The sequence below is a fragment of the Pleurodeles waltl genome, chromosome 12, assembly GCF_031143425.1.
Source record: "Pleurodeles waltl isolate 20211129_DDA chromosome 12, aPleWal1.hap1.20221129, whole genome shotgun sequence".
Classification (NCBI taxonomy): Eukaryota; Metazoa; Chordata; class Amphibia; order Caudata; family Salamandridae; genus Pleurodeles; species Pleurodeles waltl.
Genome location: NC_090451.1, coordinates 413,311,896 through 413,383,984, shown reverse-complemented (window position 1 = coordinate 413,383,984; position 72,089 = coordinate 413,311,896).

The window sequence follows — 72,089 nt, the reverse complement described above, 5'->3', positions numbered from 1 at the left end:
TTTAGTCTACGGGGGGCAGAAAGACTGTTGCCCCCTTCAGGTGGGGTGAGGGGCATTCCCATGCCAATGGTGGTGGGCAACACCCTCCCTATTTTTATAAAAATACTTACCTGGTGTCTAGTGGGCTTTCTGGCCACCCTGGGTGGCAGATTGGGGGTAATAATCCCAATCAAAGCCTGTGCCTATTTATTTTGGGGGGGGGGGGGGGAGGGGTGCTTTGCCATTCCCATTCTGGGCAGCCTCCAAAAAATCCCTGGTGCCTAGTGGGTTTTCGACCCGAGGGGAAAATGGGGACCTATTGCCCCCATCTTCCTCCCAAATAGAGCAGAAGAACTGTGCTGATTGTTTTTTGAAGGTAGGGGTAGGGGCATTGCAACAGCCATTCTAGTAAGATCCCACCCCTAAATGAATAACAAAAAATCCCTGGTTTCTAGTGGGCTCTCTGCCCACCCCGGGGGAGCCGATTGGGGGCTATTGCCCCATCTCACCCCATGGGGGGGCAGAAAGACTGTGCTGATTTTTTGTGAGAGGGATGGGGGCTTCCCAGAATGTCCTAGATGAATAAAAAAAACTCTGATGCTTAGTGGGCATTTGTCCCCCCCCCCCCCCCATGGGCAGGGGCTATATTCGGGCTATTGCCTCATCTGCCCCCAGCAGGGCAGAAAGACTGCTCATTTTTTGGGGGGGGAATGGTGGGGGCATTGGAATGCCCATTCTGGGTAGCCTCCACCCCTTAATGAATAAAAAAAATCCCTGCTGACTAGTGGGCTTTCTGTCCCCTTCCCCAGTGTGGCAGATAGGAGGCTTTTGCCCCATCTACCCTCCAGGGAGCCACAAAGACTACCTATTTCTGGGAGGGTTATGGGCATTACACTGCCCATTCATGGCAGCCCCCATCGCTCCCTCTGTCTCTGTCTCTCTCTCTCTCTATATATATATATATATATATATGTATGTATGTATATATATATATATATATATATATATATATATATATATATATATATATATATATATATAACAAATCCCTGGTTCCTAGTGGGCTTTCTGCCCCAAAGGGGTAAGAAAGACTGAGTATGTGCAAAATATAAAGGGGGGAGGAAAAGCCTTTGCCCAAGGGGAAGCTCTTCCTTCCCTCTAGTGTCTAGTCATGGGCTTCCTGCTTGGGGATCTCCCTTATGCTGTGATCTCCAAGTAAGGATCCACTAGAGAGGGGTACAATTGAAAAAGGAAGATTCCAATGATACCTCTCCCATCTGCCTCACTGCTCGGGGGACTGAGATAGTCCCCAGAGCACAGAGGCAGTGAAAGCTCACACTGATCATCATTTCACTGAAAACTCAGAAAAAGCGTCAGGAGCTGGGGAAATTATTCCCCAGCTCCCAAGGCTGTTTTGGAAGAAACAAAACTTTTCCAGTGCCATGAGAGCTGTCCGTTGCACATGAGCACCGTTGCGTTGGATAGCTCCCCACTGTCTGACGCATTGAACGGGTTAAGAACTGGATCCTCCAAAGATCCCTTTTACCACTTAATTGACAAGTGATCACCTTCAATATATTCTTTAGCTGTCAATATTCACTTCATGCCAGGTAGGAGCGTTAACTAAAAATGAACATAATTTTTAGATTAAATTGTAACCTGCTCCTTCACAATGCATTTTTACATCCTTGTCCGGAGTAAGGTGATGGTTCATATTTCCACTTCAAATGGCTAGAGGCACTGAACTCCTCTTACAGCTTTTTTTTTTCCTTTTCCAACATTGGATCTTTTACATATTCACATACTTGAACCATTCCCTGTCATTAGGCTGTGAATTTCTGTTACATTCAAATAGTGGTAAACAGTGTTGAAATTTTCACAGGCCTGAAGAACAATGTTTGTTTGGTGGCATATCTACCTCACTTGAAACAACCTGAGCTTCAGCCAGTAATGACAGGGGCATCGTAAGGTTGCTGGGGGCCCTGACAGAAACATAATTTGGAGCCCTCTCCTCGGAGCAACTCAGAATTTATTATCCATTTTTGGCATATTCAAGTCCACAGCAACTATGGTCTGATGATTGACAATCATCTTCATTGGCCCCAAACCTTTAAGGGGATCCCAGTCCTTCTGAGGGCCCCCATTCAGTGTAAAGCCTTTAAATATGTATGACATATAGTAGGCTTAACAGCCACTTTGCGTATTGTGCAGGGGGGGCATCATTTTGGCATGATGCCACTTTCTGGGAGTATCCTGAAAGCTTAAAGATGGGGCACCTAGTAAGGTGGGGGCCCTGGACCAGAGCTCACTTTGCCAATTCCTAAAAACGTCTCTGAGTAAGGCAGAAGCACTAGCTCTCCTACTCCCATAGAGACCACCATCTCTCCATTTCTAAAACTTGAGTAAATAACAAATGAGCTCTGACCGGGGAGGAGGGAGGGTTGAATCTGTTAATGTATAAGATTCTAATGTTGGAGAATTTTCTGGATGTCTGCTTTTGTAAGGAATATGTCTCTCTGGGCCAAGGTCACTCAAAAACAATACAGTAGAGTACAAGTGGCCGAAAGAAAAGAAAACAAGGATTGCAACCCCTGGCTCATTGATCTGCAAAGCCATTTCTCAGCAAGTATGTTTTCACCATCCATAAGCAGCAGCAAAGGTGCTCTAGGCATCATTAGAGTGTGGTGGCTTCGGTTTAGTGGATTACGTCAATTTGTTTCATCAATATGTGAAAAGGCCTGGCCTGCTGGACCCCCAGGAGTTGCTGGAAGTGGCCTTTGAAGACAATGACTTTGTGTACGTTGGTAAGTACCTCCATCCTGTCTTGTACTGTGCTGGGAGTGGGTAAGGAAGGAAATGAAAAGCCCTTATCCTTCAATGGGGACCTCATACACTAGTGCATATAAGGGACTTGTGTATCCAGCCTGGCTCCCTCGGACGGTAAAAAAGAGTGTGCGATCTTGTTACAATTGTTGTATTCCCTTGTGCCTCATTTCTCCTGTCCCTTTAAAGATATGAGTTGCTAGAAAGTGCCAGACTGAGTAGTCCATTTTGAACTTGATATATATAAATATGGACCACTTGCATGCAGCGTAATGAAAAATTTAAAGGATGGTCACAGCAACTACATAGTAATGGGAAGGCTAAGTTGATACAGGGCATTGCATCTGCAAGCAGCATGCAGTGGAACTCTAGCACACCTGCTCACTACAGCACCAGCATGAAAGCGGTACCCCTGGGTCTGGTATACAGTGTTTACTGGGTCGCTACCAGCATGAGGTAGATGGTTGAGCTTCTACATAATGTTGTTTGTTTGCCAAGTTTATGTAAAAGCTTTACACTACAAGAGAATTTAGTAAAGATATAATCACAATTTTCTAATGCATTGCCATGACAAGAGCACATTTTATAAATCATTTTCCACTGGTGTTTTACAGGGATTCTAATTCCAAACAAGTTGTTTGAAAATCCTTGCATACTGTTGTGGGTCAAGACATGTTCAGTTTAAAAGCAAGGGTCTGCCCTGCTAACTTAAGGATAATTTTGGTATAGGTTGGTCTAACAAAATCTGTACATAATATTACAGGAACTCAGGTAAGGCAAGTTTTCCTTGAAACTCATAAGAACATGTCTCCCTTTGCTTTCTGCCAGCTCTCTCAAATCCAGGAAAATATTTTTACCTCACAAATCTGTAGGCAGGAACACTGGTTTGGGATGGCTTCCTTTTTAAGTACCTCCCTACGCAGTTCTGAAGACACAGCCTTTGTGCAGTGTTACAGCAGGGTTGTCGCCTGCCTGGAGCACTGACAACAGAGGCACACAGAGGTAAGAACTAGTTGCTTCTGGCTATGCACAACCACAAGAGAGTGATCAGGAAGGTGATAAAAGGGTGGTTTTACCTATAGATCCTTCTCATGCTGAGTAACAGACTGCATCCCTCCTTTACTCCAACATTCACCAAGGGGCAGTGCCACAGAGAGGACCTAATCAGATTCTTATACGAGCATGTCTCCTTTGTCCTCACTTCACTGTTTAGGTCTGCTCCCTACTGCATCCTGATACACTTCCTCATCATCTCCCCCAGATTATGCAAAGAAGCAGGGTAGGGATGGTCAAAATAGAGTCCAGAGGTCTTCATCACTCTGTTGCTCTTATACATACAATGCATATACTACAATTGGATTAGGTGACCAACAGGGTATGCATCTGACTGAGCATTGGCAAGACACTCTCAGCCAGTGCCAAATAACTAATTTTTAGTGAGTGAGTAAAAAAACCTTTAATTTACAGAATAGTGAGGGAAAATCTTCAAATTAGACCATTTCTATTTCTTGTGCCAACTCCCCTTGTGCAGCCTTTAGACCGTGTTTCAGGGTTGGGGTACTCTATCCCACGTTTTAAAGGGCTTCCCTAGGCTTGGCATACAACAAGCTAGGACTCAATGTTTAAATGATATGTACACTTGGAATCATAAGTCTAAGCTCTCTGCCCCAGATATGATGCCCTATGTATAAGGTTTCATTCTACAGCTTACATTCTCCAATTGCTTGCTATCTCAGAATGCCTTCTCCCACTATACTCCTAAAACCCTGCATACAAATTGAGCTTGACATACTTTCTTTTCTGAGAGTGACCCTTTTCTTTTTTTCCATCCTCTGCAAACCTTCTATTTCAGAGTATAGCCCTATCGCAGTCTCACACCTGTCTGCCTTAATTCTTCTTATTCTAGTTATGCTATTGGCTGATACCTCTTTTCATAAATCACAATCTCTCCTCTTTAAAAGCCTATCCCTGTAATCTAACATTTACCTAATCTCTGCAAGCTTGTCAATTTCACCAAACATTCACATGAACCACATAGCTACCACTAATACTCACACCTACCTGGTATTAATATATCAGGACTGTATGCAATTTTTCCTTGAGTACACATGACTTATTACAATAACCAACAATAACCTCAATTAACCACTAATCTTGGGTTCCTGATTAGCATGCTACTTGCTGTAAAGTGCTTCACCCCTCATCAGGGGTAGTAAGCGATATATAAGCACAATTACAATTACAATAACATTTACCTTAGAATTAGGGTTGCATTTTGCACAATCCAGGTACAAGTTTCATGCCAAAAAAAAACAATCAAAATTATAAGGTTTTTTACAGCAGGAGGAGAATGATGTATATTATTAAGAGAGTTTAGAGATCTGGATCTACAGTATTTCAGTTTCGCCTGCTTGTAAACATTTTTGTACATGCACATTTTGGAATATATATAGAACTCATTGATCCTTTGCCTTGCCTTTTATTATGGCCATTGACTAGGGATTAATAGTTATCAGACACAAAAATAAAATAGACTTTGTGTAAGCCACTTGGTCACACCATTAAAATGTGAGTGCTGTCATATTGGCTTTGTAAATGCGTGTTTGTACTGGTAATCCCACACGTTTTCATTTGCAAATTAACATTGTAAAAAGGCAGTTAGCCATGTAAGAAGTATAAATTGCAAATTCCAAACTGGCCACTGGTACATCAAAATGTATGTGTATGAATACTTGCTGTTAGCGGTTATTGTGGAATTGTGTTTCCTTTTGAGAAACTGGCCACTCATGCATGCACGCCATGACACATTTTTGCACATTTTGGCATTTGTAATTTATCATTCCAACATGGCAGTCATATTGTACCATTAGAGTACATTAGCATTTTAAGGTTGAGGAAGTTAGGAATGTGACATGTTTGGGACTCCTGGTCCAAATGGATGGCAAAACATGTAATTTGGTTAGGCTGTTTGAAACGAAATATATCAGCCAGTTAGTCAGTCAGTAAAATCTTATTCTATTGTTATAATAAAAATCATACAAATATACACGTTAAAAGCATACTGTCAACAACAATGCACACAAATGTAAGGAAATGCCTCCTTGGCATTGTGACCCCCTGACTTTTTGCCTTTGCTGATGCTAAGTTATGACTTGAAAGTGTGCTGGGACCCTGCTAACCAGGCCCCAGCACCAGTGTTCTTTCCCTAAACTGTACATTTGTATCCACAATTGGCACAACCCTGGCACTCAGGCAAGTCCCTTGTAACTGGTGCCCCTGGTACCAAGGGCCCTGATGCCAGCGAAGGTCTCTAAGGGCTGCAGCATGGTTTATTCCACCCTGGGGACCCCTCACTCAGCACATGCACACTGCTTCACAGCTTGTGTGTGCTGGTGGGGAGAAAATGACTAAGTTGACATGGCACTCACCTCAGAGTGCCATGCCAACCTCGCACTGCCTGTAGCATAGGTAAGTCACCCCTCTAGCAGGCCTTACAGCCCTAAGGCAGGGTGCACCATACCACAGATGAGGGCATAGGTGCATGAGCACTATGCCCCTATAGTGTCTAAGCAAACCCTTAGACATTGTTAGTGCAGGGTAGCCATAAAAGTATATGGTCTGGGAGTTTGTCAAACACAAACTCCACAGTACCATAATGGCTACACTGAAAACTGGGAAGTTTGGTATAAAACTTCTCAGCACAATAAATGCACACTGATGCCAGTGTGCAATTCATTGTAAAATACACCCAGAGGGCATCTTAGAGATGCCCCCTGAAAACATACCCGACCTCCAGTGTAGGCTGACTAGTTTCTGTCAGCCTGCCACACACCAGAGATGTTGCTGGCCACATGGGGAGAGTGCCTTTGTCACTCTGTGGCCTGGAACAAAGCCTGTACTGGGTGGAGGTGCTTCTCACCTCCCCCTGCAGGAACTGTAACACCTGGCGGTGAGCCTCAAAGGCTCATGCCTTTTGCTACAGCACCCAGGACATCCCAGCTAGTGGAGATGCCTGCCCCTCTGGCCACTGCCCCCACTTTTGGTGGCAGGGCTGGAGGAGATGATGAGAAAAACAAAGAGGAGTCACCCACCAGTCAGGACAGCCCCCAAGGTGTCCTGAGCTGAGGTGACCCTTACTTTTAGAAATCCTCCATCTTGTGGATGAAGGATTCCCCCAATAGGATTAGGGATGTGCCCCCTTCCCCACAGGGAGGAGGTACAAAGAGGGTGTAGCCACCCTCAAGGACAGTAGCCATTGGCTACTGCCCTCCCAGACCTAAACACATCCCTAAATTCAGTATTTAGGGGCTCCCCAGAACCTGGGAAACTAGATTCCTGCAACCTTAACAAGAAAGAAGAAGGACTGCTGACCTGAAGCCCTGCAGAGAAGACGGAGACGACAACTGCTTTGGCCCCAGCCATACCGGCCTGTCTCCCAACTTCGAGGAAAACTGCAACAGTGACGCATTCAACAGGGACCAGCGACCTCTGAAGCCTCAGGGGACTGCCCTGCACCCAAGGACCAAGAAACTCCCATGAACAGCGGCTCTGTTCAAAATCCTCCAACTTCTTTGCAACAAAGAAGCAACGTTAAAGACTTCACATTTCCCGCCGGAAGCGTGAGAATTTCCACTCTGCACCCGACGCCCCCGGCTCGACTTGCAGAAAACAAACACTACAGGGAGGATTCCCCGGCAACTGCGAGCCCGTGATTAGCCAGAGACGACCCCCATGAGCTCCCACAGCGACGCCTGCAGAGGAAATCCAGAGGCTCCCCCTGACCGCGACTGCCTGTAACAAGGGACCCAACGCCTGGAACCAACACTGCACCTGTAGCCCCAGGACCTGAAGGAACCGAACTCCAGTGCAGGAGTGACCGCCAGGCAACCCTCTGCCTAGCCCAGGTGGTGGCTAGCCCGAGGAGCCCCCGTGTGCCTACCTGCATCGCTGAAGTGACCCCTGGGTCCCTCCATTACTTCCTATCTAAAACCCGATGCCTGTTTGCACACTGCACTCGGCCGCCCCTGTGCCGCTGAGGGTGTACTTTCTGTGCCTGATTGTGTCCCCCCCGGTGCGCTACAAAACCACCCTGGTCTGCCCTGAGGACGCGGGTACTTACCTGCTGGCAGACTGGAACTGGGACACCGCTGTTCCCCATTGAAGCCTATGTGTTGTGGGTCCCTCTTTGACCATTGCACCTGACTGGCCCTAAGCTGCTGGTGTGGTAACTTTTGGGATGCCTGAACCCCCAACAGTGGGCTATCTTGGACCCAACTTTGAGACTTGTAAGTGTTTTACTTACCTGCAAACTTAACCTTTACTTACCTCCCCCAGGAACTGTTGATTTTTGCAGTGTGTCCACTTTTAAAATAGCTTATTGCCATTTTCTCAAAGACTGTACATGCTATTGTGATTATTCAAAGTTCCTAGAGTACCTAAGTGCAATACCTTTCATTCGAAGTATTACTTGTAAATCTTGAAACTGTGGTTCTTAAAATAAACTAAGAAAGGTATTTTTCTATATAAAACCTATTGGCCTGGAGTAAGTCTTTGAGTGTGTGTTCCTCATTTATTGCCTGTGGGTGTACAACAAATGCTTAACACTACCCTCTGATAAGCCTACTGCTTGACCACACTACCTCAAAATAGAGCATTAGAATTATCTCTTTTTGCCACTATCTTACCTCTGAAGGGAACCCTTGGACTCTGTGCACACTATTTCTTACTTTGAAATAGTATATACAGAGCCAATTTCCTACAGCATACATAAGTTAAAAATACATCAGCAAGTAGTTTAAAATAAAGAAAAGACAGAAGCACATGGACAGCTATTAGCAGAGTATCAAACTAAGTAATAAACTAGACTGGAGCACAGGGTAAAGGTTGTAAATATTTATATGCAAGTCTGATCTGTCTGAAAGCCATAGATATCAGGAGGGGCTTGATCTATTTGTGGTGGAAGGTAGAGAATCTCAGGCAAGTAAGAACTAAATGTATGGTGTCACAGCCTGAGGTACTATCTCAACTACAAGGAGACAACTTGGATGGTTTACAGTTCAAGTTCAAGTTTTTTATTTAATTAATTGGAACTGCTAAGAGGTCCACATGCTAAACCACATCCTAAAACATAAAAGGACCTAAGAACATACGTATAAAATTCCACAAAATTTCAAGAAAGAGCTCAATAATTATACAAATACATTGCACACATAATGCATCATGGTGGTGGGTCAAAAATTGATAGAGTTATTCTAACCCGCACATACCTAACATTTTCTACAGAAAACGCACATAACACATATACTTCCAAACCGGAATAAAAAATTAAAATTTAGGACTAGCGACCTTTAACAGTAAATGCGAATTGGAAAACACCAGGAGATCTTATCTAAGTTTACAAATCTTCCCTGTAGAGTACACTTTCAAACTTCGTATTTAACACCCATACCAGATATTCAATTAAGATTTTAAAATGACTGAAAGCATTAAAAAATCCTAAAGCAGAAAAGTTCATTGGGAGGATTAAAGAGGGCTTCCAAAGCTTCTTCTGCTGAGTGGATATTAAGGTGCAGATCAAGACGTTTTAACCATTTGTTTCCTAGCCAAGGCTAGAGCCGGACAAATAAATAGACCATGTTTACAATTCTGCACACCCATTTGACATAGATCGCAATTATTATCAGAACCATCCCATTTGGAGATAAGGTGCCAGATGTAGGAAGCCGTTTGCATGGTGCAAACTGCGAAAATCACAGTTTTCGCCATGCAAACAGCTTAACGCGATGCTCATTCACAAATTGCGAGTCAGTACCGACTCGCAATTTGTGAATGCGACTCTCAAATAGGACGGGGTGTTCCCTTCCTATTTGCGACTCGCATCGCAATGCAGAATTGCTTTGTGACCGCGAATGCGGTCGCAAAGCAGCTCACAGTTACCACCAGTGTCACACTGGTGGTAACTCATTCGCAAAAGGGAAGGGGTCCCCATGGGACCCATTCCCCTTTGTGAATGTGGGCATAAAGGTTTTTTCAGAGCAGGCAGTGGTCCAATGGACTACTGCCTACACTGAAAAAACAAAACAAAATGGTTTCGTAATTTTTTACATTTTGCAACTCGTTTTCCTTTAAGGAAAACGGGCTGCAAAATGAAAAAAAATAAACTGCTTTATTGAAAAAGCATTGACAGACATGGAGGTCTGCTGACTACAGCAGGCCACCATCCCTGTGAGTGCAGGGACTCACTATGGGGTCGCAAAATGTGACCCACCTCATTAATATTGCTGAGGTGGGTCTTTGCGACCCCATAGCGAGTCGCAGACGGTGTCTGAGACACCGTTCTGCATCCGAATTTGCGATTCGGACCTTACTACATCTGGCCCAAGATCTCTATAGGGCAATCTATCTAATCTCAGCAGAAGGAACAGGTGCCTTATCCATCGGGAAGATTCCAAGAATGGTAAGGCTGAGGTTGTTTAAGAGTTGCAGATTCGGTTAACCTGGACAGTCTCCTTTTATTACTGCACAATTGTAAATTAGAGGAAAATATTTTCAACCAGGACGTTTCTTTTAAAAGAGTTTTAAGAGAAGTGGGCCGGGAGGATTGAATAAAATCATGGTCTAGCTCAAGCAGTTGTAAAGCTCGATTATAATTTTTGAAAAAAATAGATTTTCCTTTCAATCTATTAGAAATTTCTAAAAAAGCTAGATTTCTTAAAGTAGTTGCCTTACTGTAGGCTAAACTGTAAGCTTTCCTAGCCACAAGGCCCAATACAAAAACATTCTAAATACCAAATTTGAGCTTTAAAGCGGCCACTGAGGCCGAGTTATTACATAGGGCTAATCATCTTAATATCTGCCCTTCTGTCTTATCTAAAATATTCCATTTAGAGATATCTGTGCCCTCTAAAGCATACAGGAGAGTGGCCGGGACCTTTGTTTGATATACCGTTAATAAGTGGTGAAAATGACGGTGGCCAACAGCTGTATAGAATGCAGCTAAACCTTGTGCTTGAGATAAAGCCTTTGAGACATTATTGCACATATGATAATTATTGCTGAGTGTGGAGGAAAAGGTTTTCCCCAAAAAACAGTAAGATTTTACCCGCTCTAGCTTGTGTTGGTCATAAACCAAGAAAAGTTAATTTTCTTGCCCAGTTTTTTCCCAAGAAATCATATAATTTGAGATTTGGATTGATTAATCTGTAGATGATGCTGTGTAGAATATTGATTTAATGCCGCCAAGTGCTGATTTAAACCTTTTGGAGTGAGATCAATCACAACTATATCATCTGCATTTAGGAGGCAAAACAGAGGGTATCCTCCAATTTTTGGTGAAAACCCATCCACATTGTGCAAATAACTGGGCAGATCATAACTATATAAGGAAAATAACAAAGGAGCCAACAAGCAGCCTTGCTTCAGCCCATTTTTTGTAGGGAATTTATCAGACAAGCCCTGTTCTCCTCATAACATAATTTTACACCAGGTAGAGGAGTGTAAAGCTATAATCAGGCATAGCAGGTTTGGGGGAACACCCAGCTCATAAAGTTTTTTCCACAATATTTTCCTGTCCACTCTGTCGAAGGCCATGGAGAAATCAATAAACGCTGCATAAACTGTTCCCCCCCTTATCTGCACATATTTTTCATTTATCATATGTAACAATAGAATATTGCCCAGAGTACTATGTTCCTTTCTGAAACCCGCCTGTTCCAGGAGAAGTATTTCATTGTCCTCTGCCCAGGAGGTTAAATGTACTCAAATACTTTTTGCCAATATCTTGCCAATTGCGTCCAGAAGTGCAATTTGATGATAATTTACAGGCCATTTTTATGTAATGGGACAATAAGACTCCCTGTCCAGGAGCCTGGGACTCCTCTTTTTGAGTAGCAGGCATGAAAAACCAGATGGAGGATTTTTACCCACAGCAGGGGTTTAAGTTTGATTAGAGCCATCGGGACCTCGCCTGGGCCCATGGCTCAGGAATTCCTCATTGTCCTAATGAACCCCTCAATTTCAGACACAGAGGGGGGACCCCAACAATTTTCATCAGAGCTAATATTTTTACTCCAATCCATTTCCCATGGCCCTCTCACCTCATTTTCAGTGTAAAGGTACAATATATAATTCTTCCAATCCACCTCAGCTTTAGTGGGGGCAGTAGACGATTTACGCCTTCCACAGCCTTTAGCGATTGCATTCCAAAATTTGCAGGAGTTTTTTGTCACCGCTGCTTCCCTCACTGCTATCCACATTAGTTCCTCCTTTTCCCTTTCTAAGCCTAGCTTCACTTGTGCTCTTCTTCTTTTTAATAAAGATATTCTCTTGCTCCTATCTATAGATTCCCAATCATGCTGTCTCCTTACCAATTTATTAATTTCTTTATTTAATAATAGGATGGATAGGCTTACTTTCTTTTGTCGAGGCTTTGGACAATGATATTTAACACTTCGAGTAATATATTCGATAAATTTAGAAAAATTATTTTGGGGATCAGTATTCCGTTCCACTCCATCTCTCACTACAGATTCGAGAGCTTTTTTTACATTTTAGCGGGAGTCCAGAAGATTCTACCTCTTTTCCCACAAGAACTCATGGTTTTACCCAGGGGATTACAAGAATCAATAGGGGAAAACTGCATTTTTAGCGATAGAATGAGAATTTTATGATCACTAAAGGATGTGTTCATGACTCTCATGTCCTCTACTAATTGAGCAATACTATAAGAAGCTATCATATAGTCGATTATTGAGATACTCAGCGCGTATGTGTGTGTAAAGGCTGCTGGATGATCAGAACTAAAACACCCATTTAGAATAATTCAGCATAATTCTTGCAAGCCTTTCAGTCCATATTCGAGGGAAAAATAAGGTCGGCAGGATATTTAAAGCAGTTTCCCTCTCTGAGTCCCCAAAAGTGGAAAGGGATAAGTTGGAAATTTTACAGTTTAAATCTTCCAGTATGAGTAACTCCTCTTTCATGTGGATTAGAGCAGATTACTAATAGTTGATTAAGTAGAAACATTAAAACACTGTCAAACTCCTTGTCTGGGGGGATATAGGCATTAACTATTAGAAGGGGGGATTTTCAACCATTATCAGAAGTCGGATACATTCTCACAATCTGAAAAAGGTTTGAGGAGGTAGACGAGTTAACATATTCCCATTTGAGTTTATTATTCAATAGCATGGCAATTCCTCCTTTAGCTCGCCCTTTCTTAGATGGTTGCGCCTTTATATTTAGAACCTAATACCCAGGATAGGCGAAGTCTGCTACTCTCCAGGTCTCCTAAATGCAGATTGCATCCACTTGAAGTGAACAGATAAAATCTAATTTCTCTGTAGTATTCCCTAAGCCTGCTGCATTCCAGGCGACCAAGGAGAAACTCTGGTTAGTTACATGGATGAGAAGAGAAACCCTTCGCCCGGGTGCAGTTTAGAGTGCCATTAAAAGCTCCCGCCAACCAACTAAAAGTTTTCCTTATTGGTGCCTGTGCAATACGATGAGGCATCATCCGAAATCTTTACCACTCTTTCACTGTGAGGAACGGAAATTTTAACTTTTTCCCAGAGAGGAGCAGGGCTTTGATGCAGATTGGTACCATTCACATGGTGGGTAATATGGGGCTGTATTTGGTTATGGAAATCTTCCTTACCCCATATTGTAGAACGTCTACACCTCTGTGCATAACTGCTCGCAATGAACAAGGATCAAATTTAAAACAGTTTTGGAAAAGAACCAGGCTTTTGTCTTTACCATTCCTGTACTATACTTAAGATAAACATGAGAGATGTTACAACTGTCAATAAACTTTAACTCAGAGACATGAAATTAAAGTGGAGCGATTTATGATTACATTAAAGTCAAATAACGTGAAAAACTCTAAACATTCTGGGAACTCTATGGTATCAGGAGATACTTCCTCCAATATATATTCCTCCCCTCCTTTATGGGTATGAGACTTAAAATTTACTGTCGCTGTATTTGTATTTACAATGCTGGTGGAGATATCTCAAACTTTTACAACAGGAAATAGACTCCTAGAGATGAGAGGGGGAGACTGTTGCATCTCTGCAGGAGTTATAGAGTTTTATTCACCCCAAGGAGTTAGGGGAATAGTCGATCTCACCACCTTGGGGCTCTCCACCGCCGAGACTATTCCCGTTCTTCTTGCTGGGATGGGGACCCATTTCTGCCCTTAACCTCGAACTTGACCCTTCTTGGGTTATTTTTAGAAATTCTCCTTTCCCTCTGTTTTTCACCCTTACTTTTATTGTTTTTTTTCCTTTTTCCCACGAGGATTTCTTACTTGAGGCTTTTTCAGCCAGGATCCCCTCATGTTCCACTGACAGCAAATCAGAGTTTGTTTTAGGTAAAAAGATGGGATGGGGGCCACTGGGGGAGTAGCCTCATCTTTTTTCGGAGCAGGTTCGTAGTCAATGAGTGCTGCGTTACTCATGTGAGAAGGAATAGAAAATAGATTTCTCCAAGGAATAGAAGAAGCTCTCTTAGGTGGAAGGATCCTGAGTGTTTGAAGGGTTCTGATGAATTTGCGGCTTTCCCACTTGTGTACCCTGCTCAGAAAAAGAAAGTCGAGAAGACAAAGTCCTGGGTACACTCGGGCAGGTGAACACAAAAATGTTTGTAGAGCATGTCGCCCCGATGGTTGCTGATCTGCCTCAGCGATCCTACATGATTTTCCAGCTTGGCCTGGGTTTAGATCTTATTGATCTAACAAGGTTTTCAATATGGATAACAGTACATCTTGTATATGATCAGAATTAGGAACTGATTTTTCCAGGAGAACCAAGATAGTAGACAAGATTATTTCGAGGCATTTAAAAGACTCTGAGAATATTACTTTTTGCTCTGGGGAACCACTCGGCAGATGCAGGGAGCACATGAGGTCTGGCGTTAAAGAAGAAATTTGAGGGGAGAGTGAAAGGTCAGAGGGAGTGCTACTAAACAGCCTTAAACCTGGTGTCATGGTGTTGAAGTAAGCCTCAGCAAGGCCTACTAGTGCAAGGGGTTCACCTTTCTCTGCACAAAGTCCTCAGACCATGTAGGAAGAAGTTGGCACAGAAACTGAAATAAAAGACAAAGGGGTTCATTCTGACCCCCGCCGGCGGCGGATGCCGCCGGCCTGGCGGGAACCGCCAGAAGACCGTAGCGCGGTCGAAAGACCGCGGCGGTCATTCTGAGTTTCCCGCTGGGCTGGCGGGTGACCGCCAGAAGGCCGCCCGCCTGCCCAGCGGGAAACCCCCTTCCACGAGGATGCCGGCTCCGAATGGAGCCGGCGGAGTGGAAAGGGTGTGACGGGTGCAGTTGCACCCGTCGCGATTTTCAGTGTCTGCTATGCAGACACTGAAAATCTTTGTGGGGCCCTGTTAGGGGGCCCCTGCAGTGCCCATGCCATTGGCATGGGCACTGCAGGGGCCCCCAGGGGCCCCCAGGGGACCCACAACACCCGTTCCCGACAGCAAGGTTCTGGCGGTCAAAACCGCCAGAACCAGGCTGGCGGGAAGGGGGTCGGAATCACCATGGCGGCGCTGCCTGCAGCGCCGCCATGGAGGATTCCTCAGGCCAGGGGAAAACCGGCGGGAAACCGCCGGTTTCCCTTTTCTGACCGCGGCTTTACCGCCGCGGTCAGAATTGGCCTGGATGCACCGCCAGCCTGTTGGCGGTGCATCCGCGGTCCCCGGTCGGAATGACCCCCAAAGTTTATTAACCTCATGAGGTGGTACTACAGTTCAAACAGCACCCTTCGGTACTGTTTGAAGTAGCGCACTGAACTGAGAGAGCATTGTCCTTTTATACCCACGCAGGGGCTAAAAGGAGGTGGTACAATTATAGAAGCAAGACTTGCATACATGTAAGGTCATGTGGAAAATGCACAGTCGACAGGTAGGAGGAGCTGACAGTTTTCAAGGACTAACAGCTGCAGACCTTACTGAGCATGTGCGAAAGTGGGAGATGCTAAATATAACTTGTCACTAGGCAGATTTTCAAGAGTAATTAACAGAAAGGTAGGACAGAGCACATGGTGAGCACATGGCAGCATGTGGCAGAGAAAATGGCTGCCATGAATACAAAATGGATTCCGCGAAATGTTCACAATAGTTACTAAATACAAGATGTCTTCTGCTAATGCTTCATCTAATCGCTGCTAAACTACAACAGACGACCCTTTCAGCATTAGCTGAAGACATTAGTCTTTCTAAGATAATCTAAATATTCATCTTGTATATTTATGCTCATCATTTCAGCTATTTCCTTATCTAACATATGTTGTGCTTTCATTTCTGTAATATTTCTTTTGGTAGGCATACAAGCAGTAATACACATGGAGCAGAACATTGGACCACACTGAATACAGATACAGCATGTGAAAAATATTGCAATCATTACACACAGGATAGTCAGTAGTTTCGAGCCCCAGACAGAAACAAGAGCCCAAAACCATCCAGAAAAAGTCCAAGTACCAGTCTCTGTGTGGATTTCTGCAGCAATTTTATGCAATTTAGATATTGCATCTTATACTGAAGGTGAGTGATCGGGAATAAAAACACAGCAACTACTACCGATGATGCGACATGCACCACCTCGGTCAGCTAATATCACATCTAGTACCATACGATTTTGGAATGCTACAATCCTCGCAATTTGGAGCTCCTCAGAAATATTCCCAAGTGCCAGAGCTGCCTGATTGGTAACAGCTTCCACAACCCTAGCCAATCGTCTCACTTTCCTACTGTTTAACGCAGCACCCACAAAGGGGAACAACCCTAAATTAAAATCAACATATTGTTGTAGGCTAGTATCCGTTTGGTCTACCTCATTTGTACTTATTGCCCTTTTATATCTATTTTTAATGATGTCATTGAACAGTTTAAAATCTCGGTGATATGATGCAGGGGCCAAAAACACAGGGGGTAATAGAAAAGATACATAACACACACCTGACCACCCAACAGGTAGTTGGTAATATCCATAGTTACCACAAACAAAATATGTATTATGTGAAGCTGTAAAACTACTATTATTTACACCCTCAATAGATAAAATCAAGATACAATCGCTTATCCCTACTGGAATTCGCCCAATGCTACGTATACATAAATCTGCTTTAGTTTTTGTAACAGAAATCACAAATTGTTCTTTCTTGTCAGAGTCTCATATTTGTGAAGACATATGGTATTGAAACATTGTCCAGTTGATACTCTTCCCATTCCCATTTAGTTCCTTTGGCTTGGGGATACCCATCTTTGTCTTGGTAGCATACTTTATTAAGGCGAAAAAGAAGTCTGCCCTCTGTACGTTTTCCAGATGCAAACAAAAGCGTGTACCAAGCTTGACAAGAACCATTGTGTGAAAAAGGAAGAGGAATGAAAGGTGTTCCTCCTTTCTTTTGATGTGCAGGTATCATTCCACATACCCAACAGTTAGTAGTATTTGTAGCATTATGAGTATGATGCAACATCTGAATAAAAGTATTATTGAAGTACGATTGACGGTGCTTCTGCTCCTGATAGGGAAGTGTAAAGTAATAGTGATCCTCTGGTACTCGAGTAGTGGCAACAAAAAACTCACGAGCAGGAGCCTTCTTTTCAACAAACCAAGTGATTATTGCTATAATCACCAAAACAACAACAAACCCCACAGTACTAATGATCAGTTTGTTATTCATTTTAGCAACAGTGATAATCGACCCTTTCAGAAATGAATTAAAATCGTTGGAGCTCTTATCCCTGGGCAGCTGCTGATTTCTTCACCACGGGCCAAGACGGGTGTCACTACTCTAATGCATGGCTGATACCCCACCCTTGCCACATTGGCTCTCCGTTTCACTAACCCAGGGCGGTAGCTCAACCAGTTAAAAAAAATAAAAAATCTGATTCTTTCCTCGGTCTCAAATTATATCGCGACACTCCAGAAGTCGTTTGGTCCGGGAAGACCTCTGCAGATTCGTCAGGTGACATAGCACGGCCTTTCTCCGTAGTCAAAATCTCTCGATGATCGGTCAGCACAGCAGGTTCCACCAAGGTAGGTAGCACTCTCTTGCAGTGAGTACTATGGACCCAATTCTTTCGGTACGTCACTCGAACTGCTGTCCTTGTCGCAAGGAGCACCTGTTCTGGGCCTCGCCACCTTGGTTCCAAGCTGCTTGATCTTTCAAAGGACTTAACCATCACCTGGTCACCAGGTCGGAGTTCATGGCCTTCACCTGTAGGTCTGTCAGGAAGTGCTTCTCGAACTTGTTGACGGCTAGAAACCAAATTGTCGGTTAACTGTGCCAAATATTCATTCATCAGGACACAAGGTACATCATATACAGAATTTGGCTTAGGAACTCCCCAAATGTTCATTGGCTTCCCGAAAACCACTTCATATGGGCTAAGGCCGAGTCGAGAGCGTGGCACTGACCTAATAGACAATAATGCCAACGGTAATGCATCCGGCCAAGTTAAGGATGTGGAAGCCTGTATCTTCGCTAACTTCAGCTTCAAAGTAGCATTATACCTTTCCACCAACCCTGCTGATTGTGGGTGGAAAACCGCATGGAACTTCTGTTTGATCCCTAAGCCTTTCAGGACATACTTAATAACTTCCCCAACAAAATGAGGTCCGTTATCACTCCATAAAAGTCTGCAAACACCAAACCTAGGGAAAAATTATTTCAAAAGCATCTTTCGCTGTGGTAATGGCAGTATTATCCTTTGTGGGGTACGCCCCTATCCATTTACTGAAGGCACATACCACCACCAAGACATACTTTAAATTGTTGCAGCGTTCAAGCTGAATATAATCCATTTGTAGAACTTCAAAAGGTGCAGTTAGTGTAGCAAACCCTCCCACAGGAGTACGTGTCCCTTTTCCAGGATTGTATTGTAAACAGGTCAAACAAGACTGTACTACTCTCTTAGCTGTACTGGAAATTTCTGGATGCTCCCAAACTTGCGTAAGCAACTTTGTTATTGTTGAAGCTCCAACATGTGCCAGCCCATGAGCCATCTGAACCATAGGTTGTACAAAAGCAATAGGCAATTTCCATTTATCCATCTGCTTATTCTGCCAACAGCCCTCATCATCCAATTCTCCATCTTCAGACCATTGCTCACGTTCTTTCACAGAAGCAGATTTCTGTATATCTAATATGTCTTGTCTAGCATTATGCCAACGTTCAGTTTGTGACTTCACTACATACATAGAAGTAGTACTTCCCTGCATCGCAGTGTCACGTGCTACGCGGTCTGTAAGAGCATTACCTTGCCCTATCTTATCGGTCAATTTATTATGTGCTCTACATTTCACAATTGCTAGTTTCTTTGGATATGTCAATGCAGTCAAGAGGTTATGCACTAATTCTCTGTGCATTATCTGCATCCCGTGGGATGTGAGAAAGCCTCTCTCCTTCCAAAGCAAACAAAAATCATGAGCCACTCCAAAAGCACAGCGGCTGTCTGTGTAAATGTTCACACACAAGTCAGTACTAAGCTCACATGCTCGTGTCAAAGCTATTAGTTCAGCTGCTTGAGCTGACTTCTGTGGTATACGAGCTGTCTCCACTACTGTGTGTATTGTGGTGATTGCATATGCAGCTGAGGTCGTACCATCTGGCAACTTCAAACAAGACCCATCAACCCACAATTCCCCGTCTACATCTGGAAGGGGCGTATCTTGTAAATCAGTACTATCCTTTGTCTGTTCTTCGGTAAGGAATATACAATCATGTGTTTCTTGTGACTGAGGCTGAGTCACCGGATATGGCAACAAAGTGGCTGGATTTAGTGTTGCACATCTCTTCAGTGTAATGTGAGGAGCCAGCAATGTCAACTGATATCCTGTTATACGAGCGCTAGTTAAATCTTGTGTCTTTGTTTCATTTAAAAGAGCATCAACCGCATGGGGTACTACCACCAACAGCTTATGTGACAAAACTATCCCTTCACTCTGATGTATTGACACAGCTGTTGTGTCAACTGAACAAAAACACCCAGGCAACGCTCGAGCGACAGGGTCAAGTACTGCTGAAAAATATGCACAGGGACGCTGCTTATCGCCATGTGTCTGTACTAAAACTGACAATGCACATCCATCTTTCTCATGTACGTAAAGTGCAAAAGGCTTCATGTAATCTGGAGTACCTAACACTGGTGCTGAACAAAGGGCTTGTCGCAGCTGCCGGAAAGCAGTCTCACATTCATCTGTCCATGGGAGGGGCATTGGAGTATCTTTAGTCAAAAGTGCTAGAAAAGGTTTGACAATGTGTGAAAACCCTAATATCCATTGCCTACAAAAAGAAGTAAGACCAAGGAATAATCAAACATTTTTCTGAGTAGAGGGTACTGGTGTGTCTAAAATTGCTTGAATACGATCTGATGTAAGTGCACGGCCCTCCTTAGACAAAAGGTGACCTAAATAGGTTACATTTGGTCTACAATATTGCAATTTCTTTCGTGACACTTTATGATGGTGTGAAGCAAGAAAAGAAAGTAAGGACAAAGTGCACTTTTCACATTACTCAGGGGGATCAGCCGCCAACAAAATATCATCGACATATTGTATGAGAGCCACACCTTCAGGCAAAACAAAAGAATCAAGTTGTCGTTTTAACGCTTGGCTGTAAATACTTGGACTCTCAGTATAGCCTTGAGGAACTCTGCAAAATCTAAATGATTGTATATTCAAAGTAAAACCAAACAAATATCAGCTGTCAGGATGAATAGGAATTGAAAAGAAAGTATTCTTCAAGTCTATCACAGAGAACGTAGTTGCTGTCGGGGGAACCAAAGTAAGAAGTGTTGTGATGTCAGATACCACAGGATATTGTGGTATCACAATCTTATTGACTTCTCGCAAATCAATAATGAATCGGTAAATCCTGGTATCAGTATCCTTTTTCAGAATAGAAAGAATCAGACTGTTACAAACATTATACAGAACTTCCTCAACAACTCCAACTGCATTAAGATCATGTACAATTCGTGTGAGTGCTTCTTCGCCCTCCTGTGAAATTTTGTATTGAGGCAAACGTGGCAATACAGCTCCCTCCTTCACACTAATATGTACCGGTGGAATAATCATTTGTCCCACATCAGTATCTGAAGTAGCCCACAAAGTACTAGGGAGTGAAGCTAATGCAATATCCTCTTTAACAAGACAAACTCTTTCCATCACAGGATGATTATCATTTAAAATAACATGCACCCCTTCAGGAGAGCATCGTATTGTAGCCCTGAAATACTTGAGCATATCAATACCCACAATATTGTCTGGTGTATTTGGAGAAAGCAAAAATGGACATGGAGCAGTAAATTTATCAACATGGAATGCAAGTGGTTGTGACAATGGGCTAGGGGAAGGTGTTCCATCGAAACCTATCGATGTAATGGTTAAGCCAGACAGGGGAGCCCTTGGAATCAATTGTTTAGACAATGCGCAACAAGTAGCTCCTGTATCATCCAGAAACTGATCAGTAGAACCCAAAACATGTGCTGTAACATAGGGACCCCTCTGATCTACTGGAAATTCAACTGATTCCTTACCCCATCCTAGGAAATCCTATGCATAAGCAGAATCTTGGAAATCACGCTGCACATGGTTAGACATCTGGTATTGGTTCCGTCTATCAAAAGTGTTAAACCCATCTTGCCCTCGTACATTAGCATCAACCCTAGCATGATCATTCATGCTTCTTCTAGGTCCTGAATATCCTGCGCGATTTCTCATTTGTCCCCGACCACGTTAACACTGCTGAACACGTAGTGCTGAACAATCGGCAGCCCAATGCCCAAATTTCTTACAATATGCACACTGATCAACAGACAAATTCGAACGAGTGTAAGAAGAACCATAAGATCCACGTCCACCTCTATCACTACCTCTAAAAGGCGGACCATAAGCTTGAGCCAACATAACCTTCGTCTTTAATTCTTTAATCTTTTTATCCTCGCTACCTTTTGCTTCTAAATCCTGACGTTCATAATACTGAGCCATAGTCAAAAGAGAAACCGGAGTAGAGGTAGTCCATGAACTTTCACTAGCTTTTAGACGACTAGCTATTCCTGGTAACAGATTTGCAACATATTTATCGACAAACAAATGTCTGAAATCATGAAATGCTTCTTCAAAGCGTGTAAAGAAATCGGAGACCGATTCATCTGCCTTTTGCTTACAAGACACTAAAACAGTCCAATCTATCTTTTTAGGGGGAATAATCATTTTTAACTTAACTAATATGGCTGCAGGAAGATCTAGAATCAACTGATATGGCTTTTTCGCAGGGTCCCTATCCCCGTCCATCTGTTCTAATTCTTTCCATGACACCCCAAAAACTGCACGATCATCAATTTTACGAACAGTTTTCCATATATCTGGCGGTACTATCAATCCGAAAAATAAATCAATGTCAGCCAAAGTCATAGTACAAGAACTAATTGCTCCCTCAACTTCCTCATAAAAGGCGGCTGGATTTTTCCACGGGTCAGGTAATGCTATTTTAAGTGCCAATACATCTGCCCTATTCCAAGGAGTATACACCCAATTATAAATAAAATAACCCTTAGCATCAACAGAAGTTTTATCATCACTTGTACCCAATCCTTTAGGAGGAACATACAAAGGCGCGGCCTCCCGCATTGATTTCGCGTGAACTATCATAGTCTTATCTGTTCCGAAGATGGAAGCTTGCACCCCACCGGTCTGAGATGTCCGTTCAACTACGTCCACAGCCCTTTTCTCCTCTTGCAAATGGACTGCCACAACACATAATTTCACCAGACGCCTGATTGCATCAGCCTCCTGGGAGAAAACAAAAAGACCATCACGCATTTGCTTATGATCAGCTGCTACATCATCGGGCTCTAACTCATCAGAATATTTCTGATATAGTTCAATAACTTCAGAGCCAAATGCCTCAGTAAAATATAGCTGCTCCTTTTCCGTCCACCCTTTCATGTTGTCTAAAAGTTCAGAAGCAGAGACAACGCTACGAATTGTTTTACGAGCAATAGATCTAAGCTCAGATGCTCAGTCAGCAGGCAACATAGAGCGACTGTCTTGCATCTTCTGTTGCTCCGAACTGGAGACCTTAGCTAACTCATGAGGGGCTGAAGCAACGACAAACGGAGGTGGAGGGCGATCTAGTAACAAAAAATCATCATGTGGTTTATTAAGGATATGATAGAGAGGCTGCCTAACGGTGTATTGGCCAGTTACCTGTAATTTACGTTCTTTCTCTTCTAGCTCCTTTAAGTCATTTATTTCTTTCTTTCTCATTTCCAATGCTTTCACATATACATTCTTCTGCTGCTCTTTCTCAAGCAAGGCTTGCTCACGCTTCACTCGTCAACGCACTTCTTTCTCCCACATTCGTACACAGTCAAACATATCTTGCCTAGACTTTTGCTTATAAATACATTGTTCCACATACTCAATCTTTTGCAAATCAAATGATCCATGCATAGGCCAACGTAACTCAGGATCCGCACGAGTGTATTTATTCCATAATGTGCTGTACATTATAGAAGAAAGACCATGTTTAACATACATATCTCTATTTGGCGTCCCCTCTGGGGGTGCCGGTTGCGATTCTTCCAGTCTCAAATTGGTACCATTACAAAAGCAACACATCCTACAAAGTGCGCTAAAAACAGGCATGCCAAAAAATAGTGCAGAATATGCAATATTATAATCAAAGTAGCACTTAAGGTGCCGTTCAAATCAAAATTAAATTGGAGAAAATTCTCCTCATTACCTGCCTATATAAATTGCAATTTATATATCAATTCAAAGGACACAAATTGACTAGTCACCCAAAACACGAGAGCCACAGTAAGTAGTGCTAAACTACATTACCAAACAAAGGCATCAAAACCCACAGCAAGTGCCGTAAAATGGCTCTTATCAATCACAGGGTGTCCAGGTTTCAACTGCCAAGTTCTAAAATCGACCAAATGGTCACTGCATGACGAATGAACAAAAAGGATCTCAGTCGAGGACCAGCGCCACCTGGATGGTCAAATCAGAAAGAAGGGAAAAACGCTGTGGTTGCCAAGACCCGGGTCTCCTCAGGCATTGATCGTCCTCAGCGAGATCCCAATCCTTCGTCGCAACCAATCCATTGGGCATCCGAGTCGCCGATGAGTCCCTGTTCGGGCGCCAATTTGTTGAAGTAAGCCTCAGCAAGGCCTACTAGTACAAGGGGTTCACCTTTCTCTGCACAAAGTTCTCAGACCATGTAGGAAGAAGTTGGCACAGAAACTGAAATAAAAGACAAAGTTTATTAACCTCATGAGGTGGTACTACAGTTCAAACAGCACCCTTCGGTAATGTTGAAGTAGCACACTGAACTGAGAGAGCATGGTCCTTTTAAACCCACGCAGGGGCTAAAAGGAGGTGGTACAATTATAGAAGCAAGACTTGCATACATGTAAGGTCATGTGGAAAATGCACAGTCGACAGGTAGGAGGAGCTGACAGTTTTCAAGGACTAACAGCTGCAGACCTTACTGAGCATGTGCGAAAGTGGGAGATGCTAAATATAACTTGTCACCAGGCAGATTTTCAAGAGTAGTTAACAGAAAGGTAGGACAGAGCACATGGTGAGCACATGGCAGCATTTGGCAGAGAAAATGGCTGCCATGAATACAAAATGGATTCCGCTAAATGTTCACAATAGTTACTAAATACAAGATGTCTTCTGCTAATGATGAATCTAATCGCTGCTAACCTAAAACAATGGTACCGTGGTTGCTGTCCAAATGTGTCTTCAGGAGAGGTTCTTTTCCCTAGGGCATAATCTTAGTCAATATCTGGAAGAGTAAAATTCTCTAGTCCCACTCTTCTTCCCACCTCTCCTGTCGTGTTCGCTAGCGGGGACATTTGATTTTCCTGTGGTGGTATTTGGGACACCAGGACCCCCTCGGGGTAGGAGAGGGTGCCTCCTTCTTTCTATCAGTGATGCTGCTGTTTCCTAGACTAGTGCAATTGTTAGGAGCTAATTCTTCAGGTGGCTCCTTTTGGACAACAGAGAAAATGTAATTTATACTTTTTGACTGCATAAGAGGAATGTTCTTATTCCATAGAGGAATTTACTTGGTCTTTTTACATGCACGATTGAGAAAAGTCCTACTCCTTTGGAGGTGTTTAACCGTCATCCTAGTCATAGGCCGGGCCCTTGACTGAGTTCAGCTGGACATCGCAGATTTTTTATCATCTAGAGGGACGGAGACAGGCGTGAGTCTTTTGGAAGAGCAAGATCACAAACTACAAATTGGGGGCTGGGGGTTGAGAGCAGAGGGGGAGAATAGAAATACAAGGCTACACAGGCTCAAACAATGACAGGCAGCAGGAGTATAGGACACTTTTCCACGCCAATCTCTGTCACCTCTGTCTCTCCCCTTCGCTCTTCTTCTTCTTTCCTTCCTTAGACACCAGGCTGTGTCTAGGCATTGGCATTGTCCCAAAGTGGGGATTTAGGCATGCTCGGGAACTACGGGGGGGTATTTTCCTAGCAGGATATCTTCTCCGGCCCTCTCTGGCCCTCACGCTTTCTCCGCCCCACTCCACAAAGAGGCAGGATGCTAGATCGGGGTCAGGGGACGAAGACAAACTACTCCCCTGAGGTTGTCCGATTCAGAAGGGGGATCAGTGACTAGAGAATGTCAATAGTGAGGGCAAGTGGCAACACAACACCTGGTCCGCACCACTCCCCTGCCTCACCCAGTCTCTCCGCACACCTGTGTTCCCTCTAGACTGGACTTCTCTTCTCAGCACTTCACTCCACTCAGAGAGACCCACCTTCCAGGTAAAGAGGGTCTACCAGTGTCCTCCTTTGTCATCCAGCTGTTATGGGGGAGAGGGGAGGGACCTCACTTCTTGCCTCCCCTCTTTACCTCCACTTTTCTCTCCTGTAGCGGTATTGGGTAGTGGATGGTTTATACCAGACTCCTTTCAGAAATGTTTGCTGGTGGACTATATCCAACCTGAAACATGTCAGAAGACAACAATGATGATTGGACATATCCAAAAGGAGGAAACGCTCAATCCCACTCACAAATGTAACCATTATGTATTTATACATCGACGGCTTGAGTAAGTCAGAGCCCTCCCATTTTGCTGCCACCCTCAGGTAGAAAGCCTGCTTAACCCAAGCACAATCTTTTATATATCGGTCATTTTTTTCTGATTTCAAATTTGGAATCAATGTAATCAAAGTAATAGTTATCATTCAGTGTGATGATTCTTTATAACTACAAATGTTTATGTTTTATGCAAGTATTTAAATAACAATGTATTTTTTAATAGTGTTAAAAACCCACTGTAAAACGATGGAAGTGCATGAAGCCTACCTGTAACCTGTTGTTAATCTTAGTAACATGAAATATTTGCATATAAAACATGCTTTTCTTGGGTGTTCCCATTCCAGCCAACCTGGAGTTGATGTACAGCCAGCATACAGGTGATGAATATCAGACATATAGTGGGCAGATTTTCTTTAGACCAATACCTACTATGACTAAGTGTGACTCTGTTCATCAATTTTACCAGGACCCCAACTTCACTATGAAATATCTTACTTGGTTTATACAATTAAGAGCATATAAAAAGACATCATGATCATGAATATGTTATGTTCCACTTTATTGTGCTCTACACCTACCTGACCTCTTTTGAAGTATTCGTAGTCCTTTCATTCTTTAAAAAAATCCCTGGTTGTGGTTCTATTGAAGTGATCACATATACTGTTTCTCAAAGCTCAAGCAATGAAAAATAAAAAATAAATTTTTCAGTGCAGCTTAACTCACTCCCTACCACATACATTAAACACACAAACCTCAGTTTCTATTTGGTGTTACAACAGGCAATTAAGGTGTTAGAAAATGCTGAGCTTGTTTTGGGTGAACGCAGGAAGCCTAGGAATACAGGAGAACCTTCCCATGTAACATATTTTCTTTCAAACCCCCTCTCTGCTGTTCCTGTTATTGAAACAGGTGGTATAAATGGTACAAGCTAGTCCAATTTTTGACAAAGGAAACTATGCCACTTTTTTACAATTTTGAAATGTGGCAGTCATAGAATAAAACTCACTGAAGACCTGAATTGTAAGTACATAGGTTTTTTTTAAAGATAATTCCTCTGGTAGGTCATTGGTGATGAATTAGCAATGGTAGAATGAGCTTGAATTAGGTTCGAATTTCTGAATCCAAATTATACCACACAAAATCCGTCATTATAACAATGGCGGTAAAAACCTCCTACCGCTGTGGCGACAGCCATCAACATACCATCACTGCGGCTACGATCCGCCCACCATAATATGATCACTGCCAGTCTTCTGCCACAAGAAAGGAGGAAATCCGGCAGGGTTCATACTGGCATACGGTGGTAAGCTGGTGCTGCTACCATCAGCACCGGCACACCAGTTGAATGCCGCCAGCCGTATCATGACCTGTGATACGGCCTGGCGGTGTTCGGCTGATAGGTGCTGCTGGCGGAAGCAGCGCCCCTTCCCTGCTGGAAGACCACCTCAACAAAGGTAAGTCGGGCTTCTAAGAGGGGAGGAGGGTAGTGGGGTGGTGGGTGTGTGTGTCTGGTTGTGTGCATGAATGTGTGAGTGTGTGTGAATTCTTCTGTGTGTGTTGTGTTGTTTGTGTGGTTGTATGTGTGTGAGGGAATGCGTGTAAGAATGGTGAAGTGAGTGCATGTCTGCATGTCAGTGTGAGTGTGTGTAAGAATGTGTGCAAGCATGTCTGGAAGTATGCATGTATTAATGCATGTATGCCAGTGAGAGTGATTGGGAGTATGCGTGGTTCGTGTCTGTGAATGTGTGCATGTATGGGGTTGAGTGTGTGGATTGGAGGGGGTGGGAGAAGTATCAGGATCGGAGGGGGTGAGGAGAGTTTGGATGGAGGGGAGCATCTGGTGAGTGTGGGGGGTGCAGGGGAGCCGCCTACTGGTGACAGGAAAGATATTCCCTGTCACCGGAAGGGGCTACCGCCATGGTTTTCATGGCATTGCTAACACCACGAAAACCATGGTGGTAGGCAGGCTCATAATGCTGCCGGCGGTACTATGGCGGCGCCGGGTGGGAGATTGACATCTCCGTCCCGGTGGCTCATACCGCCATTTCGGTATGAGTGGTTAAGTGGCAGGTTGGCTGCAGACAACCCGCCATTTCTCATAATGTGGCGGTATGTACCTCCAGCCTGTTGGCAGTACTTCTGCCACATTTCCACTCACCGCCGGGGTCATAATGTGTGTAATGTCAATTACCATTATTGTGATAACACTGTAGATTGCTTGGCAGCTTTTCCTTGTGATCTTTCTCATCACATCATAAGTTCTTTTTGACTTTTTGGTACTGTCCAGGACAATTTTAATTGCACTTTTGATATTCTATACAGGAACTACTCTCGACCTAAACCTGGGAACTACCCACAGTTCCCTGATTTCTTTTTTGCATAATTTATAATGCACTCCAAGCCCAAAAGGGTACTGTCTTGACTTATACCGGTGCTTCCTTGTTTCTAGACAAAACTATATCTCTCTGAAGAGCTTTAACTAGAGTGAAACACATATGTCATGGGCAGCTTTTATCCATTCCAGGTTGGCTTGGATGGTATTTTACCAATCCAAAGGTGTAATACTATGCCTGGAGTGGTAATAGGCTTATGTCATTTTTCAGCTCAGTATGGATGGCGGTTCCTTATCCTATGCTTAAAGACTTTGCTGTAAAAATGGCAAAAGGCATTTTTCACTCTCTAACTTGGTGTGGATAGCACTGTGCTAATCCTTTTTTTAAAAATAATTTTTATTGGTAGGAATTGGAGAAATCTGATCCAAACAGATATCCAAACATACATTCAAAATGAGAGAAGTAGCAAGAGAGGTAAGAGGGTTGATTAACAACCAATAAGCAAATAAGCTGGAGTATAGCTATTTGGGCATTTCAAATCACATGTCCAAGTAACGTGCTACATGTTACATGTGAGAAAGTGTTAGAAATGGGGTCTTTGTTTGGCAGTCAGGTTACCCCCTGTCCAAGCAAGGACCCTCACTCTAGTCAGGGCAAGTCACACACAATCCATTCCTGTGCCCACCCTCTGGTAGCTTGGCACTGAGCAGTTAGGCTTAACTTAGAAGGCAACGTGTAACGTATTTGTGCAATAAATCATGCAATAACACAGTATAGCACCAGAAAAATACAGTGTTTAGAAAAATATATAATATTTATCTGATAAGATGCTGGTCAATAATGATTCAAATGCAATAAGTACATCTTGGGATATCACTGTAAAAATGATATAAAGTGTTTTTAGTATCTTAAAAGCAAACAAACTCTCTTACAAGCAGAAGGTATGTGGTTTGTGTTGAAAATGACTGCAAAGATGGCAGAGGAGGAGATGCGTGGAAAACAGGGAGGTGTGTGTTGATTTCTTGGGACGCATACAGCGATGCGTCGTTTATTTTTCACGCAGGGAAGGCTTTGCGTCAATTTCTGGCACTCGGTCTTGGATCCTCTTCGGGTTCTGGGGTTTTCGGACATCGAACGATGCATGAAATTCTGGTGCTGACAGGACGAAGTCACAGGGGCTGCGTAGATCCGGTGGGCGTTGCGTGGGAATTTCTACCGCATGGCAGACGCTGAGTCGATTCCTCTCTGGAAGTCGGTCTGTGTCATTCTGGCTCGGCTGTGCATCGATCCAGGGGGCATGCGTCGAATTTCCGGTTGCTACACTGGCGCTGTGTCAATCTTCTTATTGCGAAGTCAGGCTGCGTCGTTCTGCTTCGGCGTGCAGTGAATTTGTCACCGCAATGCAGGCTGTGAGACGTTTCTGGCAGGCTGTGCATCGATTTTCGCCGCAGAAGGAGTTCTTGCAGAGATTTAGGCCCTCATTACAACCCTGGCGGTCGGTGTTAAAGTGGCGGTAACACCGCCAACAGGCCGGCGGTAAAAGAAATGGAATCATGACCACGGCAGAAACCGCCAACACATACAGCCACCTTAACACTCCGACCGCCACGGCGGTAGCAACAAACACTGCGGCGATAACCGCCAACAGACAGACGGAAGACAAGGTTCTGCCCACTGTATTCCGAGAGGCCTATCCACCAGCTTTTCTGGGGCTGTACCAACGGCATAAAAGCAGAGCGGAAACAGTGGTCTGAAGGGAAATGACTCACCTCTCGTCACTCAAGGAAGAACCAGGACGCCATGGAGCCCGAGCTGCAGGTCTTCCCATGCTGGTGTATCAGCTCATGTACCAGGAGCCCCAACGCCGGGAACAACGACCACAGTGAGTACTGCACCTAGCACACAAGGGAGGGGGGGAATTAGAGTGACACACACATGCAACATGCAACGCACAACACCCCCACCTCCACCCTCACCCTCAACACCATACACACAAACACATGCAACAACATTACATATACACCCCGTAACCCTCAGGAATAACACAAGGACAAAAGGAATGGAGTCAAATGAGTGTAATATCAGAAATACTTAGAAATACGTGCAGAAAGCGAAAACAGTATTTACAATATATACAAAAGACGGGACAATGCACACTCAAAACAGCGATGCGTCGTTTATTTTTCACGCAGGGAAGGCTTTGCGTCAATTTCCGGCACTCAGTCTTGGATCCTCTTCGGGTTCTGGGGTTTTCGGACATCCCGGGAACGATGCATGGAATTCTGGTGCTGACAGGACGAAGTCACAGGGGCTGCATAGATCCGGTGGGCGTTGCGTGGGAATTTCTTCCGCATGGCAGACGCTGAGTCAATTCCTCTCTGGAAGTCGGTCTGTGTCATTCTGGCTCAGCTGTGCAACGATCCAGGGGCCATGAGTCGAATTTCCGGTTGCTACGCTGGCGCTGTGTCAATCTTCTCATTGCGAAGTCAGGCTGCGTCGTTCTGCTTCAGCATGCAGTGAATTTGTCACCGCAATGCAGGCTGTGAGACGTTTCTGGCAGGCTGTGCATCGATTTTCGCCGCACAAGGAGTTCTTGCAGAGATTTAGGCCCTCATTACAACCCTGGCGGTCGGTGTTAAAGTGGCGGTAACACCGCCAACAGGCCGGCGGTAAAAGAAATGGAATCATGACCACGGCAGAAACCGCCAACACATACAGCCACTTTACCACTCCGACCGCCACGGCGGTAGCAACAAACACTGCGGCGATAACCGCCAACAGACAGACGGAAGACAAGGTTCTGCCCACTGTATTCCAAGAGGCCTATCCACCAGCTTTTCTGGGGCTGTACCAACGGCATCAAAAGCACAGCGGAAACAGTGGTCTGAAGGGAAATGACTCACCTCTCGTCACTCAAGGAAGAACCAGGACGCCATGGAGCCCGAGCTCCAGGTCTTCCCATGCTGGTGTATCGGCTCATGTACCAGGAGCCCCAACGCAGGCAACAATGACCACGGTGAGTACTGCACCTAGCACACAAGGGAGGGGGGGAATTAGAGTGACACACACATGCAACGCACAACACCCCCACCTCCACCCTCACCCTCAACACCATACACATAAAACACATGCAACAACATTACATATACACCCCGTAACCCTCAGGAATAACACAAGGACAAAAGGAATGGAGTCAAATGAGTGTAATATCAGAAATACTTAGAAATACGTGCAGAAAGCGAAAACAGTATTTACAATATATACAATATATACAAAAGACGGGACAATGCCCACTCAAAACAGCGATGCGTCGTTTATTTTTCACGCAGGGAAGGCTTTGCGTCAATTTCCGGCACTCAGTCTTGGATCCTCTTCGGGTTCTGGGGTTTTCGGACATCCCGGGAACGATGCATGGAATTCTGGTGCTGACAGGACGAAGTCACAGGGGCTGCGTTGATCCGGTGGGCGTTGTGTGGGAATTTCTACTGCATGGCAGATGCTGAGTCGATTCCTCTCTGGAAGTCGGTCTGTGTCATTCTGGCTCGGCTGTGCATCGATCCAGGGGGCATGCGTCGAATTTCCGGTTGCTACGCTGGCGCTGTGTCAATCTTCTCATTGCGAAGTCAGGCTGCGTCGTTCTGCTTCAGCGTGCAGTGAATTTGTCACCGCAATGCAGGCTGTGAGACGTTTCTGGCAGGCTGTGCATCGATTTTCGCCGCACAAGGAGTTCTTGCAGAGATTTAGGCCCTCATTACAACCCTGGCGGTCGGTGTTAAAGTGGCGGTAACACCGCCAACAGGCCGGTGGTAAAAGAAATGGAATCATGACCACGGCAGAAACCGCCAACACATACAGCCACTTTACCACTCCGACCGCCACGGTGGTAGCAACAAACACTGCGGCGATAACCGCCAACAGACAGACGGAAGACAAGGTTCTGCCCACTGTATTCCAAGATGCCTATCCACCAGCTTTTCTGGGGCTGTACCAACGGCATCAAAAGCACAGCGGAAACATTGGTCTGAAGGGAAATGACTCACCTCTCATCACTCAAGGAAGAACCAGGACGCCATGGAGCCCGAGCTGCAGGTCTTCCCATGCTGGTGTATCGGCTCATGTACCAGGAGCCCCAACGCCGGCAACAATGACCACGGTGAGTACTGCACCTAGCACACAAGGGAGGGGGGGAATTAGAGTGACACACACATGCACAACACCCCCACCTCCACCCTCACCCTCAACACCATACACACAAACACATGCAACAACATTACATATACACCCCGTAACCCTCAGGAATAACACAAGGACAAAAGGAATGGAGTCAAATGAGTGTAATATCAGAAATACTTAGAAATACGTGCAGAAAGCGAAAAAAGTATTTACAATATATACAATATATACAAAATACGGGACAATGCCCACTCAAAATGTCCGTGGCCTACTGGGCCAAAACACATAGGCCAAGTCCATACTTGACTCCTGCCTCAATACGGCGAGAACACTGCAGTGGCATCAGGTCAAAAACACACAGGCACCTCAGGGGGATGGGAAGGGGGGCACCTCAGCCGGAAGATGGTTCAACGCCACTGCTCCTGGAGGGGGCTCCATGCCCACTGCTTGGTCCTGGGGAATGCAAAGCCACAGTCTCTCAAGTGGGTGGTTTGCCCACTGCTTGGTCCTGGGGAGTGCAAGGCCACAGTCTCTCTAGTGGGTGCTTTGCCCACTGCTTGGTCCTGGGTAGTGCAAGGCCAAAGTCTCTCAAGTGGATGCCTTTTTCCACTGGTTCTGGAGGGGGCCTTGTGCCCAGTGTGCTTCATCCTGCCAAGGATAGGGTGAGTGGATGCCTTCTTCCACTGGTTCTGGAGGGAGCTTTGTGTCCTGTGATGCAGATCTTGATGAGTGCAAGGTCACAGTCACTCACCTGGGTGTCAGACCCATACGATTTTCTGTGGGCAGGATGCATGACACTCCATAGAGGTAGGAATACATTCCATCCGCAGGCGGGGACGGCAGTACAGTGGTGGGAGTGCCGGTGCTGGTGTCGGTGCTGCCAGTGGTGGGGGGAGGCTCTAGCCCTTCCCCTGCAGCATCGGACGACTGCCCACTGGGGCTGCTGCTACCAGTGGTGCTACTTGCGGCGGTGCAGGTGGCGGTTCTTGCGGCGGTGCAGGTGGCGGTGCTTCCCGCGGTGCAGGTGTTGGTGCTGCCAGTGGTGGGGGGAGGCTCCAGTCCTTCCCCTGCAGCCTCCGATGGCTGCCCACTGGGGCTGCTGCTGCTGGCAGTGGTGCTGCTTGCAGTGAGGCAGGTGTCGGTGCAGGTGTCGGTGCATGCGGTGGTGCTTGCGGTGGTGCAGGTAGCGGTACTGGCGGTTGTGGTGGTAGCCTCCAGGCCTGGAGTGCCTGGAGTGCCCTGAATGGTGTTCTGTGCCCTTTCCTGCCCTTGGCAGATGGTTGTGCCTCCTTGCTTTTGCCAGCTGGAGTCTTTGACGTGGATTTGCTGGCTGGTTGTGGCTCCTTCTCCTTGCTGGATGCTGTCCCCTTCTTGCCCTTGCCAGGTGGCGGAACCTTCTTGGCCTTGGCAGGTGTTGGAGGCACACTAGCTGGGCTGGCAGGTGCCTCCTTAGAGCCTCTCACAGCTGCAGAAACCACAGCGGATGTGGACTTGGTGGCTGAGGTGATGGGCTGGGTTCTGGCCACCCTGGCCCGAGGTGAAGGTTGGGGGGGTAAGGAATAAGTTAATGTTGGCTAGGAAAAAAACTTCTTAGGGACATTGGGGCGGGAAGAGCGGGAAGGTTTGGGAATGGAGGAAGAGGGAGTGCTTGTTGTAAGTGTCAGTCTGCTGTGTTTGGGTGCAGGTGCATGAGCTGGATGCTGTTGTGAGGTGGATGGTTGTTGGGTGGGTATGTGCTTGCGTTTGTGTACTTTGGGAGGAGGGGGTCACAGACACGTGGGAGAGGACAAGGGGAGGTGTGCATGGATGTGGGGGTGGTGACTGCCAGTGAGGGGTGTGTAGTGATAGGCGTGCCGGTGATGGAGGTAGTGGATGAGAATGTAGTGCATGCAAGTGTGAGTGGAGATGCAACTAGGAGGGAGGTGGATGAGGAGGAGGAGGGGGACCCAGTGGAGGCAGTGGATGTTGGTGTGTCTTCATGGGGATGGTGCTTGTTTAAGTGCCTGTGAGATGAAGTGTGGTGCTTGTGTTTGCCTGAGCCACTTCTGTGTGTTGATTTGGGTGATTGCTGGTCTGAAGGTGTGCTTGGGATAAGTTGGGGTTGAGGGGATTGGGACTGGGTAGAGGAAGTTGGAGGGGGGAGGCCGGAGACAGGGACAATGGCTGCCATTAGTGCGGAAGCCAGAGCCTGAAATGATCTCTGTTGGGCCACCACGCCAGAGTGAATGCCCTCCAGCGATGCATTTGTTTGTTGCAAATGCCTTTCGACAACCTGGATGGTATTCATTATGGTTGACTGCCCAACAGTGAGGGATATCAGGAGGTCAATAGCCTCCTCACTGAGGGCAGCAGGGCTGACTGGGGCAGGGCCTGAGGTGCCTGGGGCGAAGGAGATGCCAACCCTCCTGGGTGAGCGGGCACAGGAAACACGCTGAGGGGCTGCTGGGAGGGCGTTGCCAGTACTGGGGAAGCAGTTGTACCTGTTGTTGGGGTGGGCACAGAGGTGTCCGCCACTGCCAGGGAGCTTCCATCGGAGGAGGAGTCGCTGTCTGTAGTGTCCCCTCCTGTCTCCATCGTGTTGCTCTCTCGCTCTCCATCCCACTAGTGCCCTCACCGTCTGTGGATTCGGCTTCCAGGCCCATGTGGGATGCAGCTCCCTCTGTCGCCGGTGCCTCTGCTCCTCTGCCAGATGATGCTAATGCACACAAGGACAGGGTGACAAAACAAGAAGGGGGGGAGAGACAGAGCATACACTTGGTCAAAGCCAGCAACAACAGTACCGCTGGCATACACAACACACAGGGATCAGCCCTAAGCACTAGGCCATGCACTACCAGTTACAAAGCTATTCACCAGCCCATGGGGTACAATGCATAATGCCATTAGCTGGACACCTGAATCCAACAGGACCCTGCCCAGTAGTAGATGCCCACTAACACTATAGGGGTTGGAGTGCTTCAGAGCCTCACCAACAAGGAACCTACCCTGCCATTTTGCCCTGGCCTATGGGCACCCGCAGCCCACATCCCCCACCCAGGTACAACCTTATCATGTGCAAAGTCATGCTTCAGAATCTGGACTCACCCCCTTGTGGCTGCTGTGATGCCTTCAAGCACCCATCCAACTCCGGATAGGCCACTGCCAGGATTCGGAACATCAGGGGAGTCAGGCTACGACCGGCACCCCTTCCTGATTGGGAGGCCAGCCCCAGCTGGGCCTCGCCATCTTCCTTACCCAGTGGTGCAGGTCCTCCCACTGTTTGCAGCAGTGGGTGCTCCGCCTGTCAAAGACCCCCAGGGTCCGCACCTCCTTGGCGATGGCACACCAAATACCCTTTTTCTGATGGGCGCGGACATGCAGGAAAAGAAACATAGAAAAAAGGGATTAGTCATACCGTCCGGACTGTTACACTCATGGCCCACAATATCCCTCTGTAGGAAGTTGGCTCTGTAAATACTATTTCAAAGTAAGAAATAGTGTGAACAGAGTCCAAGGGTTCCCTTTAGAGGTAAGATAGTGGCAAAAAGAGATAATTCTAATGCTCTATTTTGTGTTAGTGTGGTCGAGCAGTAGGCTTATCAGAGGATAGTGTTAAGCATTTGTTGTACACACACAGGCAATAAATGAGGAACACACACTCAAAGGCTGATTCCAGGCCAATAGGTTTTTATATAGAAAAATATATTTTCTTAGGTTATTTTAAGAACCACAGGTTCAAGATTTACAAGTAATACTTCAAATGAAAGGTATTTCACGCAGGTATTCTAGAAACTTTGAATAATCATGATAGCAGGTACAGTGTTGACAAAAATGGCAATAAGGTATTTAAAAAGTGGACACTGCAAAAATCAACAGTCCCTGGGGGAGGTAAGTAATTGTTAAGTTCACAGGTCAGTAAAACACTTACAGGGTTCAAAGTTGGGTCCAAGGTAGCCCACCGTTGGGGGTTCAAGGCAACCCCAAAGTTACCACACCAGCAGCTCAGGGCCGGTCAGGTGCAGAGGTCAAAGTGGTGCCCAAAACACATAGGGGGTCATTCCGACGTCGGCTGTAAAAAAAGTCACTTACCGCCAGCCAGAAGGCCGCCATAACACCGCCGCGGCCGCGGTAAACCGCCACGGTCATTCTGACCCGCAACTGGCAAACCGCCAAAAACCCGACATCCACAATATTCCGCCACACCAAAGGTCAGCGGGAAACTGGCGATGACCAAACCTCCACCGCCACGCCAACAGAAATACGCCCATGCCATTCCGACCCCAAATCCACGCAGCGGTCTTTCAACCGCGGTATTCCATTGGCGGTACACACCGCCGCGCTCAAAATACACACACCTTTACAAAACACATCCACATTGGATAATTCAAAATACACACACCTGAGACACATACACACACCACTCCCACACACCCAATCCAGTATAAAACACACACCCACATCACCCACAAACCCCTACGACCACAATTGCGAGTGAAGGACAGAGAGAGAGAGCACAGCATAGAGTAAACCATCACACAGAGGCAAATCACAACATCACCCACACACTTTCCACGCACAAAACACCATACACCACCACACTCACCACACTCTACAACACATACACCACCCCTCACCTCATCCACACCACCCCATGGCACCCCAAAGACACCCCAGGTTCTCTGACGCAGAACTCAGGGTCATGGTGGAGGAAATAGTACGTGTAGAGCCCCAGCTCTTCGGGGCACAGGTGCAGCACACCACCATTGCCAGGAAGATGGAGCAGAATAGTGGACAGGGTCAACGCTGTGGGACAGCATCCACGCAATCGGGACGACATCAGGAAGCGGTGGAACGACCTACGGGGGAAGGTGCGTTCCATGGTATCAAGGCACAACATTGCGGTGCAGAAGACTGGCGGCGGACCCCCACCTACTCCCCCTGAATTCACAGCATGGGAGGAGGAAGTCTTGCACATCCTGCATCCTTAGGGCCTCGCAGGAGTAGGCGGAGGAATGGACTCTGGTAAGGCAAATCTTCACTACTTCATTCCCCCCACCACACCTGCATGCCAAATCATACCCCCACCCCCATCACACCAACTCCTTGCTAACGGCTCACCATCACAACCCACCCATCCCAAAACCCAGCCCTGCATGCCTCCCCAAAGCATGGACACCCATCCCCAAAGCATGCCCACTGCACACACCCATCACCCCCACAAGCCACCGTCACAAAAGCCCCCACAAGGGAATGCCAGCACTGGGGGACACGGCCACCCACCCAGTACACGAAATGCCACACACAGAAGCAATAACCATCCTCTTATACCCCTGCAGGACCCGAACGCCACCACACCGCCACGGAGGGTCCAGAGATGTCCATCCCACCCCCCGAAGAGGCCCCCAGTGATGACAGCAGCTCTGTCTCCCTGGACCCTGATGACCAGCCCGGCCCATCGGGGACCTCGGGACAGTCGGTTCCCCAGAGACAGCCACAGGCTGCACCAGACCTAACCCCCTCTGGGAACACCAGCACAGCTCCCACCCAGCGGGCCCATGCCTCTGTCTCCAGGACACGTCAATCAGCGGTGTGTCCACCACTACAGGGCACCCAGGTTGACCCACCACCCCAACAACAACAGGGACCTGGGGGCAGTGGTAGTGGGCACACCATCCAGGGGACAGAGGCCCAGGGAAACGGGGGAACTGGGAGGGCTGCTGTGCGACAGGGGGGGGACAGGCCCAGGGAACCGACTCTCCAAGAGGCCCTCTCCTTCATCATGGGAGCATACCACCGCTCCCAGGAGACGATGGCTACGGTACTGGCCAGGTTCCAGGAGATCCAGGTCATGCAGGAGCAACAGTACATGGGGTTCAGAGAGGAACTGAGGAACATTAGTTCCGCAATGGGGACCATCGTCGTGGCCCTAACCCAGATAGCCACCACATTGCGGGACCATGTGGCACCACAAAGGGCCCCTGTCACTAGCCTGGACCAGGAACAGCCTACCACCTCCGCCGGCGCTAGTGGACAGGAGGCCCCCACACAACGACGAGCCACCAGAACCCCACCTCCTGCAGAAGAAGAACCACCCCGCAAGCGGAACCTGAGATCTCACAAGAAGACAGAGTAGGATGCCAAGACCCCCGCCAGCAAACGATACCCCCTGATGTCATCCCACTGTCCCACATTGTCACCCTGTCCAACCTTGAACTGCCCCTGCTCCATCCTTCCACAGGCATATGGACAATGCACCTGTGCGACTGAGAACTGGACTCTGCCATGGACATTACTCCACCATCACCCATCCCCGTTTTACAATCATGTTCCATAAATTTAGCACTTGAATTAAATCACTTTTTGCACTAAAAAAAATCTGGAGTCTGCTTGTAATTTGAACAAATGTATTAGACATAACGGTGCCAAAATGTTCAGTTACATTGTGATGACAACATACCACTGTCACACAGCTGTAGTACATGGGCAAACAAAGCAGAGGTCACGCAGTGGGGCCCACAGCTCTGAAAACGGAAGGGAAAGTCACAACTCAGTTCACAGGAACTGGGGGGGAACTCAGACAGTAGAGAGGCAGGAGACTTTAAGTAAATGTAAAATGGCGTGGTTGATTCGTACCTGTGTGCTACTGAAAATACTGTTGTATCACTGTGTCCCTGTTGTCTGTGTCGTCCCCGTCGTCCTCCTCCTCTTCACTCTCCACAGGCTCCACAGCTGCTACAACACCACCATCTGGACCATCCTCCTGCAGGAAAGGCACCTGGCGGCGCAAAGCCAGGTTGTGAAGCATACAGCAGGCCACGATGATATGGCACACCTTCTTTGGTGAGTACATTAGGGATCCCCCTGTCATATGCAGGCACCTAAACCTGGCCTTCAGGAGGCCGAAGGTTATTTCTATAATCCTCCTAGTTCGCCCATGGGCCTCATTGTAGCGTTCCTCTGCCCTTGTCCTGGGATTCCTCACTGGGGTAAGTAGCCACAACAGGTTGGGGTAACCAGAGTCACCTATTAGCCACACACGGTGTCTCTGTAGCTGTTCCATCACATAAGGGATGCTGGTATTTCGCATGATGTACGCGTCATTCACTGACCCAGGGAACTTGGCATTTACATGGGAGATGTACTGGTCAGCCAAACAGACCACCTGGACATTCATATAATGATAACTTTTTCTGTTCCAGTACACCTGCTCACTGCCACTGGGGGGAACCAAGGCCACATGTGTCCCATCAATGGCCCCAATGATGTTGGGGATATGTCCAAGGGCATAGAAATCACCCTTCACTGTAGCCAAATCGGCCACCTCAGGGAAAACAATGTAGCTCCGCATGTGTTTCATCAGGGCAGACAACACTCTGGACAACACCTTAGAAAACATAGGCTGAGACATCCCTGATGATATGGCCACTGTTGTTTGGAATGATCCACTTGCCAAAAAATGGAGTACTGACAGAACCTTCACCAGAGGGGGAATCCCTGTGGGTTGGCGAATGGGGGACATCAGGTCTGGCTCCAGCTGGGCACACAGTTCATGTATAGTGGCTCGGTCAAGTCTGTATGTCAGTATGACATGTCGTTCTTCCATTGTCGACAGGTCCACCAGCGGTCTGTACACGGGAGGATTCCTCCATCTCCTCGCAAGTCCCAGCGGACGGTGCCTAGGAAGGACAACATGGAGCACAGAGTCAAGCATCCCACAGGTACGTAACCAGAGCTTGCACAGTACACGATTCGCTATGCATTGAATGGCTTGTATGAGTGGCAATGCAAGGCCTAGGCCTGTGTGACGCCGTAGAAATTCAGCCATGTGGGCCCTTGAAATGGCGGCTGCCTGACCTGTGAAGTGTGACAATGGGATGTGAGGTCAATGCGCTGGCGTGGCACACCGTGGCGGTAGGCGGTCGAAGACCGCGGCGCAAAGTAGCATTGGTTAACATAGAACCCTATGGGTCTCAGGAGCCAATGACAATGTGCGCCGGCGGTCGCGGTACGCACTGCCGTGGGCGTGACCGCCATTTTCTAACTGCTTAATCACTCGAGACCTGATCATCCACAGGAGAGGACCTATACTGCAAGTGCTGCTGTGAACTCGGTCTGGAAGAGACAATGGCTGCTGCGACTGGGGAAAGGGCCCCTGCCTTCACATCTGAGGAATTGGATAAACTCGTGGATGGGGTCCTCCCCCAGTATGTGCTACTCTACGGTCCTCCAGACCAACAGGTAAGTACACTGGGAGCACGTAGTATGGGCTATGCCTGTGTTGAGTGGGGTGGATGTAAGATGGTGGGGAGGGGAGCGTATGAGGATAGCAACGCACGACAGATTAGAGCATGTGCCACATGGCAAGGTTGGGGAGGGGGGGCTACTCACATCGACCATGCAGAAAAGTGATGATATTTCTTTTGCCACCCTGTCCATGTCACATAGGTCAGCGCCCATCAGAAGATCGACATTTGGCGTGCCATCGCCAAGGACGTCCGGGCCCTGGGGGTCCACAACAGACGGGGCACCCACTGCCGCAAGAGGTGGGAGGACATCCGCCGCGGGAGCAGAAAGACCGCCGAGGCTCTGCTGGGGATGGCCTCCCAACGTAGGAGGGGTGCCAGTCGTCAATTGACCCCCCCTGATGTCCCGGATCCTGGCGGTGGCCTACCCCGATTTGGATGGGCACGTGAGGACATCACAGCAGACACAAGGGGGTGAGTATCAGCACATTCTGCTATATTAGCGCACAGTGGAGGTGTCTGGGTGGGGGAGGAGGGCTGTGGCTATCTCTAGGCCAGGGCGGTTTCTGTATGCTAGGCCCCTCCGTTAGACATGGCCCTGTGCCCCCGCCCCCCACCTCTGTAGGGTGCTAAGTACAGCTATCCATGGCCCGGGCTCACCTATGTGTGCATTTGTCATCCATAGACTTGTAGGCCAAGTCACAATAATTGAGTAGTGTACCCCGAGTGCGCGGCGTAGTGCAGGGGCTTCTGTGTCTGTCCTCTCCGCCAACGGTGCCGCCAATGCATGCACTCAACATGTCTTTCTTTCTTCTCTCCCCCCCTTATTTTTTGGTTTTCCTGCTCATGTGTGCATTAGCATCATCAGGCGGAGGAGAAGTGGCATCGGCGCACGGGGGAGCTGCATCTCACATGGGCCCGGAGGGCCCTGCAACCGACTCGGACTTAACCAGTGAGACGGAGGGCGAGGGGGGCTCCACAACGGGGACCCGTGCCCACCCCAAAAACAGGTACAGCTGCCACCCAGAGCACCAGCTCCGCCCTCCCAGCAGCCCCTCAGCTTTCGCCCCGTGCCCGCTCAGCCAGGAAGCCGGCCATCTCCATCGCCCCTGGCACCTCAGGTCCTGCCCCAGTTACCCCTGCTGCCCTCAGTGAGGAGGTCATTGACCTCCTCCGGACGCTCATTGTTGGGCAGTCTACCCTTTTGAATGCCATCCAGGGGGTGGAAAGGGAGGTGCATCGGAGCAATGCATACGTGGAGGGCATTCATTCGGGTCAGGCTGCCCATCAGCGATCGTTCAACGCTCTGGCCTCAGCACTGACGGCAGCAATTGTCCCTGTGTCTAGCCTCCCCCCTCCAACTTCCTCAACCCAGTCCCACTCCCCTGTTCCTCTGCCTATCCCAGACACACCTACAGACCAGCCTGCACACACATCAACACCCAAGGGCAGCTCATCCAGACATAAGCACCACAGATCACACAAGCATTCACCCAAGCAACATCCACATGCAGACACAGTAACACCCACTGCCTCCACTGTGTCCCCCTCCTCTTCGTCTCCCTGCTCCCTTCCTGTGACGTCTCCACTCACACCTGCATGCACACCACCATCAGCCAGTACGTCCACCCCCACTACCATTTACACGTCCCCTGTGTCCTCTCCCAGTGTGTCTGTCACCCCCTCTTCCAAACCACACAAACGCAGGCAGCCACCCACCCAACAGCCATCCACCTCACGACAGCCTCCGTCACAAGCACCTGCACCCAAAGACAGCACACTTGACTCTCCTACAACCAAATCCTCTTCCTCCACTCCCATACCCACTACAACTACCCGTCCCTGTCTTTCGAAATTGATTTTCCTTTCCAACCTTGACCTCTTTCCAACAACTGACCCACCCCCTCCATCTCGTAAGAGTCCAACCAGCACCTCAGCCACCACAAGCCCTGCACTTACTAGGACCATCGTTCAGGGCTATTGGAGTCCACCAGCTCCTACGGCAGGAACATCGGCCAGCAGCAAGGGGACAGCCAGCCCACCCCCTGGGGAAAGAAGCAAAAAAGTGAAGGGCCGGCGCCACAGGCCTGAGACGGCTGCCCCCAAGGACACCAGCCTTGCACCGTCACCTGGCCCATCCACCAAGGGAGGCAAGGGCCCCAGAGATTCTTCAAAGGAGGATAAGGGCTCCAGAGATACTTCCAAGAGAGGCAAGGGCCCCAGAGATTCGTCCAAGGAGGGCAAGGGCCCCAGAGATACTTCCAAGGGAGGCAAGGGCCCCAGAGATTCGTCCAAGGAGGGCAAGGGCCCCAGAGATACTTCCAAGGGAGGCAAGGGCCCCAGAGATTCGTCCAAGGAGGGCAAGGGCAGCAGGGCGAAGAAGTCCGGCAGCAGGCGAGCTGCCCAGGAGGGCCCCACCAGCCCCATTTGGGGTGTGACGAAGGACACCCACGGGCCCAGGAGTCCAACACAGGAGGGCCCCGCAAGCGATAGGTCGGATGGCGACTGAGCGGGAATGATTGCCCAGATCTGGTTCCCTAGGAACACAAGACAAGCACTGCTGAACAGGGCCCCGCCGTGAGAAGCACCGCTCCGCTGGGCCCCGCCGTGAGAAGAACTGTTGAACAGGGCCCCGCCGTGAGAGGCACCGCTCCGCTGGGCCCCGCCGTGAAAAGAACCGCTGAACAGGGCCCCCCCGTGAGAAGAACCGCTGAACAGGGCCCCGCCGTGAGAAGAACCGCTGAACAGGGCCCCATTGTGAGAGGCACCGCTCCGCTGGGCCCCGCCGTGAGAAGAACCGCTGAACAGGGCCCCGCCGTGAGAGGCACCGCTCCGCTGGGCCCGCCGTGAGAAGAACCGCTGAACAGGGCCCCGCCGTGAGAAGAACCGCTGAACAGGGCCCGCCGTGAGAGGAACCGCTCCGCTGGGCCCCGTGTTGAGAAGAACCGCTGAACAGGGCCCCGCCGTGAGAAGAACCGCTGAACAGGGCCCCGCCGTGAGAAGAACCGCTGAACAGGGCCCCTCCGTGAGAAGAACCGCTGAACAGGGCCCCGCCGTGAGAGGCACCGCTCCGCTGGGCCCCGCCGTGAGAAGAACCGCTGAACAGGGCCCTGCCGTGAGAAGAACCGCTGAACAGGGCCCCGCCGTGAGAAGAACCGCTGAACAGGGCCCCGCCGTGAGAGGCACCGCTCCGCTGGGCCCCGGCGTGAGAAGAACCGCTGAACAGGGCCCCGCCATGAGAGGCACCGCTCCGCTGGGCCCCGCCGTGAGAAGAACCGCTGAACAGGGCCCCGCCGTGAGAAGAACCGCTGAACAGGACCCCGCCGTGAGAAGAACCGCTGAACAGGGCCCCGCCGTGAGAGGCACCGCTCCGCTGGGCCCCGCCGTGAGAAGAACCGCTGAACAGGGCCCCGCCGTGAGAAGAACAGCTGAACAGGGCCCACCGTGAGAAGAACTGCTGAACAGGGCCCCGCCGTGAGAAGAACCGCTGAACAGGGCCCCGCCGTGAGAGGCACCGCTCCGCTGGGCCCCGCCGTGAGAAGAACCGCTGAACAGGGCCCCGCCGTGAGAAGAACCGCTGAACAGGGCCCCGCCGTGAGAAGCACCGCTCCGCTGGGCCCTTCCTGTCAAGCACCGCTCCGCTGGGCCCTTCCTGTCAAGCACCGCTCCGCTGGGGCCTTCATCTGAAGCACCGCTCCGCTGGGCCCTTCCTCTCAAGCACCGCTCCGCTGGGCCCCGCCGTCTCTGCACCGTTCCGCTGGGCCCTTCCTGTCATGCACCGCTCCGCTGAGGCCTTCATCTCAAGCACCGCTCCGCTGGGCCCTTCATCTCAAGCACCGCTCCGCTGGGCCCTTCCTCTCAAGCACCGCTCCGCTGGGCCCCGCCGTCTCTGCACCGCTCCGCTGGGCCCTTCCTGTCAAGCACCGCTCCGCTGGGGCCTTCATCTCAAGCACCGCTCCGCTGGGCCCCGCCGTCTCTGCACCGCTCCGCTGGGCCCTTCCTGTCAAGCACCGCTCCGCTGGGCCCTTCCTGTCAAGCACCGCTCCGCTGGGGCCTTCATCTCAAGCATCGCTCCACTGGGCCCTTCCTCTCAAGCACCGCTCCGCTGGGCCCCGCCGTCTCTGCACCGCTCTGCTGGGCCCTACCTGTCAAGCACCGCTCCGCTGGGGCCTTCATCTCAAGCACCGCTCTGCTGGGGCCTTCCTCTCAAGCACCGCTCCGCTGGGCCCGCCGTCTCTGCACCGCTCCGCTGGGCCCTTCCTGTCAAGCACCGCTCCGCTGGGCCCCGCCGTCTCTGCACCGCTCCGCTGGGCCCTTCCTGTCAAGCACCGCTCCGCTGGGCCCTTCCTCTCAAGCACCGCTCCGCTGGGGCCTTCATCTCAAGCACCGCTGGCCCATTGGCAGGGCTGGATCTGTGTCGGGCAGGGCTTCACAAAGCACTCTGGGCACCATGCCTCCTCCATAACCAGTGGAGTCTGTAATCCACCAGATGGACTGTGGCTTTGCACTCCCCAGGATGGTACAGTGGGCAATCCACCCACTGAAAAGACTTGTGAGACTGTGGCTTTGCACTCCCCAGGATGGTACAGTGGGCAATCCACCCACTGTGGAGACTTGTGAGACTGTGGCTTTGCACTCCCCAGGATGGTACAGTGGGCAATCCACCCACTGTAGAGACTTGTGAGACTGTGGCTTTGCACTCCCCAGGATGGTACAGTGGGCAATCCACCCACTGTAGAGACTTGTGAGACTGTGGCTTTGCACTCCCCAGGATGGTACAGTGGGCATGGAGGCCCCTCGTGGATCTGGCATTGTGGACTCATGTGGCTGAGATGCCCCCCCTTCCCTTCCCCCTGAGGTGCCTGTGGTTTTATTATCTGATGCCCCAGCAGTGTTCTCTCCAATGGAATCGGGTTTCGTGTGTGGGCTTTGCCCATGTGTTTATGCACATTGGCCCACAGACAATGGCATGTAGCCAATATGTGCCGGACTTTTGGACTATGTTCATATTCTTCATATTCTTCATGTTGTGATTTATTTGTTTTAATCATCCAATATTTCACTTAAGTTCAAATATGCTTTAATATACTTCTATTTTAATGATCATTTTATTTTGTCTTTGAATTATTCCAGGGAGTTTGGGGGGTGTAAATCTGACTTGTTGCTCTGCATTGGTGTGTGGGGATTTGGGGGGGGGGGTGTCGCGTATGTGTGTGCCCGTAATCTTTTCTCCTCCCCCCTTCCCTGTGTCGTAGGTGCAGTACTCACCGTTGTCTCCTGCGGCGGCGTTCGTGCTCCTGGTAGAGGAGCAGGTAGACAATCGCTGGTAGGATGTTTAATTCGGGTTCCATGCTGTCCAGATTCCTCGTGGAGTGTATAGAGGTGAGCGTTTTCCCGTTCGTGATCTGTTTCCGCCGTGTTTTTATCGGCGGGGCTCCCCACCTAGAAAAGGTGGCGGATTGGTGGGTCGTGATAGGGTGGGCGGTACATTGTCTGCCGCCTGTCTGTTGGCGGTGTCCGCCGCGCTGTTTGTTTGCCCCGCCGTGGCGGTCGGAGTGTTAAAGTGGCGGGCTGTGTTGGCGGTTCCCGCCAGGGTCTGAATTCCATTTTTTTGACCGCCTGCCTGTTGGCGGGTTGGCCGCCGCTTTAACACCAACCGCCAGGGTCGGAATGACCCCCATAGGCTTCAATGGAAATAGGGTGCCCTGGTTCCAGTCTGCCAGCAGGTAAGTACCCGCGTCCTCAGAGGGCAGACCAGGGGGGTTTTGTAGGGCACTGTGGGGGACACAAGCAGGCACAGAAAGTACACCCTCAGCGGCACAGGGGCGGCCGGTTGCAGAGTGCAAACAGGGGTCGGGTTTCAGATAGGAATCAATGGGGAGACCCGGGGGTCTCTTCAACGATGCAGACAGGCACAGGGGGGGCTCCACGGGGTAGCCACCACCTGGGCTAGGCAGAGGGTCACTTAGGGGTCGCTCCTGCACTGGAGTTCGGTTCCTTCAGGTCCTGGGGGCTGCAGGTGCAGTGCTGGTTTCAGGCGTTCCTTGTTACAGGCAGTCGCGGTCAGGGGGAGCCTCTGGATTTCCTCTGCAGGGGTCACTGTGGGGGCACAGGGGGGGTCAACTCTGGCTACTCACAGGCTCGCAGTCACTGGGGAGTCCTCCCTGTAGTGTTAGTTTTCCGCAGGTCGAGCCGGGAGCGTCGTGTGCAGAGTGGAAATTCTCACGCTTCCGGCAGGAAATGTCTGGTCTTTAAATGTTGCTTCTTTGTTGCAGAAAGTTGCAATTTCTTGAACAGGGCCGCTGTTCTCGGGAGCTTCTTGGTCCTTTAGATGGAGGGTAGTCCTCTGAGGCTTCAGAGGTCGCTGGACCCTGTTGGATGTGTCGCTGTTGCAGTTTTCTTCGAAGTAGGGAGACAGGCCGGTAGGGCTGGGGCCAAATCAGTTGTCGTCTCCGTCTTCACTGAGGGGCTTCAGGTCAGCAGTCCTTCTTCTTCTTTAGGTTGCAGGAATCTATCTTCCTTGGTTCTGGGAGCCCCTAATTACTGAATTTATGGGTGTGTTTAGGTCTGGGAGGGCAGAAGCCAATAGCTACTGTCCTTGAGGGTGACTACACCCTCTTTGTGCCTCCTCCCTGTGGGGAGGGGGGACACATCACTAATCCTATTGGGGGAATCCTCCTTCTACAAGATGGATGATTTCTAAAAGTAAGAGTCACCTCAGCTCAGGACACCTTAGGGGCTGTCCTGACTGGGGGGTGACTCCTCCTTGTTTTTCTCATTATCTCCTCCAGCCTTGCCTCCAAAAGTTTGGGCAGTGGCCGGAGGGGCGGGCATCTCCACTAGCTGGGATGCCCTATGCCGCTGTAACAAAGGGAGTGAGCCTTTGAGGCTCACCGCCAGGTGTTACAGTTCCTGCAGGGGGAGGTGAGAAGCACCTCCACCCAGTACAGGCTTTGTTCCTGGCCACAGAGTGACAAAGGCACTCTCCCCATGTGGCCAGCAACATGTCTGGTGTGTGGCAGGCTGGCAGAAACTAGTCAGCCCACACTGGAAGACGGGTATGTTTTCAAGGGGCATCTCTAAGATGCCCTCTGGGTATCTGTTACAATAAAGTGCACACTGGCATCAGTGTTCATTTATTGTGCTGAGAAGTTTGATACCAAACTTCCCAGTTTTCAGTGTAGCCATTATGGTGCTGTGGAGTTCGTGTTTGACAGAATCCCAGACCATATACTCTTATGGCTACCCTACACTTACAATGTCTAAGGTTTTGCTTGGACACTGTAGGGGCATAGTGCTCATGCACATATGCCCTCACCTGTGGTATAGTGCCCCCTGCCTTAGGGCTGACAGGCCTGCTAGAGGGGTGACTTACCTATGCCACAGGCAGTGTGAGGTTGGCATGGCACTCTGAGGGGAATGCCATGTCGACTTAGTCATTTTCTCCCCACCAGCACACACAAGCTGTGAGGCAGTGTGTATGTGCTGATTGAAGGGTCCCTATGGTGGCATAAGACATGCTGCAGTCCTTAGAGACCTTCCCTGGCATCAGGGCCCTTGGTACCAGGGGTACCAGTTACAAGGGACTTACCTGAGTGCCAGGGTTGTGCCAATTGTGGAGACAAAGGTACAGTTTAGGGAAAGAACACTGGTGCTGGGGCCTGGTTAGCAGGGTCCCAGCACACTTTCAAATCACAACTCAGCATCAGCAAAGGCAAAAAGTCAGAGGGTAACCATGCCAAGGAGGCATTTCCTTACACCCTCCCATCCCATTACGCACAGACATTGACCACCATACATGCAGCACTCAGTCAAGGACCCCTCAGCCCCACGCTACACAAGGCTTACACACACATCAATTCCTACATTCATGGCCCACACATCATGCTTACAGTGTACTCACCTGTTTATCTGGAGGACCATAGAGTAAAGTGTACTGGGGTAGGACCCCCATCCACCAGTCTCTCCAACTCCTCCAAAGTGAAGGCAAGGGCCCTTTCCCCAGACACTTGAGGTATTGTCACTTCCAGACACAGGTCACAGCAGCACTTGCAGTGTAGGTCCTCTCCTGTTGAAGATCAGGTAGCAAGTGAGTGAACAGAAAGAAAATGGCGGTCACGTCCACGGCGGTGCGTACCGTCACCACCAGCCTACATCACCATTGGCTCCTGGAACCCATAGGTCCCAGTGTTAACCAATGGGAAGTTGCACAGCGGTCTTTGACCACCGACCGCAATGATGCACAATGCCAGCGGAATTACCTCATTTTCACTTGTCTCTCCTCACAGGTCAGGCAGCCGCCATTTCAGGGGGGCACAGGCCATGGCACCTAACTGCGTCACAGCAGACATTGGCACATGAACTGACTTCCGTATTCACATGCTGTTTCTGTAAAGGGTAAAATGCATTTTTATTTTCACATATGTGTGAATATGACCCTCTGCTCACCATTTCCCACCCTAGAGTTCAACCGGTGAGGATGAATAGGAGATGGAGACATCCCCCCATGTACAGACCCCTGGTGGACCTGGCGACAATGGACGACAGACACATTATCCTGACCTACAGACTTGATAGGGCCACAATCCAAGAACTGTGTGTCCAATTGGAGCCAAACATGATTTCAGCTATCCGCCAGCCCACACATATCCCCCCTCTTGTGCAGGTCCTGTAGGTGCTCCATTTCCTGGCAAGTGGTTCATTCCAGGCAACAGTGGCCATGGCATCAGGGATGTCTCAGCCAATGTTCTCCAACGTGTTGACCAGAGTGTTGTTTGCCCTGCTGAAACACATGCGCAGCTACATCGTATTCCCTCAGGTGGAGGATTTGGCCACAGTGAAGGCTGACTTTTATGCCCTGGGACATATCCCCAATATCATTGGTGCCATTGATGGTACACATACTGTATAGCATGTGCCCCCCCCTCCAGCCGGAGAAATGAACAAGTGTTCAGGAATAGAAAAAGCTTTCACTCTCTGAATACGCAGATGGTGTGTTTGGTGGACCAGTACATCTCCCAAGTGAATGCCAGGTATCCTGGCTCTGTGCTTGATGCCTTTATCTTGAGGTATAGCAGCATTCCATATGTGATGTCTCAACTCCAGAGGCACCGGGTGTGGTTAATAGGTAAGCCCATGGTCCCCACCCAGTTGATGTAGGTATATTAGTGTGGGGTTGTCCCTAACAGGTATCCCTCAATATTTCCAGGTGACTCTGGTTACCCCAACCTCTCATGGCTACTGACCCCAGTGAGGAATGCTAGGACAAGGGCAGAGGAACATTACAATGAGGCACATAGGTGAACAAGAAGGATAATTGAAAGAACCTTTGGCCTCCTGAAGTAAAGATTCCGGTGCCTCCATCTGACAATTGGATCCCTGTACTACTCACCCAAGAAGGTGAGCCAGATCATTGCACAACCTGGCCTTGAGATGCCAGGTGCCTTTTCTGCAGGAAGATGAGTCTGGAGATGGTCTTGTCGCAATGGTGGAGCCTGCGGACAGAGAGGAAGAGGAGGCAGAGGAAGAAGATGTGGACAACAGAAGTTCCATCATTCAACAGTACTTCCATTGACACACAGGTAAGACACTGTAACTTCACTTTCCATTATTACAGTTTTGTGTTGCACATTGTACATGGCAGCCTGATTTTCCAAATTCTATGACCACTTATGTACCCTTTGGCATCTATATTTTCAGATTTCTGTGCCCTACTCTGGCTCCTGGTGTGTTTACTACTGCCCACTACAGGTCATACCTATGTATACATAACTGTACAGTTGAATTGCAATGTTTACAGCTTGTTAAACAAATACATATTTCAGTAAATTGACAGACTGTTCCAAGGGTGTTTATTTATGTGCTAATAAGTGGACGGGGTATTGCAATGGGCTGGGTTGCTGATGGAGGAAAGTCCAGGGTAGAGTCCAGTTTATTTGTATCACAGGTGCATTGTCCAAAGGGGCATATGAAGTGGAGCAATGTCAGTTGAAGGTGGACAGGGTAACAGAGTGGGACAGAAGGGTGACAATCAGGAGAGTCCTATTTCCTATTGGGGATCTTGGCAATGTTCTCTGGCTTCTGCCTGGATCTCAGGGACCGTTTGCGTGGTGGTTCTCCTTCTGCAGGGGGTGGGGTGCTGGTGGCCTGTTGGTCCTGTGACAGGGCCTCTGTACACTAGCGCCAGAAGAGCTGGAGGGCTGTTCTTCGGTTTGGCTATTGTCAGGGGCCTGTTGGTGTGCCACTGCCTCCCTCATGGTGTTGGCCATGTCTGCCAGCACCTCTGCAGTGGTGACCAGGGTGGTGTGGATGTCTTTGTTGTCCTCCCTGATCCCCGGGTACTGTCCCTCCTGCAGCCGCTGGGTCTCCTGCAGCTTGTACATTATCTGGCCCATGTTCTCCTCGGAATGGTGGTATGCTCCCAGGATCCCTGCAAGTGCCTCATGGAGAGTGGGTTCCCTGGGCCTGTCCTCCCCCTGTCGCACAGCAGTCCTCCCAGCTTACCTGTTGTCCTGTGCCTCTGTCCCCTGAACTGTGTGCCCACTGCCACTGACTGTGGTTCTAAAAATTCTGGACCCATGTAATTTACTTTGCCACAGCAGTACGATTTTAGTATCAAAAGACCGATAATGACTAGTACACTAAGCATGAGCATTTTCGCTCAATTCCAGCAGCGTTTTCACCTCGAAATCGCCATTTTCGTCCTGCACTCGTGGCTCCCATTTTATACACGGCAGCCATTTTAAAAGTTGCCATCACATAGGCTTATAATACAGTCAGATTTGATTCCAAGGACACGTACACCTTGATTGACTTTTCTCTGACCTGGGCAAGCTGGAACCATTGCCTCAGGCCAAACCTGTTTGGTTAGTCCCTCTCCCAGTGGCCGAATCAGATAGCATCAAGGCACACCATGCCATAAAACCCTTATTATCGCTCACACACCCTGCCTAATCTTGCTCACACCTGCACCTGCTCTTTTCTTCCTCTTACTTTACGAGGGGGAGGTGCCCGTTTTTATTGGGGGTCCACACTTATCTGATATAAAATACTAGGCCTTGCCGGGTAATTTATTATGGGTTGGATGACATGAAATATGAGGTTTCATCATGACACTGTTTTTTTCCTTTGTAGTGAAAACATGTGAATGACCAACCAAAATGTCAAGAATGTTTGCCTGAAGCTTAAAAAACTGTATATAAGGAAACCTGACTTTGCATTGAAACACAGTCTCCTGAGAACATACAAACCATCCTGTTGTACTTCTAGGACGCTTGTCATTTGGTTGCAGCCAATTAATTCGATCTTTGACTTCACCTAGAAGACTCTGAGTTTCTGTGGTCTGAATCAGGAAAGTACCCGAGGTCTTTGGGTGTACCCTGGCACCGCTGGGTTACCGGATCAGTACCGGTTCTGAAAAACCCAGTACCTCAGTTGGCGCCCAACGTGGGGCGATACCAGCGGTACCGGTCCAAGCCTGAGGTCCGTGGGGAGCTTCGTGTGAAAATTCTGGAGGAAGGCCGCCACTTCATCGACCCCTGCATGTCGACGTGGTCCGAAAGTCTTTGTTGCAAGGTTCCCCGCTTCCCGACGGCTATGAAGGACTGCTGCCCTGGCTATCGCCCTGATTTGGACCCTTGATGTTTGGTATAGCGAAACGATAAGACGAGTCTTCTGGTGACGTCATCGATATTTTCAGTTAAGTATAAGTGGAGCGTCTCCCAGTCCTTAGTTGGACACTTGGTTTGGTCCTTAGTTGGACACTTGGTTTGGTCCTTAGTTGGACATTTGGTTTGGTATCCCTTTGGGATCACTTTGATTTGGAACTTGCAAGTACCAAAGCCGAAGGACTCGTGTATTCACGAGACTATCGTAAACGATAATCCTTTGAAGTTTGAAGCTAGACAATGAGCGAAGATGCCTGGTCTTAGCAGACTTGGAAATTTGTTTTGTCTTGGTTGTAAAAGGGACTCCCGGTTGGAGGACTCATGTCCGGTTCCTCCGATTGGAACTCCAACCTATGAACTATATGTGAAGCACGGAGTGGGCCCCATCACGTTTAGTAAAGTATGGGTCCGCTAATCTTGGAAATAATTGAGAAAAGTTTTCTTTTTTTCCTGTAAATATGACTTACAACTAGGATCTGCAAACGGTTCTGTAAGTAAATTGCGACGGCGCTATTTATGAAAAATGGCTAAAGCGCGCTGTATTATGTGTTTTCTGTTTATATCTGAAATGAGCTCAATGTGTGTTTGTGGGTCTTCTTGATGTTTACAGTTTGTTAAGTAACATGTTGGTTAATTAATATTAAGTAGAAACTTAGAAAAAATCCAGAAATTAACCATGTGATGTGCTAACATAGCTATATGTTGCTCTTTAATTTATAGAATGAGCAATTGTGCACATATACAAAACTGCCGTTAAATGCTTAATAAATTAGAAAACACATTCAATAGATATAAATAGGGCCCCAAAAAAAAACGAAATTATCTATTTTTGCAAAAAAATAAATAGATTTACAGCATTTTTCTTAGATGCATTGTATTAGATGTTCACAGGCAAACTTTTCAGCTGCAGTATATTTGATAGGAATGTTCAATTCAGCCAGCACTTTCCCAGTTAAACATGGGTGGAATTTTGCATAACCTTCCTTTTAAATGAAAGTGGCGCAAAAATGTGACGTATTTCAAGTTAGGCTTATGCGCTTAGGCTTGTGAGTTAATGTATCCCAAATAATAGGCAAGGGATGCAGCTTGCTTTCATATGTGGAATTATCACAAAGAAAAGAATAATTGGGTTTAAAAAAAAAAACAAAAAAATTATTAATTATGGAAAAATTATTTAAAAAATAAGTGCCTTTCAAAATCGTTTTTTTATATTTATAAAGCTTAATACCTATACTATGACCTCCTAACATTAAAATTTAATTTAAGTTATGTTGCACCGCTAAAATGACATTTGTATGTGCAATTTTCCCTTTGCTCAGGAGCAAACAAGCTCATTTCTATAAAGTATAAGTAATATTTTCAATGGCTGACTCATGGATTGTGTAATAGACATTCTGGTAATGCATATTATGCAAGAAAATTGTAGGATATTGATTTTTTAATGCCTAAAATATCAAAGTCGATTTTGGGCAAAAGCACTGTTTAAACTGCATTTTCTTTCATTCAGAGTACTTTTTAAAGTGTCTCAGGCTTCAGTAAATGCATACATTTAGGTTTGATATATATTTGCAGGTTGTGCCTTCTTATGATTCAATGAGTCAATGTGCCAGTACAAAGGCTTGTTTTAATATCAAGGTTGAAGGTTCTAACTTCAGCTGGGCCTACTGAGACGTTCATTCATTCGAGGTTGATGAAATATGTACCATTGCATGGGATTGCAACAAGCATTTATTCTAACAACTGGTATGTGTGTTATTAAGGTTTGTGAATTATTCACAGTAAATGTAGTTTAATAATCTGGAAATAGAGATAATTTTTTTTTAGCGCCTAAAAAAGAAAAAAAAATGTTTTTTTAAATAGAGTGAATTATTGCAGGTTAGAAGGAAAACAGGAAGGCCTACTGTCTTTGACAGATTCAGAGTGGCAGAAGCTAGGAGAGCTACAGAGTCTGGCTCAAGTCATGCTGCTGAGATGCTATCTTTAGTTTTCCCATAAACAATGGAGGAGGCTGTCATGTTGACACTTGTGACCTTTTAAATTAGGGCCTTGTCTCTGTGAAATGCAGAATGACCCTACCGGGCCTCTAAAAGTGGGATTTCTGGTTTCTCCAGAAGAACATCAATACAATTAAAGAACTTAATTCCAAAGGGAAAATATAAAAAAAAGGGGTTTCTTCGAAAGTCCCAACATCATGTTAAATGCTCTGCAGAACTGATACATTTGTGTCTCCGCTCTAAAAAAATAAAATTATGCCTGCTAGTTGCTTTTATTTGACAGAAAACAAAGTGTTGCATTAAGTCTTAGACAGAAAATAAGATGCAGCCCTTTTCTAAAATTGTGAAGGCTACATGCCTTAATGAGAACGATTTGCCAATTAAGACTTATTTTTCACAGTGGAAATTGTAGGTGCCAAATTAATATGGAGTGTCAGTGTAACAATTTTTACTTTTAGAAAGGTAAAACTAAGGTGGCTTGATGTTGCGAAGTAACTGACAAGAGGGTAACAGTTAAGTAATGGAAATTTATTTTCATGTATTTGGTCCTATCATGAATTGTTCTTGCTGGTCCTGTATGTTAGAAGAGAAACAGTAAAGTTATATTTGACAGCAGATTTCCATTGCCTGGTGATCTACTGTCAAAAGGAGGGTAAGGATTTTAAACCTGACAAATTAAACAGGCCCAAATATTGGGTTTTGGGCTGCAGGTTTACAGTGCATGAAGTACATGACATGGTGTTGTGTGTCACCGCTTATTCACACATGCTATTGTTTTGTCTATGCTTTTTGTGCTTGATACACAGCAAGTATATCTGATGGCTTGACGTTTTGTGCGTTTTTATTATTTTTTTTATTTGTTTTTTGCATGTTTGTTGCTGCTTTTGATACTATTACAAGCTCCCCTGTGTTGTGAGGGGATGGTCATGACGATGCCCATCGCTACGCAACAGTTGGTTGAACTTGTTCTGGTTACTAAATTCCACAGATAATGATATTTCATGCTGTGAACATAAAAGACAACACTTCACCAGTGCATGTCTATTTGGCTATAATGGTATTGAAGGAAAATAAAAAGAGATATACAGGATCAAAGTGTGTCACCTGCAGTTAGTCACGTTACTGCCCCTTCCCTTAAAGGAACAGGCAGCCCTACATTTTATGTATCCTTGATTGGACCTAAGGATGAAATTATAGATCTGTGACTCAAGGTGGCCTAATTTCTATATTATTACATTAGTTAATGATGGTCTGTTTCCTAAGTAGCATATGGCTTTCGTTCCTTAAAAGAAAACCAGGTTTTAATTTTTTCCTGAAGAAGGAACTGAAACATTAGCTAGGAGTACCGTATATGGTGTAGTCGCCAACGGTAGAGTTAAAATTTGTGTAACTTTGGCCTTTGTGTATCACCCGTACTCTCGGTGTTGTGTCACATGCCTGACTATCACCCAAATAATTTTTTTTGTTCTTCCTATAGATTTTTTTCTTTTGTTACTTCCCCTGACCAATGTCGCATCATGCTTAGTTATTGAGATTTTAGCTATGTCCTAGTCCCATTTCTCTTTTTCGAATTCCTTTCACCAGTCAGCCCTTTTATTATTATTGATGTATTGTTCAGGTTCACATTTCCAGACTGCAGTGATGTACCAGGGACCCCCATGTTATGTATAATTCACTTTGGTATGACCAGACTGGTTTTCAAGAATTTGCCTGCTTCAATGTTTTCCAGCCTGACTGTCAGGGTAGCGATAGACTGGTTAACTGACTCAATATTATAGTAAGACAAGTTTTCCATTTCAATAGGAGATATCTTATGTTTACCTTTTTGAACATGACGAATTTTCAATGTCTATTTTAATTTGGTTTTCGGTTCCCTTCTGTTCCTGCTACTTTAATTTTTTGTGGGATCAGATGTGTCCTAATCATGCAAATATCAGGACCCTCTAGTTCTTGTCTTTTTGTTTGCACATTTGACTATTAGCCTGTGTATTGCATAGTGCACCTGATGCACAGTTTTTAAAGGAAGGTTTCTACATGTCCCTGATAATCGATATCATGTGATTTCTCTATTGAGATGTTCTAAGGTAAGGAGGAACACCTAGACTTAATCATTGAGGAAAATATGTGTTTACCCCATTAGACAATGCCACTGTGTGAGGAAATCCATTCAGATAGAATTCGCATGTAGCTATAGATGGCAGAGAATAATGGAGAGAACTGAATTAAAGATGCTACAGACCCTGTTTTGACCTTCTGCCTTTGTCTTTGTATTTTATGCCCATGGTGTATGGCTACTCCTTTGAAGATTGCAGACCACCTGCTTGCAGTCCCCTTGTTAAAAACCACAAACTGTTTTTGTACTAAATTGAAGGAAACTAACAGCTGTGGCACACTTCCTACGTCACTAGATTCTGTGGGTATCAAGTCATAATAACCTGCAGGACATTGATTTAAGCCTAATTCCCATCAGTGACAGCTACAGATGAAAGACGGACGTCTTGGCCCTACAGTCTCAGCACCCAGAAAGTAGCAAAGCTGGACAGCGATCGCCAGCGCATGGTATCGTACTTGCTCCATCAGACGGCGTTGGACATCACAAAACCAAAGTTTCAGTGTAAAAGAGCTAAAGAGAAGGATTCCTGTTGTTGATGGCAGAGCTGTTTTGAGGTTTCATTTCTCTACCTGTCATGTGCTGGTAACCTCTGACAGTGTGCAATCCCTTGAGCCCCTTGGCCTGAGTTTTGGCCACACACCCCCTTTTCTTTGCTCCAACGGAAGAAGGGCAGTGCACCGGAGATTTCAAGTTTGGAAAAAGGCACTATATTGTGGTGCCCATGAAAGAGCAGCTTGAGCGTCCTCTGACACTAAATAATAAGTGTTGGAGTCTGAAAGTGCTGCTGAGCTTGAGCTATTTCCCAATTAATGGTGCTTGGGTCTGCACGAGATGATTTGTGCCCTTGATCAATGAAGAGCACATTGTTTGTAGTATCTGCCACAGAGGAGAGACACTGGTGCATTGCTTTAAGACATTGAGACTTTCGAGTGAGCTGTGGGTGTTTGCCAGGAGGGCACTCCAACTAAGCAGTACTTTTCTCACGAAGAGGCCTGAATTGAGAGGCCCATGCGAAAGAAAACAACAAAAGAAAATTTGATGGACAATAGAAGCCTGCCAGAGAGGCTTTTTGAACGGACTATGGGCATAGTTGGTTTCACAAGAGGTTTCCGTGTGATTGTATAGACTAGGTGTTAGGAGACTGATTGTTTTGCTGGCATTGTTTTAAAGTACTATTCTGTTTAGTAAAAGCAGAATAAAGTCCATTTTCTGTGGAAAGAGTACCCCCTTTTCACCTTAGAGCATTGATGAGAGTCACCACTGTTCCACCTGAACATACAAAAATTACTGAAATGCAGAGGAGCCCTAAAAATGTTACTAGATAATTTTAGGATTTGCTTTTTGGTTAGGGTTGTGAAAAATTATTATTTCATTTGTATTAGTGGTCACTACTTTCTCCCGTTGTCTATATGTTCTTAATAACGTGTTTTCTAGTGTCTTTTAAACATGACGTTGTCATTTATGGGTGGGATTGTTTTTCTCTACTCAATTGACTTCTGCACCCACTTCCCAACCTATGTCTTTTCCTACTATTGTTTCTTTGCACTCTTTTCACCCTTTTCCTGAACATGAGCAGGTTAGAAGATCAGAATTTGTAAGCAATTCTTTTGTACAGCTTCTGCATCAACACTAGTTAGTAGTGAACATCACTAATTGTTGGGTGTGTGATCTTATGCCACCTACTGCAGATAGAGGTATTCCTTATTTTGTCCTGCCATATGTGGCCTTTTGTACTACTTCATGTTCGAGGAGACCTGTCCAGAGAGAGTTACCAAGTACTAGAATTTTGCTTCAGCAACATCTCCATGGCCTTATAAACATAGGCCTGGACTCAGATTAGCATGAGAATAGGTTTATTGCCTATGTAAGGGCAAAAGGAGGGTTTGTGGTTCTAAAAATTCTGGACCCATGTAATTTACTTTGCCACAGCAGTACGATTTTAGTATCAAAAGACCGATAATGACTAGTACACTAAGCATGAGTGTTGGACCTGGCTTTTTGACGGGGACATCCCCAAACTTTTTGCCTCCTTCCTCCTATTTTTTCTGACCTGTTGTTGTTGGCTTTTGACCTCTGAGCACTTTACCACTGCTAACCAGGGCTAAAGTGCATATGCTCTCTGTGTAAATTGTACTATTGATTGGTTTATCCATGATTGACTATTTAATTTACCTGTAAGTCCCTATTAGAGTGCACTACATGTGCCTAGGGCATGTAGATTAAATGCTACTAGTGGGCCTGCAGCACTGGTTGTGCCACCCACCTCAGTAGCCCCTTAACCTTGTCTCAGGCCTGCCATTGCCAGGCCTGTGTGTGCAGTTTCACTGCCACTTCGACTTGGCATTTAAAAGTACTTGCCAAGCCTAGAACTCCCCTTTTTCTACATATAAGTCATCCCTAATGTGTGCCCTAGGTATCCCCTAGAGCAGGGTGCTGTGTAGGTAAAAGGCAGGACATGTACCTGTGTAGTTATGTGTCCTGATAGTGTAAAACTCCTAAATTCGTTTTTACACTACTGTGAGGCCTGCTCCCTTCATAGGCTAACATTGGGGCTGCCCTCATACACTGTTGAAGTGGCAGCTGCTGATCTGAAAGGAGTAGGAAGGTCATATTTAGTATGGCCAGAATGGTAATACCAAATCCTGCTGACTGGTGAAGTCGGAATTAATATTACTATTCTAGAAATGCCACTTTTAGAAAGTGAGCATTTCTTTGCACTAAAATCTTGTTGTGCCCTTCAATCCACGTCTGGCTAGGTTTAGTTGACAGCTCCTTGTGCTTTCACTCAGACACACCCCAAACACAGGGTACTCAGCCTCACTTGCATACATCTGCATTTTGAATGGGTCTTCCTGGGCTGGGAGGGTGGAGGGCCTGCCCTCACACAAAGGACTGCCACACCCCCTACTGGGACTCTGGCAGACAGGATTGAGCTGAAAGGGAACTTGGTGCCTTTCTTAGAGACTCTTTGAAGTCACCCCCACTTCAAAGGCACAACTTAGTATAAAACAGGGCCTCTGCCCTACCTCATCAGACACTTGCTGGAGAAGAAACCTGAACCAGAAACTACATCCTGCCAAGAAGAACTGCCTGGCTGCTCAAAGGACTCACCTGTCTGCTTTCTCCAAAGGACTGCTGTCTTGCTGTTGCCCTGCTGCCTTGCTGAACTCTTGTCTGGCTGTGAAAGTGCTCTCCAAGGGCTTGGATAGAGCTTGCCTCCTGTTCCTTGAAGTCTCAGGACCAAAAAGACTTCTTCCTTTCACGTGGACGCTCCGTGCGCCGAAAATTTCGACGCACAGCTTGTTTCGCGGCGAGAAAAACGCCGCACACCGACGCTGATCAACGCGACGCCCTCGGGACGATCGAGACATCGACGCACAACCTCGCAAGGACAAAGCCGCCCGACTTCCAAGGAGAAATCGACGCGACGCTTACCGTGAGTGCGAAACTTTGACGCACGGCCTCGCAAGGACAACGCCGCCCGACTTCCAAGGAGAAATCGACGCGACGCCTGCCGTGAGACCAAAATTTCGACGCACGGCCTCGCAAGGACAACGCCGCCCGACTTCCAAGGAGAAATCGACGCGACGCCTACCGTGAGATCGAAACTTCGACGCGCAGCCCCGCAGAACCACGCGCAGCCGGAAAATAAGCAGGAGAATCCACGCACAGACCCGGGACCTCGGGTAATCCTCGCGATCCACAAAAAGAGACTGTCTGCGCGCCGGAAAACGACGCCCGACTTCCCCGCGGGGAAAAGAACGACGCAAGTCTGTGTGTGCTGAGCGGAAAACGACGCACACACCCCTTTTTCCACGCATCTCTTCTCCTGTGGCCCTCTGAGGAGATTTCCCACCAGAAACCAGGTACTCTGTGCTTGAAAGACACTTGATTGCTTTTTAAAGACTTAAAGACTCTTAATATCACTTTTCAGTGATATCTTTACAAATTCGTATTGCAACTTTGATCGTTTTGACCTACAATTATCCAGATAAATATTCTATATTTTTCTAAACACTGTGTGGTGTATTTTTGTGGTGTTATACTATGGTGTTGTATGATTTATTGCACAAATGCTTTACACATTGCCTTCTAAGTTAAGCCTGACTGCTCGTGCCAAGCTACCGGAGGGTGAGCACAGGCTGATTTTGGATTGTGTGTGACTTACCCTGACTAGAGTGAGGGTTCTTGCTTGGACAGAGGGCAACCTAACTGCCAACCAAAAACCCCATTTCTAACATTGGTGATCAGCGGTGAGGATAGGACTTGTGTTTGTGCAGTGACATACAGTAGCTAAGTATTTCACTACCTACCCACAGTTGAAGGTCAACTTGATTTTTTATCTCTTTTTTGACTTTTGGTCTCTGATGTCCTCCTGGATATACTATTGATATTTTGGACTTTGGGATTTTGGTTTTTGCTGGTAAGATCCTATCAGAATGGGATCGCTTACCTACTTATTCTTTTTGCCTACTGACCACCTCACTAAGGCTGACCTAAGGAAGCTTTGCAGAGAATGTGGCCTTCCTGTAGCAAAGAGATCTACTAAAGCAGAGATGCTACATGCCTACATAGTCTGGGAGGAAGACAGATGGGCAGAGAGAGAGGCAGCAAGAAACCAAATGACTAAGTACCCCTCAGAGGAGGAGGAGGACGACTCAGATGAGGAAAGAGACCCAGTGAAAAAAGAATGGCTCATGGCTCAAGCACGGTGGATGGAAGAGCTAGATGAGTTTATTGAAAGGGCTGAGGCAGCAAGTCTCTTAGCCCTGGAAGAAGAAAAGATTGCAGCTCAAGAGCTGAGCTGTAAAGAGCTGAAACTGGAGGCCGGAAGGGCTGAGTCCAGTTCAGATGGTGGCAGCAAAAATCTTGCATCTAGTACTGCTGAAGAAGGGCACAAGCCCAGAGATGTGGTGCCCAACTTGAAGAAGGGAGTTGACACACCCCAGGTAGTTCAAGGGTATGAGGTAGTTCCCGTTATGCACAGGGTCCCTGAGAAGGATTGGGGAACTGGCACAGGGAGTCATATTCCTACTGGGGGGAGGGACACTTTACTGACTCTAGCAGAGAGTGACAGAGAAAAGGGTTCCCCCCTGGTGGACGTCCTGGATATAGAGTGTAGAGACATCCCAGAAGAGTATGGGTTGAGTGTCAGGGACAGACAGAAACTGTCTCACCAGTCTCAAGAGGGTGATGTAGAGTGCTTTTCCAAGGCTGAGTTACTAGGTGGTTGGGTGAAGGGTACTGTGGTTAATACATGTGAAGGGCAGAGTGATGTAATTGCTGGAGAGCATATGTCTGGTCCTTATTTTCCAGAGCTACGCCAACACCAGGTGGAGTGTGAGTTCTCTGACCCCAGGGAACTTACAGTGGAGGCAGACTTTTGGGTGAGTACCAAAGAGTCTGAAGAGGCATTTGGGGGTGCTCCTGAAGGGAGTGGTCTAGGTGGTTCCCGACCAAGTGAGGTGGGAGAGGATTGTAGTGTCCCAGGTAGGTCTCAGAGCCTAACCTGTACCGTAGGGCCACCTGTTGAGGGAAGCCCCGCAGTGTCAGAAGAACTTGGGGGGATGACTGTAGACAGCATCCCAACAGTTCTGATGTCTGGCAGTACCACTCCTAGTGAGGGGGTGCAGAAGTCCAGACATAGGGTTGAGAGGGGGTGGCAGACCCCAGTGGAGGATCTTGAAAGTCAGGGGTCAGCTCTGAGAGCAGAGCCCCCCAGGAATGACCCAGGTGAGACCGTTTCTGGTTTGGGGGAAACCCAGACTCTGCCGGATGGGCAGAGGTCGGGAGACCTGCGCCAACCAGACTCTTGTGTGGCCCTTGGGGACGGCGTGTCCCTTGTGGGGGGTGAGAGTGCCCCCCAGGAAGTCCTGGCATGCCAGGCAAAGATTCAACCTCAGGGTGGTGACTCTGGGTTGGATAACCGGGTTCAGAGGTTAAACTTTGACCTGGTGGGGGGTAGATGTGCCCCCCAGAAAGTCCTGGAATGCCAGGCAATGGCTCAACCTCAGGGTGGTGACTCTGGGTTGGCTTACCAGGTGAAGAGGTCAAACTCTGACCTGGTGGGGGGTAGGTGTGCCCCCCAGAAAGTCCTGGCGTGCCAGGCAGTTGTCCAACCTCAGGGTGTCGACTCTGGGTTGGATGGCCAGGTTCAGAGGTTAAACTCTGACCTGGTGGGAGGTAGGTGTGCCTCCCAGAAAGCCCTGGGGTGCCAGGCAATTGCCCAACCTCAGGGTGGTGACCCTGGGTTGGAGAACCAGGCTCAGAGGTTAAACTCTGACCTGGTGGGAGGTAGGTGTGCCTCCCTGAAAGTCCTGGCCTGCCAGGCAATGGTTCAACCTCAGGGTGGTGACTCTGGGTTGGATATCCAGGTTCAGAGGTTAACCTCTGACCTGGTGGGGGGTAGGTGTGCCCCCCAGAAAGCCCTGGTGTACCAGGCAGTTGTCCAACCTCAGGATGGTGACCCTAGGTTGGAGAACCAGGTTCAGAGGTTAAACTCTGACCTGGTGGAGGGTCAGTGTGCCCTCCAGGAAGTCCTGGCGTGCCAGGCGATTGTTCTACTTCAGGGTGGTAACTCTGAGTTGAATGGCCCAGTTCAGAGGTTAAACTCTGACCTGGTGGAGGGTCAGTGTGCCCTCCAGAAAGTCCTGGCGTGCCAGGCAATTGTTCAACCTCAGAGTGCTGACTCTGGGTTGGATACCCAGGTTCAGAGGTTAAACTCTGACCTGGTGGGAGGTAGGTGTGCCTCCCAAGAAGCCCTGCTGTGCCAGGCAGTTGTCCAACCTCAGGGTGTTGACTCTGGGTTGGATGACCAGGTTCAGAGGTTAAACTCTGACCTGGTGGGGGGTAGGTGTGCCCCCCAGAAAGTCCTGGCGTGCCAGGCAATTGCCCAACCTCAGGGTGGTGACCCTGGGTTGGGGAACCAGGCTCAGAGGTTAAACTCTGACCTGGTGGGAGGTAGGTGTGCCTCCCAGGAAGTCCTGGTGTGCCAGGCAATTGTTCAACTTCAGGGTGGTGACTCTGAGTTGAATGGTCAGGTGCAGAGGTTAAACTCTGACCTGGTGGAGGGTCAGTGTGCCCTCCAGGAAGTCCTGGTGTGCCAGGCAATTGTTCAACTTCAGGGTGGTGACTCTGAGTTGAATGGGCAGGTGCAGAGGTTAAACTCCGACCTGGTGGGGGGTAGGTGTGCCTCCCAGGAAGTCCTGGTTTGCCAGGCGGTGATCCAGTCTGAGGGTACAGACCCTGGGCTGGAAGACCAGGTTCAGGGTGTCCCCCCGGACCTGGAGGGAGGGGCTACTGATAACAGTGCCCCTACCATGTTGTCTTCTGAGGAGGCCACTCCTAGTTGGAGGGTGCTGGACCCCAGAAGGGAGGGCAGGGGGAGGGAAGCCTCACCCCGGGCCCTAGTCCAACCTGAAGGTACAGACCCCAGGTTGGAGGGCCAGTGGCAGGTTAACAGCCCTGCACTGGTGGAGGAATGGTACAGGGCGACTTCTGTAAGCCCCCTGGCCATGTTGGACTCTGGGGGTACCGCTCCAGGAGGGAGGGTACAAAGCCCCAGAGGGGAGGACCAGGTTCAGGCTGTCATCCCTGACCTGGTGGAAGGGAGAGTGGTTAAAGGGTGCCCAGCACCTGGGGCTACCGCCCCCCACTCTCCACAGCCACAGTGGTTGGAGAGCTTTGAGAGGCCTGGGGCCTGGCTCTCATCCCTGGCAGCTGTCAGTAATCACTGTGGCTTGCTGTCCGGGTGGACAGAGTTATCCCTGGGGAAGGGACAAGTGTCACACCCCAGGGGTAGAGTGGGCAACACCACTATGTTGGTCATGGTGGTACTATCCTGCTCCTGGGATACATCTGTGAGCAAAGTAAGGTTAGGTGCTACACAGATGGGATCCGCCGGAAAGGAGAAAGGTTCCCCATGGATGGGCTTAGTGGGCCCTGAGAGTATGGACAGAGGGATCCAATTGGAGTCAGGAAGGCGAAGAACTGGAGCATGCCCCTGCTGTTGTGGGCCTGGGTCCTTGTTCTGTCGCCTCAAACAGGGAAGTACATCAGGATAGTGATTGTTCTCCCCTGGCTTTAGGCTGGTAGGGGGTCATGTTGGACCTGGCTTTTTGACGGGGACATCCCCAAACTTTTTGCCTCCTTCCTCCTATTTTTTCTGACCTGTTGTTGTTGGCTTTTGACCTCTGAGCACTTTACCACTGCTAACCAGGGCTAAAGTGCATATGCTCTCTGTGTAAATTGTACTATTGATTGGTTTATCCATGATTGACTATTTAATTTACCTGTAAGTCCCTATTAGAGTGCACTACATGTGCCTAGGGCATGTAGATTAATTGCTACTAGTGGGCCTGCAGCACTGGTTGTGCCACCCACCTCAGTAGCCCCTTAACCTTGTCTCAGGCCTGCCATTGCCAGGCCTGTGTGTGCAGTTTCACTGCCACTTCGACTTGGCATTTAAAAGTACTTGCCAAGCCTAGAACTCCCCTTTTTCTACATATAAGTCATCCCTAATGTGTGCCCTAGGTATCCCCTAGAGCAGGGTGCTGTGTAGGTAAAAGGCAGGACATGTACCTGTGTAGTTATGTGTCCTGATAGTGTAAAACTCCTAAATTCGTTTTTACACTACTGTGAGGCCTGCTCCCTTCATAGGCTAACATTGGGGCTGCCCTCATACACTGTTGAAGTGGCAGCTGCTGATCTGAAAGGAGTAGGAAGGTCATATTTAGTATGGCCAGAATGGTAATACCAAATCCTGCTGACTGGTGAAGTCGGATTTAATATTACTATTCTAGAAATGCCACTTTTAGAAAGTGAGCATTTCTTTGCACTAAAATCTTGTTGTGCCCTTCAATCCACGTCTGGCTAGGTTTAGTTGACAGCTCCTTGTGCATTCACTCAGACACACCCCAAACACAGGGTACTCAGCCTCACTTGCATACATCTGCATTTTGAATGGGTCTTCCTGGGCTGGGAGGGTGGAGGGCCTGCCCTCACACAAAGGACTGCCACACCCCCTACTGGGACTCTGGCAGACAGGATTGAGCTGAAAGGGAACTTGGTGCCTTTCTTAGAGACTCTTTGAAGTCACCCCCACTTCAAAGGCACAACTTAGTATAAAACAGGGCCTCTGCCCTACCTCATCAGACACTTGCTGGAGAAGAAACCTGAACCAGAAACTACATCCTGCCAAGAAGAACTGCCTGGCTGCTCAAAGGACTCACCTGTCTGCTTTCTCCAAAGGACTGCTGTCTTGCTGTTGCCCTGCTGCCTTGCTGAACTCTTGTCTGGCTGTGAAAGTGCTCTCCAAGGGCTTGGATAGAGCTTGCCTCCTGTTCCTTGAAGTCTCAGGACCAAAAAGACTTCTTCCTTTCACGTGGACGCTCCGTGCGCCGAAAATTTCGACGCACAGCTTGTTTCGCGGCGAGAAAAACGCCGCACACCGACGCTGATCAACGCGACGCCCTCGGGACGATCGAGACATCGACGCACAACCTCGCAAGGACAAAGCCGCCCGACTTCCAAGGAGAAATCGACGCGACGCTTACCGTGAGTGCGAAACTTTGACGCACGGCCTCGCAAGGACAACGCCGCCCGACTTCCAAGGAGAAATCGACGCGACGCCTGCCGTGAGACCAAAATTTCGACGCACGGCCTCGCAAGGACAACGCCGCCCGACTTCCAAGGAGAAATCGACGCGACGCCTACCGTGAGATCGAAACTTCGACGCGCAGCCCCGCAGAACCACGCGCAGCCGGAAAATAAGCAGGAGAATCCACGCACAGACCCGGGACCTCGGGTAATCCTCGCGATCCACAAAAAGAGACTGTCTGCGTGCCGGAAAACGACGCCCGACTTCCCCGCGGGGAAAAGAACGACGCAAGTCTGTGTGTGCTGAGCGGAAAACGACGCACACACCCCTTTTTCCACGCATCTCTTCTCCTGTGGCCCTCTGAGGAGATTTCCCACCAGAAACCAGGTACTCTGTGCTTGAAAGACACTTGATTGCTTTTTAAAGACTTAAAGACTCTTAATATCACTTTTCAGTGATATCTTTACAAATTCGTATTGCAACTTTGATCGTTTTGACCTACAATTATCCAGATAAATATTCTATATTTTTCTAAACACTGTGTGGTGTATTTTTGTGGTGTTATACTATGGTGTTGTATGATTTATTGCACAAATGCTTTACACATTGCCTTCTAAGTTAAGCCTGACTGCTCGTGCCAAGCTACCGGAGGGTGAGCACAGGCTGATTTTGGATTGTGTGTGACTTACCCTGACTAGAGTGAGGGTTCTTGCTTGGACAGAGGGCAACCTAACTGCCAACCAAAAACCCCATTTCTAACAATGAGCATTTTCGCTCAATTCCAGCAGCGTTTTCACCTCGAAATCGCCATTTTCGTCCTGCACTCGTGGCTCCCATTTTATACACGGCAGACATTTTAAAAGTTGCCCTCACATAGGCTTATAATACAGTCAGATTTGATTCCAAGGACACGTACACCTTGATTGACTTTTCTCTGACCTGGGCGAGCTGGAACCATTGCCTCAGGCCAAACCTGTTTGGTCAGTCCCTCTCCCAGTGGCCGAATCAGATAGCATCAAGGCACACCATGCCATAAAACCCTTATTATCGCTCACACACCCTGCCTAATCTTGCTCACACCTGCACCTGCTCTTTTCTTCCTCTTACTTTACGAGGGGGAGGTGCCCGTTTTTATTGGGGGTCCACACTTATCTGATGTAAAATACTAGGCCTTGCCGGGTAATTTATTATGGGTTGGATGACATGAAATATGAGGTTTCATCATGACACTGTTTTTTTCCTTTGTAGTGAAAACATGTGAATGACCAACCAAAATGTCAAGAATGTTTGCCTGAAGCTTAAAAAACTGTATATAAGGAAACCTGACTTTGCATTGAAACACAGTCTCCTGAGAACATACAAACCGTGCTGTTGTACTTCTAGGACGCCTGTCATTTGGTTGCAGCCAATAAATTCGATCTTTGACTTCACCTAGAAGACTCTGAGTTTCTGTGGTCTGAATCAGGAAAGTACCCGAGGTCTTTGGGTGTACCCTGGCACCGCTGGGTTACCGGATCAGTACCGGTTCTGAAAAACCCAGTACCTCATGACCCCAGGTCTCTGATTGTCTTGGGTTTGTGGGGTTGCCTGGGGTCCCTGTAGCGGTGGACGCACTGCTGATTGACGTGTCCTGGGAACCGAGGTATGGGCCTGCAGGGTGGGTGCTGTGCTGGTGTTTCCTGCAGGTGGAGGCTCTGTGGAGGGTTGGGACTGTGGCTGGGTAACCTACTGTCCAGATGTCCCTAATAGGCCAGGTTGGTCATCCTGATCCAGGCGTGCAGAGCTGCTATCACTGTGGGCCTCTTCAGGGGGGACTGGATGTGGCTGGCACCTCCTCTCTGGTGACATTGAGTGGGAGTACTGTGGGGATATAAATGCAGTGTTATTGTATCTGCGTGTGCCATCTTGTGCATGGATATGTTTCCCTCGATGGTTGTTATTAGCAAGGCACGTTTCGGTTTTGTGAGATGTTATTGGTTTTGCTCAGTGATTGTCACTAGTGTGCATGCTGTGGTGATGGTTGTCCATGCAGGTCTGTGATGGGTGTCCATGCATTGTTGTTGCATGCAGGGCTTGGTATTGAGATGGGTGGGTTGTATTAGTGGGGTATATGTGAGGTGGTGGATTGATGGGGGTGAGGGTAGGGGTAAGGGTTTGTGATGACATGCAGGTAGGGTTGGCCATATAGTAGTAAAGATTTGACTTACCAGAGTCCAGTCCTCCTGCTACTCCTGCGAGGCCCTCAGGATGCATGATCACCAAGACTTGCTCCTCCCATGTTGTTAATTGTGGGGGAGGAGGTGGGGGTCCACCGCCAGTCCTCTGTACAACTACCTGGTGTCTTGCTACCACGGAACGCACATTCCCCCATAGGTCGTTCCACCTCTTCCTGATGTCATCCCTTGTTCTGGGGTGCTGTCCCACGGCGTTGACCCTGCCCACGACTCTCCGCCATAGCTCCATCTTCATGGCAATGGACGTCTGCTGCACCTGTGATCCGAATAGCTGTGGCTCTACCTGAATGATTTTCTCCACCATGACTCTTGGCTCCTCCTCTGAGAACCTGGGGTGTCTTTGTGGTGCCATGGGTGTATTGTGAGTGGTATGTGTGAGGGTTTTTGGGGTGTGTGCTGTGAGGTGCGTGGATGGTGTATGGGTGATGGTGTTTTGTGGCTCGGATTCAGTGGGTTCTCCTGGCTTTTCTCTCTCTCAGTTGGCAATATATTTTTTTTGTCGTAAATGGTTGTGGGTAATGTGGGTGTGGGTTTTATATTGGATTGGGTGTGTGGGTGTGGTGTGTGTATGTGTGTCAGGTGTGTATAGTTTGAATTGTCCAATGTGGTGTAGTTTTGTTAGTGTGTGTGTATTTTGAGCGCTGCAATGTGTACCGCCAATGGTTTACCACGGTTGAATGTCCGCCGCGGTGATTCGTAGGTCATGATTCTGTGGGCGTATTTCTGTTAGCGTAACGGTGTGGGTTTTGGTACCTCCAGTTTATCACTGACCTTTGGGCTGGCGGATTTGTGTGGGTGTCTGTATAGTGGTGGATTTCTCTGTGTTGGTAATATTACCTGTAACGGTATTGCGCCGCGGTCACAGTATGTTGGCGGCCATCAGCATGGCAGTTGGCGGCATTTACCGACAGGGTTGTAATGAGGGTTAAGTCTTTTTGGTCCTGAGACTTCAGGGAACAGGATGCAAGCTCTATCCAAGCCCTTGGAGAGCACTGCTCAGCCCAGCCAGAGAGCAGAAAGGCAGCATGGCAGCAGCAAGGCAGCAGTCCTTCACAGAAAGCAGTCAGGTGAGTCCTTTGGGCAGTCAGTCAGTTCTTCTGGGCAGGTTGTACGTTCTGGTTCAGGTTCTCTTCTCCAGGAAGTGTCTGTGAGGTAGAGTGTCTACCCCAGACGTGTCTGAGTTGGTAGGGTCAGAGACCCTTCTTAAATACCCAAATGTGCCTTTGAAGTGGGGGAAACATCAAAGATTGGCTTAGAAGTGCACAAGGTCCCCTTTCAGTTCCATCCTGCCTGCCAGGATCCCAGTAGGGTGTGTGGCAGTCCTTTGTGTGAGGGCAGGCTACTGTCTTTTGACATGTAAGTGTCAGGCCCTCCACCCTCCCAGCCCAGGAAGACGCATTCACTATGCAGATGTATGCAAGTATTACTGAGCATCCTGTGTTTGGGGTTTGTCTGAGTGAATGCACAAGGGAGCTGTCAACTAAACCTAGCCAGATGTGGATTGGAAGGCACAGAAGGATTTGAGTGTAGAGAAATGCTCACTTTCTAAAAGTAGCTTTTTTTAAATAGTAATATAAAATCCAACTTCACCATTAAGCAGGATTTTGTATCACCATTCCAGCCATACTAAACATGACCTGGCTACTCCTTTCAGATCAGGATCTACCACTCAAACATAATATGAGGATAGCCCTAATGCTACCCTATGAAAGGAGCAGGCCTCACAGTAATGTAAAATGAATTTAAGTGTTTTACACTACCAGGACATATAGAACACACATGTTTATGTCCTGCCTTTTACCTACATAGCACCCTGCCCTATGGGCTACCTAGGGCCTATCTTAGGGGTGACTTATATGTAGAAAAAGTGGAGTATAAGGCTTGGCAAGTACTTTTAAATGCCAAGTCGAAGTGGCAGTAAAACTGCACACACAGGCACTGCAGAGGCAGGCCTGAGACATGGTTAGGGGGCTACTTATGTGGGTGGCACAACCAGTGCTGCAGCCCACTAGTAGCATTTAATTTACAGGCCCTGGGCACCTGTTGTGCACTTGACTAGGGGCTTCCAAGTAAATTAAATAAGCCAATTAGCTATGAGCCAATGTCACCATGTTTTAAGGAGAGAGCATATGCACTTTAGCACTGATTAGCAGTGGTAAGGTGCGCAGAGTCCTAATGCCTGCAAAAATGAGGTCAGAAAAAGAGAAGGAGGAAGGCAAAACGTTTGGGGGTGGCCCTGCAGAAAGGCCATCTTCAACAGAAAGCATAACTTGGCTGTGCCATTATGTGTTCCAGAAGTGACATGAAATTGTATGCAACAATATATATAATAATGTGTGTTCAAATGTATTTCTGTTAATGTGGTGCATAGGAAAGTTATTTTACAGAGGTGTACCTATAAGTTGAATTGTAGAGAGCTATATGTATGTTCTATAATGACATTTATCAATTGTAAATTAATACATGTATGCATGTATTTTCAGTATATTGAGGTTATGGTATCAATTGAATGTTATAATCTTATAGTTAATCATCATTTTTTGTACTTATGAGAAGAAAGCGCATATAGGCCCTCATTATGACATTGGCAGTAAATTTTACTTACCGCCACACTGACTACTGCCAACATACCGCCACCGCGGCGGATATACGTTCACCGTATTATGACACACACATACCAATCTGTCACAATTCAGCCACATAAACAATTCCGCCACACCAAAGGTCAGTGATAAACTAGCGGTATCCAAACCCACGACGTTACACCAACAGAACAATGCCTATCATATTATGACCCAGGATTCACCACGGCGGACATTCAATGGTGGTAAACCATTGGTGGTACATATCGCTGCGCTCAAAATGCACACACACACATACAAAACAACACCACATTGGACAATTCAAACTACACACACCTGACACCCATACACACACCACATCCACACCACTATAAAACACACACCCACAACCCTTTACGACTACAAACCATTGGCATGAGACAGACACCATGACCACAGACAAGACCAGTGCCTCACACCACCATCACCTATACACCACCCAGCCACCATACATCACCCTACACACCCTCACCCACACTACTCACACAACACCCCTCCAGAGCCAGTGGGCAAGTCACCCACTTGAGACACTGTGGCCTTGCACCCCCCAGGACCAAGCACAGGGCACAGCACATGTTGCCCCCTCCAGGCCCAGTGGTGTTATTCCATCTACTGGCTGAGGTGCCCTCCCCCGTTCCCCTAACTCTGAGGTGCCTGCCTATTTTCCAACTGATGCCCCTGCAATGTTCTCTCTGTGTTGCTGCAGGTGACAAGAGGGGCCTTGGACTTTGGCATGTGGCCCTGTGGCCCACACACAATGAGGACTGTGCAGTGCCCCTCGAACTGTACATATGTATATATCATTAGATTTAATTTTCTTATTTCTACTGTATTTATATTATTACATTACTTTCATCCATTCCAGTTGTCCTTGCATTATTCCTGAGGGGTAAGGGATAAATATGTAAATATGATTATTTACTGCATCTGATTGTGTGTATGGTTTTGGGGGTGGGGGGTGTGCTGTGCATGTGTGTGTCACTCTCTTTTTCTTCCCCCACTCCCCTATGTGCTTAGCGGCTGTACTCACTGTGGTCGTCTTCGCCGTTGTTGGTGTTCGTGGTGGAGCAGGATGTAGAAAATCATTGTGAATATCTGAAATTCAGGCTCTGTGGTGGCATGGTTGTTCCCTGTGTCTCCAAAGGTGAGTCCTTTCCCTTCTGATCTCAGTTTCCGCCAGGCTTTTGATGTCGTTGGTACCGCCCCAGAAAAGGTGGTGGATTGGGTTGTCATAATATGGTGGGCAGAAC